This window comes from Lithobates pipiens, unplaced genomic scaffold (assembly GCF_037356315.1).
Source record: "Lithobates pipiens isolate NorthernLeopardFrog02 unplaced genomic scaffold, aLitPip1_a1.2 Scaffold_24, whole genome shotgun sequence".
Taxonomy (NCBI): Eukaryota; Metazoa; Chordata; class Amphibia; order Anura; family Ranidae; genus Lithobates; species Lithobates pipiens.
The window spans coordinates 14,737,831-14,809,919 of record NW_027507786.1 but is presented as its reverse complement, the minus strand read 5'-3'; the positions used below and the strand labels follow the sequence as shown (position 1 = coordinate 14,809,919).

Sequence of the window (72,089 nt, the reverse complement as noted above, 5' to 3'; positions counted from 1 at the left end):
CTGCACCCACCACCACCACCACCAAAACCAAAGGCCCAATTTTTCTACCACTGTTCAACAATGGCATGTTATTACAATTCTTGATATAACAGTTCACAGCAGGGCACTGCAGGGCCCACCAAGAGTCACGTTGAGGGCTTACAGTGTTAACTTGTGGCAAAACCAACACCTTAGGGCCAAATTACTGCAGAGCATATAGGGCAGGCCCCTACTTTCAAACATCCAACTTACAAACGTCTCCTACTTGCAAACGGAAGGAGACAACAGGAAGTCAGATGAAAAAAGACTGACGCCAAAAAAACTATACAGGGGTGATAACCCTTCCCTATGTTTTCCAAAAAGCTTAAAAATAGATTTTTTGACTGGAGCTACATTTTAAAAATATACCAGTTCAAAATTACAAACAGATTCTACTTAACACAACAAACCTAAACAGTCCCTGTCTTGTTTGCACCGCCTGTATACTGTTGTTCTGAGTATATAGGGCCTGGGGACCCCACTCCTTTCCTTTTTTTAATTTGGGTACAGGGTTCCCCTTAATATCAAGATAATAACAAGACCCAAAGGGGCTGGTAATGGGCGGGGGGGCTACCCATTCCATTTTTCTCAATGATTTTCATCCATATTGCCACAAGCAGTTTTAAATGACTTTTTTTCCGTTAAATGTCATTTTGTGCAGGGACTGTTCTAAACACGGGAAACTTGTGCCACTTCACAGGCATACTACAGACACCCCCCAGGCACGATTTTTTAAAGGAATATTTCACTTTTTTTTCTTCACTTTACTCATCATTAAAATCAGTGCTCCTGAAAAACTGCAGTTTTTTTAAAAAAAATTTGCATTGATCCATGTCCCCTGGGGCAGGAGTCGGTTCCTCAAACCCTTTTTAGGACAATATCTTGCATATTAGCCTTTAAAATTAGCACTTTTGATTTTTAACGTTCGAGTCCCATAGACTTTAATGGGGTTCTAAAGTTCGTAAGAATTTTCGGTCCGTTTGAAGGTTCTAGTGCGAACCGAACCGGGGGGTGTTCGGCTCCTCCCTAGTCCACACCTCAGTCCCTCTTCCAGAACAACTCCAATCAACCGAGGTCTCGACGCAAAGACTCCAAAAAGATTCAGGTCCTCAGGCCCGGACCAAGACTGTTCCAGACTCAGCTAAACCGGCTGCTATTTTGCTACCATTGCCTTGGTTATAAACGCACCTAGGTCGGCCTTGCAGCTCCACCTACACTGCTAGACTTATCACTTGGTCCTCCTTCTATTTTCAACAACCTGACCTATACTTTATGGTAGGCCATCCCATTCTTGTTCTTCATATTTTCTTTTTGTGTTAATACCTGTTTTGTTTAGCTTCTAGCACTAATGTTCCGCTTCTGGCCTCTCTTTGTAGAGCCTATTCTTCTCCCCATACACAACCCAAATTGGCAGTATCAACGCCTCTTATTATGTAGGTTTTTTGCAATGCTGCAGTATTCGGGTCTTGTCATGGGAGCTGGACTACACAGTGACTCCATGTGGAAGAAAAAGTTTATTGGATATGTTATTATGCTTTTACCTATGACCCCCCCCCCCCCCATGTACCCTCCCCTTATCTTCTTCCTTCCACACCATGGTATACCCACAGCTCCTGACACTAAGGCACCACTTTCATACAATGTAGACAACTCTCTATCCTCACATGCACCTACAGTTCATCTTCATATCGCACTCCAAAGTAATTATACAACACCAGCCCAGTTCTTGTTGATTCCCCCCACCTCCCCAACATGAAAATAGGATGGAATGTAAAATGTCCTGCTGCTCATACATAAAAATCTTCCATGCATGGTTATATCTGTTAATTCAGATTCCCAAGGACGACTCCTATCTTTAGTGAGTTATCGACCTGGCTCCTTCGCGACCCACACCTCCCACCTCCCACATAATATCGGCGGGAGTTTAATACTACTCTTCACCCAATAGACGACAGATCCTCTCCCAGACGCCCCCGATCTCTATCTGACCCCGAATATCGTACCCTACTTACCTCCACAATGGATTCCCTTCAGCTCCATGACGTTTGGCGTCTCCGACACCCAGCTGATAGAGAGTTCACCTTTTACTCTAACCCCCACAATGTCTTCACTACCTTTTCTGTTACCTTTTCTGATTTCTTATGCTGACATTCATGACATTGCTATCTCAGACCACGCTCCTGTCTCTGTGACGTTCGACTTTCCTGACCTTTACCCAAACCTCAAACTGTGGCGCTTCCCCTCCTACCTTCATAATAATTTCCGACTTCCTAAAGTACATGGAAATAACATGGTCTGAATACTCCTCGGCCACTTCACATCTAGATAACCCTCACCTATTTTGGGAAGCTGGTGAGGCTTTCCTTAGAGGTCGGATCATTTCCTATGTGGTCTCTTTCAAAAGAGACGCACTAACAAATTACAAATTGGCTAGCTCCTGACAACACCAAGCCCAACACTCCCGATACATGGCTGACTCCCCTAACAATAGGAAGGCATGGCAGGTAGCCAAGCAGGCCTTTGACACATGGGCAGACACCCTTGAACTAACAAAAGAGGCATACATGGATGCCACTCTCCATAAATTTGGCAATAAGGCAGGAAAACTGCTATGCAGACTTTGTAAGGGCCCCCAACGTCTGACTTACATCACCTCCCTCCGGGACACTTCAGGTAATATTAAAACCTCACAGCAAGATGTTAACGCAGCTATGCTTCACTACTACTCCTCCCTGTACGTGGCTGACCCCATAGATAACCTGAGAGCACTCTCCTTCTTTGAGAAAATTACCCTCACCATAATCACTCCCTCACAATTAGGCCTTATTATGCCCATTTCCCTCCCTGAGATATCAACTGCCATCCAAAACCTAGAACCTTCTAAAGCCCCTGGCCCCAATGGCTTCACGGGCAAATTTTACAAATCCCTAAAAACATTCTTGGAACCTACCCTCCATAAGGTCTACCAGAAAATTTGGTCCGGTGGCTCATACCTACCTACGGGGGAACCAAGCCATCATCAAATTACTATCAAAAAAGGGAAAAGACACCCAAGAACCAGGATCTCACTTATAAACCTTGATGTCAAGATTCTCTCAAAAATTGTTGCCACTAGATTAGCCTCCATCATCCCGTTACTGATAAATGAGCCTAATCGGGATTCATAAAAGGCAGAACTACCATCCTGAACATCAGAAAAGTGATGCTGGCCCTGGAACACGCTAAAAGCAACCCAAGGGGTGATTTCGCAACCATCACCCTAGATGGGGAGAAAGCCTTCGATAATGTTAGTTTCAAATGGACCCTTTGCCCATCTTATAAAAACCATGTACACTGCTCCGGCTGCTAGGCTGGTGGCAGCAGGCCTCCTATCGAATGAATTCCACCTACATAAAGGCCTGAGACAGGGTTGCCCCCATCCCCATTCCTCTTTAACATCGCGTTAGAACCCCTGTCTTGGTATCTATCCGAAACAGCCCCACTGCATGGCATCAACATTGGTAATCACAAACTACATACTTCCCTCTTCACTGACAACGTTCTTTTATTCTCGGCGAACCCATCCTCAGACATGTCCACGATCAAATCCATATTCAATTCAAACTATGTTCAGGGCTTCACATAAATTATAATAAAAGTGAAATCCTCCCCATAGGAAAACTTTCTAATCCTCCCTGGATCTGCTTCACCGCTGCTTCAACATAATCTGCTACTACGAGACACGGCCAATGCATGGAGAGAAGTCAGAAAAACCCAACTGAAAATTCTACATCGGCCCACATACCCTTCCTCTCTGCCAAACAAGAGCAAACCACCTCTACCTGCCCTCTCTGTGTTCTCCCCAAGCCCCCCCTGACACACTGCTTCTGGTTGTGCCCTTACATATCCATTTTCTGGGATCAAGTCCTTTCTTACATCTTCGAAGTGGCCCTGCTGAAACTACCCAAAGACCCCTTGCTCCTCATCTTCGGCCAACGGGACCACCTGTGGCATTGAGGTCCTTGGTCCCCCAATGCTACCCTTCCTTATAAAGACTGGTCTTTGATTTGTCTTCTACTTGCCAGGAGATGCAGCTTAAAAAATTGGATATCCAATGTTTCCCCAAACATTTCACGAGTCATAACAGACCTCCTGCTACTACTTTTCAAGGACAGACTTAACATGAACTTCTCACACGATATTGCCAAAACTCATTTCTACCACAGATGGCAAGCCTGTATGGTTTCTACGCTTACTCCTGCAGACCTAGCGAACCTCGAACAGTTTTCATTCTCATATTACGGGCCTCTCTCAACACCTACAGTGATACTACTCTCTCCCTCTGTAAGACCCACTACCCAATCTTCAACAGAACCACAAAGCATCCATCAAGAACGACTCTCGACCATCAACCTCAATCCCTCCTAACAACATACTGAAGGAGAGCGCCACCCCTTCTACCTCCGTTACAATCCTGATGTCTACCTCCTTTCCATCTCCATAACAAGAACTTGGTGCTCACCTTCCCTCCTCCCCCCACTCCCCCCTCATCCCTACCCCCCTTCTCTTGGAATTTTCGTTTGTTTCCTCCCAACAACCCTAGGGACCCTTTGTTACAGATTCATCCAGTTATCCCTCTTTTGTATAAGTATGTTACTGTTTTGGAGTTGTTACCTCCTACATATTGTTATCCCATTTTAGGGACATACCTATGCATCCCCTAGGTTACATGCTACACTTTCTCTGCTATTTTTCTGGTTACTGCTTTTGCCACCACATTCAATATATAAAAATACAATACTGTTGCTGTTATAATCTGTATGATTTTTACCTTTCAATAAAAATCTATAAAAAAAAATCCTAATCAAGAAATATTGTAGTATAAAAAACTTATATTCTTAACTAAAACAAACTTTTACATCTTAAGAATTATGAGACCTTTCTTCTCATCCCATTTGCCAAAGGGGAGAGTGAATGTAATTATGACCATATGTTAGTTCTCCAAAGAAATGCTTATGAAGCTTATAACAATATGTATACCTTCACAAGTATAAGACTCTATATAATCTCACTTTTTCCATATCTAGAAAATATAAATATATACAAGTCATTTATTCTAAAAAGACCCAAACCATTCATTAATTTGTTAATATGTGTTAATTGATAAATATTAGATGAAAGAAAACCTCTAACATTTCTCTCTCAAAATGATTGATTAACCACTTTCAGACCGGACCAATTTGCTGGTCAAAGACCAGACCACTTTTTGCGATTCGGCACTGCGTCGCTTTAACTGACAATTGCGCGGCCGTGCGACGTGGCTCCCAAACAAAATTGACGTCCTTTTTTTCCCACAAATAGAGCTTTCTTTTGGTGGTATTTGATCACCTCTGCGGTTTTTATTTTTTGCGCTATAAACAAAAATAGAGCGACAATTTTGAAAAAAACGCATTATTTTTTACTTTTTGTTATAATAAATATCCCCCAAAAATATATAAAAAAACATTCTTTTCCCTCAATTTAGGCCGATACGTATTCTTCTACATATTTTTGGTAAAAAAAATCGCAATAAGCGATTATTGATTGGTTTGCGCAAAAGTTATAGCGTTTACAAAATAGGGATAGTTTTATAGCATTTTTATTAATAATTTTTTATTATTTTTTTTTTTACTAGTAATGGCGGCGATCTGCGATTTTTATTGTGACTGCGACATTGTCGGGGACCCATCGGACATTTTTGACACATTTTTGGGACCATTGTCATTTATACAGTAATCACTGCTATATAAATGCAGTGATTCCTGTGTAAATGACACTGGCAGTGAAAGGGTTAACCTGTGGGTGGCAGTGTAGGGGTTAAGTGTTCCTAGGGGTGTGTTACTAACTGTGGGGGGGTTGGGCTTTCATTTAGTGTACACTGATCTCTGCTCCAATCACATGGAGCAGAGATCAGCGTCACTAGTTGCTAGGCAGAATGAGAAAATGTTGTTTATACAGCATTTCCTCCATTCCGCCGCTCCGTGAGACGATCGCGGGGATGCCCGCGGCGATCGAGTCCGCGGGTCCCGCGACCGGACTCACGGAGGTCCCGACCAGCGCGGGAGCGCGCCGCCGGCGGCGCGCTCCCGATGGCACGGCGGCAACGAATATTGGACGTACATGTACGCCAATATGCCTGCCCGTGCCATGCTGTCGACGTACATCGTCGTGCGCTGGTCGGGAAGTGGTTAAACAATCTTAATCTTTTTGGTATCTAAATATATTTACAATCGTATCTCATTCGTATCCATACATGCTTTTCGATCTTAAAATAATTGATTTGAATATATTTTCAATTTTGATTCTATATAAGGAAAAGTGAACTTAGAAAAACTTTTGCTTCAAATACCATAAAAATATTTTCACCCTTATTATTTTTTTTCTTTTACTAAATAATCAGTCCCCTTGGGGTGGAGTCTAAGGGCCAGCCGGAATTCTGCCAGGGACCCCCTCGCAAGGGTTTGCTTAGCTGCGTGCTGACGCCAGGTCACGACCCCCGGGTTCACCCTGCTCGCTAGGGGAGTACCAGAAGACACAGTCAGACAAGGATAGATGGATGGATGACGCAAAGGAGAGCCGTATAGATAGCCAAGGTTAGGGCGGGCTGCAGACCACGTAATCAAGACAAGCTGAGTCACAAAACAAGAGATCAGTTCATGAGAGGCCAGGTTAAAGCAGGTTACATGAAGGGGGCTCAGAAACAAAGGTTGCTCAAGCAACCAGGCACTGATCTGGAAGGAATTTAAATAGAGAAGCACATGTGGGGTTGGACAGGAAGTAGCAGGAAGGAATGATATAATTAGGCAACAGGTGGAGCCGGTGACACCCATAGCTGCAGAGTGCAGAAGAGCTGAACACAAGCTAGTGGAACAACAGGTGCCAGCCGACCCAAAGCAGTAAAGGTAAGACACAGATCAGCTCCGCAGCTGATCTATGACACACTGGATATGTTGACCAGGCGAAGGCATGAAAGGAATGAGCAAGGCACTTTAAATAGCCAGAAGGTAAGGTAATAGCCTACAGCTAAGCAGTCTGAGCACCATGATGAGAGTTGCTAGAAGCCCGGCCCTGACATCTTGGGTCTGCCTCTGCCTATTACTGCTACTCTGTTGATTTGTTAGTAATCTGGCCTGTATTGTAACATTGCTTCTTCTTCCACGTCTGTACCTAATCTGTCTGCCTGTGTATGACCCGGCACATCTGATCCTCTCTATGTTTCAGTCATTGCTGGATTTCCAAGCTGGAAGCATCTGTCTGTTACCCACTGGTTCCTGTTCTACATCTGCCTTCCACCTGCCTGAGGTTCACCTGCTTGCTGCCTCCAGTGCCAGCCTGTTCCTGTTTACTGTTCATTGGCTGCTATCTGGCATCTCTGCTTGCTGACAACCATCTGCTGCTTGACCAGGAGATAATTTGCTCTTGTGATGTGATCTTTCTGCAATAGAAACCTTTGGATGACATTTGAAGATCCTTGGTGTGGTGGCAAATATGTGCATTTTATCTGTGTTGTTCTCAGTGGTAGTCACTGCAGCACATACTGTCGATGACCCCTGTTCCCAGGAATGTGTGCGAGGGAAATATAAACAATGACCGAGAAATCCTGTCCAGGCCTGTGGCTAGCAAGACCATTAGGCACTCGTGCCACTCTGCTCACCTGCACTACCTGTCTGCTCTATCAGGGGCCCTGAGTCAGAGTTGTAAGATCAATGGCGGCCTGTTATGCAGGGCACAGGGGTGCCACCCCCATCCATGCATCCGGCCCCCTAATCTACATGTAGGGCACTGAACACATGGATTCTTATGTTTTTTTTGAAGCACGTGAGCCAGAGACTTTAATAGGCTTCAACATAGGGTGTATTTGGGGCGTACTGCGCCCCGAGTCCACACAGTTGTGTGACATTAGCGAATTATTATTCACTAGGTTTCCCGCGATCTAAATGTGGTAAGTGCAGGGCTGGTGACCGACTGGGAGGGGTGACTTGGGGGTTGATGTGGGTGACCTGACCGCCCGAGGGGTGGCTGTGGGTGCATTGTTTGCCGCCCCCATCAAAAAATATACCACGAGCCCCCACTGTGTAAGAAAGGCCTTCCTCATCATATTGGGCTCTTCTACCAGGTACATGACAAGGCCTCTTGAGCCAAAGAGCTCTTCTTCTGCTGCCGAACTGTATAATGATGAGCTATTGATATGACCCGAGTTACAAATCCTCCTATATCTGAACTTTCTGGAAAGCCCTGGCAGGATTCTGTGGCTTGGATGAGGGTTTTAATTCTGACCTAACCTACCCCAGTCACTAGGGGGAGCCTTAGCAATCTTGGGCTCTCCAAACTATGGCCCTAGAGCTGTTGCAGACCTACATGTCCCATGAGCAGGACTTAGGGTGGTGGGGGCCCCTGGGCTTGAGTGCCTTTCGGCCCCTGCCTTTTATACATTACCGTATTTATCGGCATATAACACGCACCCCAAGTTTAGGAGGGAATTTTAAGGAAAAAAACTTTTAGGAGGGAAGTTTAAGGAAAAAATCAATGCAGCCTTATCAATGTCCATCTGCAGCCTTGCCATCCATCTGCAGCCTTGTCCAGTGTCATTGCAGCCTTGTCAGTGTCATTTTCAGCCTTGTCTGTGCAGTCTTGAAGTTCTAAAATGGCGCCGCCGAAATACAGAGTCCTCTGTATCTCTGCGGATCATAGGTCCTCTCGGTGGCTCTCGGGTCCTCTCGCAGTCCCGAGCAGAGCCGAGAGTTCTCAGCCGTAGGCTCGGCTCACAGTCAAGCCCAGTCCCTGTGTTATGTCCATCATAGGACGGGACTGGGCGTGACTGTGAGCGGAGTTCTGTACACTCGGCTATGTATCTCGGCGGGGCCCCCTATTGGGCGGGGCCCATGGGCTTGAGCCCAGTCAAGCCCAATGGTAAGTCCGGCCCTGCCCATGAGGCATTGAAAAATGCTGACATTCACAGACATGACGGGAATTGTAATTCCTGAACTACTGGAGGTCCATAGTTTGGAGACCCCTACATGATAGATGTAGGCTGTAAATAATTACAATTTTTTTATGTTATCATAATGCATTAAACTTTTAAGAGCATCAGGTGGAGAAGAAAAGGGAATCGACATGGAAGAATGAGAATAAAGAAAAAAAAACACTTTACATATTAATAGAAAATTCTTTACTGTACATTATTAGAAAATCTTTTCAGGCATCTTCAGGTAACTAAAATACAGAAGCTTTTTTTTCTCTTTACTACGCTAAATAAACTCAAAGTTCTAAATCTCCGCACTACACGTCTTTATAAACCGAGCACAGAGGGCTCCGATCTGCTGCACTGGCAGACACGGCATCTCACACCACCCAGTGTCATGTACAGATTTCTTGCTCTGCATTTGTTCAGATCTATTGAAATATTTAATTTATAAAACTATGTGGCTTATTTTATCTCTGTGTTTAATATTATGCCCAGATAGTATCTGCAATCCATCTCCAGCTTGTGACCTGCAGATTGTACCGGCGTATGAGGATTATGAATATGTTCAGGATGGAGACATCATCATCGGAGGAGTCTTCACCGTCAACTGTCTCATGGGCGGGTACAAGATTCGTGAGAAGCCGAATCTCAGGGCCATGTTCTGTCTAAAGTATGTAATAAAAGTCCATTGAAACTCATACCTGTAGGGCAGGGGTCTCCGAATCTACAGCTCACGGGCCACATCCATCCCACTACAAGATTTTATATGGCCTGCAGCTCGGATCAGTGTCCTATCCCTGTGTACAGATTGAGGATTCCGATGAGCAAAGGCTGCCGATTGTCTCTGCTCTGACCTAATGTCAGGGGGGAAGTGAGAGGGATTCTGATGTATGGGGAGGCTTGGATGGGGACTCTGATGTAAGGGGGACCCCTACTGTATGGGGGGACTGTGATAAGGACATAAGGGAGACCATAGGATGTGTTACAACAAAAATGAAATGTACAAAAAAACAAAACAAATGACACTGTTTAAATTGTTCATTGACAACACACAGACCCCTCCAAATGTCCTCGATATTCAAGCAGACCCTTTGTGTTTTTTTTTTTAGTAGCTATGACAGCTTTTAGGCCGGGTTCACACTGATGCAAATTGGATGAGGGTTTCCCCGCATCCAATTCACCTGACAGGAGAGTGTGACCGGCTCTCTATATGGCACCGGTTCACACACCTCTAGAGGAGGCTGCGGAGCGGATTGCACAAGAGTCCTGTGTGTCTTTGGCTTTGTTTCAGGTCCAAATTCAGGCAGATATTCAAGCCTGATTCATCCCTGTACCGGAGAACAGGGACACACCGGACCCCTGCTGCGAGACACGGCCAAAGACAGTGTGATCCCAGCCTTAAAAGAAGTAAAGGTTTTTTTTATTTGCACATTATACTTACCTAGGTGGATGCTGCATCTGCCCTCCACCGCCTCTACACTGAGAACAAATGAATAGGGGGAGGGGCAACTACATGGCAAATGAGGTTTAATGTAGAAAAATTTAAAATAATGCATTTGGGTGGCAAAATATGAATGCAATCTATAGACTGGGGGGAGAACCTCTGGGGGAATCTAGGATGGAAAAGGACCTGGGGGTCCTAGTAGATGAGCAGCAATGCCAAGCTGTTGCTAACAAAGCAAACAGAATATTGGCATTAAAAAAGGGATCAACTCCAGAGATAAAATAATAATTCTCCCGCTCTACAAGACAATGGTCCAGCCACACCTGGAGTATACTGTCCAGTTCTGGGCACCAGTCCTCAGGAAGGATGTACTGGAAATGGAGCGACTACAAAGAAGGGCAACAAAGCTAATAAAGGGTCTGGAGGATATTAGTTATGAGGAAAGGTTGGGAGCTCTGAACTTATTCTCTCTGGAGAAGAGACGCTTGAGAGGGGATATGATTTCAATATACAAATACTGTACTGGTGACCCCACAATAGGGACAAAACTTTTTCGCAGAAGGAAGTTTAATTAGACACGTGGCCACTCATTAAAATTAGAAGAAAAGAGGTTTAAATTTAAACTGCATAGAGGGTTATTTTCTGTAAGAAGGGCAAGAATGTGGAATTCCCTTCCACAGGCGGTGGTCTCAGCGGGGGGCATTGATAGTTTCAAAAAACGATTAGATAAGATAGATGAACGATATACAGGGATATACAATGTAATACTGACATATAATCACACACATAGGTTGGACTTGATGGACTTTCAACCTCACCTACTATGTTCTCTCCCCTTTCCAAGCAGAGAGCTGCTGCCTGTCAGTCAGCATCTCTCCTGCTCTGCTTTCTCATGCTCATTGGAGCGCTGAGCTGTGGAGGGGCGTGGAACCATCTTGGTGAAAGGATGAGACTGCCATCAGTCCAGGCACCTGGAGAATCTGAAATCGGGATGGTGCGGTGCCTGGACTGATTTTGGTGACGTCAGCAGAGAGCGGACTTCCGACCGCTCTCTACTGAAAACGGATTGCAATCCTGTGACCCAGAGGAGAAGCCCAGCAGAACGAGCTCAAGCTGGACTTCACCTTTAACCACTTGGGATCCGCGCTATTGCCAAATGACGGCATTAGCGCGGACCTACTTTTCCGGGACTACGTCTATTGACGTCGTCCCGTGCACGAGTGGCCTGCGCGCCCCCTGATCACCGGCGGCCATGATCGGGACATCAGTCCCGATCACGGCCAGCAATTCAAGCGACCATCTGCCCCCTGCCAGTGCCCACCTGCCCCCCGCAGTGCCATCCTGAATAAAAGTAAGGGCCCCCCGTCAGTGCCACCCAGCAGTGCCCATAGTGCCACCCAGCAGTGCCCACAGTGCCACCCAGCAGTGCCACCCACAGTGCCACCCACAGTGCCCACAATCTGCCTCAAAGGTGCTGCACCCCAGTGCCGCCCATCAATGCCCAGCAGTGCCGCCCATCCGTGCCCAGCAGTGCCGCCCATCAGTGCCCAGCAGTGCCACCTATCAGAGCCACCTATCAGTGCCCATCAGTGCCACCTATCAGTGCCCATCAGTCCCATCTATCAGTGGTACCTATCAGTGCCCATCCGTGCCACCCATCCGTGCCACCCATCCGTGCCATCTTATCTGTGCCCATCTTTGCCCATCAGTGCCGCCTTATCTGTGCCCATCGGTGTCGCCTTATCTGTGCCTATTAGTGCCGCCTTAACTATGCCTATCAGTGCCCACCAGTGCAGCCTATCAGTAGCCACCAATGCAGCCCATCAGTGCCCACCAATGCAGCCCATCAGTGCCCACCAATGCAGCCTATCAGTGCCGCCTAATCAGCGCACTTCAATGAAGGAGAAAAATGACCCGTTTGCAAAATTTTAGAACAAACTATTAAAACATGATTTATTTATTTATTTTTTTTGCATCTTTTTTTGTTTGTTTAGCAAAAAATAAAACTCCGAGCTGTAACTAAATAACACCAAAAGAAAGCTCTATTTGTGGGAAAAAAATGATAAAAATTTAATTTGGGTACAGTGTTGTATGCCCGCGCAATTGTCATTCAAAGTGCATCAGCGCTGAAAGCTGAAAATTGGTCTGGGACTGAGGGGGGTTTAAGTGCCCAGTAAGCAAGTGGTTAAGGTTATATGCTATCAATTTTAAAACCTTTTTTTTTTGTAAATATCAGTGCTGCTGCAGTACTTTCTGTACATCACAAACATTTGCCCCTTCACAGGTAGGATCACCAAACCCTCAGACATGTTATTTAAAGTAATTTGACCCTTTTTATGGTTCACAGTAAGCATTAAAAAAATAAAAAATCACTGCTTCTGGCAAAATTGATTTATTGAAAACATTATTTGGAATTGCTAAATGTTTCCTAGGGCAGAGGCCACCTTCCATGCTATTTCTTATACCCATTTGCCTATTACAGCAGAAAGTGAGCATTGCAAATTTGAATAATTTGACCCCCCATTGATTTTTGGCTTGGGCATGACCCACATTACCATTTCACCCACCATCTTCTTTTTTTTTTAAAGAGATGGTGGGTGAAAGAAAACTATACCACAACCCTATATTTTAAAAATCAGCATTAACACAATAGTCCTAATAGTCCTCCCCAACCCCCAACTCCATGCAATTTGACTCTCCACCTGCTCTGAGACATACATTAAATAGCAGCTGGACTTAAAGTCAGTTTAGTGAATCAGATCAGGCAGCGATTGTGATTGGTTGCCAGAGGTTACAGTGTATCATTACTGTGCTCACTGACTGGCTGCTAGAGGTTACAGCACACATTATGTCTCACTTATTAGTTTCTAGAGGTTACTGCATATCCTTACTGCTTAATGATTGGTTGCAAGAGATTAGTGCACATCATTACTGCTCACTCATTGGTTGATTAAGGTTACAGCACATCATCTCCTCACTGCCTGCACACCATAGACTGGGAAAGTGAGGGGACCCATCAATAGACAGAAAACTCCTAGGGCTCCTAGGACTCTGCTCGGGCTGGGGTGGGGGCACAGTGGCTGCATATTATGGGCATATTATGGGCACAGAGGCTGCAATCTATGGGGCACAGAGGCTACATATGATGGGCACAGTTGGCTACATATTATGGACACAGTTGGCTGCATATGATGGGCACAGTTGGCTGCAAATGATGGGTAAGGTTGGCTGCAAATGATGGGTAAGGTTGGCTGCATATGGTAGGCACAGTTGGCTGCATTTTATGGGCATAGTTGGCTGCATATGATGGGCACAGTGGCTGCATATGATGGACACAGTGGCTGCATTTGCTGGACACAGTTGGCTGCATATGATGGGCACAGTTGGCTGCATATGATGGGCACAGTCACTGCTAGGGATGAGCCTGATGTTCGAGTCGAGCGTAACATCAGGTGTTTGCCTGTTCGCCGAAAAGCGAACAATTTGGGGTGTTCGCAGGAAATTGGAAAGATACAGAACACCAGTCTATGAGAGAAATCAAACGTGCTCATTTTAAAGGCTTATATGCATACTATTGTCATAAAAAGTGTTTGGGGACCCGGGTCCTGCCCCAGGGGACACGTATCAATGCAAAAAAAAGTTTTAAAAACAGACTTTTTTTTGGAAGCAGTGATTTTAATAATGATTAAAGTGAAACAATAAAAGTTCCTTTAAATTTCGTACCTGCGGGGTGTCTATAGTATGACATTTCTAAAGGGAAAAAAGTAATTTAAAACTGCTCGCGGCTATAATGAATTGTCGGGTCCCGGCAATATAGATAAAACTCATTGAAAATAGCGGCATGGGTCCCACCCCAGTCCATTACCAGGCCCTTCAGGTTTGGTATGAATATTAAGGGCAACCCAGAACCAAAATAAAAAAATTGTGTAGGGGTTCCCCCAAATTACATACCAGGCCCTTTAGGTCTGTTATGAATTTGGAAACGAAAATAATTTGTTCTGCATTGACTTCAATGACATGCAATACCGCATGTGGCCAGAGGGGGGCAACGGAGAGCCTTGGAAACCCTCGGAAAGGCCCGGGGACATCTCGGCTGACCTCGGAAAGGCTTGGAAACACACAGGAACGTAGTATTTCCGAGTATTTCCGAACAGCTCTGAACTGCTTCGATTGGCTCCACTTGGCTCCGCCACCCCCACACCTTTGGTACTGTACGCCAAATTAGCTTTGCTTGTTTTGCGAGACAGCACTTGCAAACCAAGTCAGAATTTTTTTTAAAAGTTGCTCATTATTCAAAATGCTCGTTAATCGCATTACTCGTAAACCAAGGTGCCACTGTACTCTGAAACAGCCCAACTAAACCGAGTTTGTCAGGGGTTGGCAGGCTTCTGACTCTACCAGGTGTATTCTGAACATTATTTAACTTGCCGAACGGACTTGAATGCCTTCTCTGCTCCTATCCCTCAATGCTGAGAAAGCATTTGATAGGGTCCACTGTGGATACATGAAGCAAGTATTGGTCAAATTTGGATTCTCTGGCACAATATTATCAGCTATACTGGATCTATATTCGACTCCTTCTGTGAGAGGTTACTCTTCCAGCCTCCTCTCTAAATACTTCTCAATTTCAAATGGGATGTGACAGGGATGCCCCCTATCCCCCTCTACCTTCAATTTGGTCATAGAACCTTTAGCTGAGGCCATTTGTTCCCATCCAGAAATCTCTGTCTTTCACTTCCATACCTGCCCCCATATTATCAACTTATTTGTGGACGATGTTATCTTGATGCTCACTAACTCGTCCATCTCCCTACCCCACGCTCATTAGGTCTTGACCTCATTTAGTTCCATCTCTTACTATAAAGTAAACATTTCCAAGTCATTTATTCTTCACCTGGGAATCCGCAAACATGCCCACTTGTGAATTATTTACCTTACTCTTGGTCAGACAAGGGGCTACCTTACCTGGAAATTACCCTAATATACCTGACCCCACAATTAAGTGAGACTAACTATTAACCACTCATAAATAAGCTACAAGTTGCAATGCAGCATTATTCAAGCTGTGGGATTTCCTGGATGGGGAGAATGGCCACAGTTAAAATGATGATCCTGCCACAAATTATGCACCTTTTAAGGACCTTGTCTATCCCTGTACTCTCCACTTACTTGCATTCACTCACTTCCCTTATTAAGAAATGTATCTGGCAAAATAAAAAAGCCCACTGCTCCCAATACAATCTTATCAAACATCAGAGAGCTGGAGGAGTTGGCCTTGTAGACATTCCAGATTACTGGTGCCACACAATAGACCCAACTAAAGCAATGGTTTATCCCCTCTACTAATAACCTCTTAGTAAATACTTAATCCTCTTTTATGCACACACATGATCTTAGGGGACACATGATCTTAGGGGTGGAGCGATGCAGGTGTTCAGTGGGTAGAAGACCTATTTACTGATTCTGCACCCTTGTCTTCCAAAGCACTACAAAGTTCCTACCATATCTCATCATGTATTTACATATTTACGTGTGTCAGCATTCCTGAAAACTCAAACCAAACCTGTCTATACATCATACAGTTTGGAAGTTTTTCACCAATCATAACCCCATAACCAAGGGTATATCTTTATTCTACTCACTCCTACACAATAAAATTACCTTCTCTAAACCCCCCCCCCATTGGTTCAGTAGGAATCAGACCTTCATCACGTTTTCACTGATGACCAATGATTAATGGTTGTTAGATATTCCCAAAGTGTTACCCACTTTGCATTAACCATTGGGAATAATCCCAAAAGTTTTTATCCCGGTGGTATTTAACCCCCGAGCCGTCCTGGGAAAATTCCCTCCGAACAACTCCTCCCTTTGTTGGAGAGAATGCAGTCATATCAGCACCGTCTTCCACATATTTTGGGCTTGTAAGGACCTAACTAGTTACTGGCATTTCGTTTTTCAGCATTTATATCACAAATCAGAGGAGTAATCATCAAGCCTGGCCTGGCACTAGACCTACTATATCTGGGTATAGAGTGTTTTTCCCAAGGAATTTTGTACCTTCATAGTACTCATTCTTCTAGCTGCTAAGTCACTCCGAACTAGATTATGGCAGACGTCTCTGAACTCGCCATGCACCTTAATATTAATGGCGGGCGGCAAGTGGTTTTTTGTTTGGGGGGGGGGGGGGGCAGAAAACATCTCATCCCTAAAGATACTCCAGTTTACAAATTTTTCACAAATACAATAGTGCTTTTTAGATCTGCCAGGAGTTCAACTTTAAAGGGTGAAATATGATGGTTGGTATAAACTTTCTTCATTTCCATTTGGTCACTAAATCACTAGGTGTTGGGAAACTGATGACCTCTATTATCCAAGTTATTAACTTATTATATCAACAGACCCCTGCATCATTACTACAAGAAACTTCAAATGTTCCTTTTTGCCATTGACCAAATGAATAAAAATCCAACAATCCTGCCTAATGTGACTCTAGGATATCATCTTTATGACTCGTGTTCGTATGCCAGAAAAGCCATAAAAAGTGTCTTACAGATTTTATCCGGAGCGGGAAAAACTATCCCAAACTATTCTTGCAGAGACCACCAGAAATTAGCTGGTTTTATTGGAGACCAGAGTTTAACCACATCCCTGCCTATGGCCCAGATATCATCTGCATTAAACCACGTGCAAGTGAGTATAATAGCATGAATAATGTCTTAAGTCTCAATTGCTATTTTTATTTATTGTTTTGCATGTTCTTTTTTTTAAACAAATTTTACCAATAGGTAAAACAAGTGCAGTATATATATTGTGACAAGAGGGTACTATGTCACAGTTAAAAGGCAGTCTGGGCCGGTTTTGTAGAGGACTTAGGTAGGGATGAGCCGAACACCCCCCAGTCCGGTTCGCACCAGAACTTTCGAACGGACCGAAAATTCATACGAACTTTAGAACCCCATTGAAGTCTATGGGACTCAAACGTTTGAAATAAAAAGTGCTAATTTTAATGGCTAATATGCAAGATACTGTCCTAAAAAGGGTTTGGGGACTTGGCTCCTGCCCCAGGGGACATGGGTCAATGCCTAAAATGTTTTTAAAAATGGCCGTTTTGGCGGGAGCACTGATTTTAATGATGATTAAAGTGAAAAAAAAAAGTGAAATATTCCTTTAAATATCATGCCTGGGGGGGTGTCTGTAGTATGCCTGTGAAGTGCCACGTGCTTCCTGTGTTTAGAACAGTCCCTGCACAAAATGAGATTTAACTGAAAAAAAAGTCATTTCAAACTGCTTGCGTTTTTAATGTAATATCTGGTTACAGCAATATGGATGAAAATCATTGAGAAAAATGGCATGGGTAGCCCCCCCTGCCCATTACCAGCCCCTTTGGGTCTTGTACGGATATTAAGGGGAACCCCGTACCCATATTAAAAAAAGGAAAGACGTGGGGCCCCCAGGCCTTATATACTCAGAACAGCAGTATACAGGCGGTTCAAACAAGACAGGGACTGCGTAGATTTGTTGTGTTAAGTAGAATCTGTTTGTAATTTTGAACTGGTACATTTTTAAAGTGTAGCTCCAGTCAAAAAATGTATTTTTAAGCTTTTTGGAAAACATAGGGAAGGGTTATCACCCCTGTATATTTTTTTTGGCGTCCGTCTTTTTTCATCTCACTTCATGTTGTCTCCTTCTGTTTGCAAGTAGGAGACGTTTGCAAGTTGGATGTTTGAAAGTAGGGGCCTGCCCTACATGCTCTGCAGAAATGGCGGAACAAGGTGTTGGTGTTGCCACAACATTGTAAGCCCGCAAAGTGACTCTTGGTGGGCGCTGGAGCGCCCTGTGAACGATTATATCAAGAATTGTAATTACATGCCATTGTTGAACAGTGGTAGAAAAACTGACCTTTGGTGGTTGTGGTGCTGGTGCCACAACACTATAAGTCCTCACAGTTACTCTGGGTGAGCACAGGAAGGGGCCCTCCTGTGAAATATTATATCAAGAATTGTAATTACATGCCCCTGTTAAACAGGGGCTGAAAAATTGGGCTGCTGGCACTGGTGCCACGACACTGCAACCTCTCCCATATACTCTAGTTGTGGTGCAGGAATGAGCCCTGCTGCAAAGCATTGCATCAAAAATTGTAATTAAACGCCCCTGTTAAACAGGGGCTGAAAAATTGGGCTGGTGGCATCACCCAGAACCAAAAATGTTCTTCCAACATATCAGCGGAGGAGAAAGAGGATAGACAATCAACATAACAGGACAGTCACTCAGCATCAGCTTAGGCAGTCTTGAAGGGATGTGATTTTTTTTAAAAAAATATTCGGTTACATCAGCTTCAGGTGCTTGGTAGCTGTGGGTGATCCAAGACTGATTCATCTTGATGAAGGTCAGTCGATCAACTAGAGTCGGTGGACAGGCGCACCCTGTGATCGCTAACAAAGCCACCAGCAGCACTGAAGGTGCGTTCCGAAAGAACGCTGGATGCAGGACAGGCCAGTAGCTCAATTGCATACTGTGCAAGCTCTGGCCAGTGATCCATTCTCAAGACCCAGTAAGCCAGAGGATTTTCTGTGGGAAAGGTGTCCAAGTCTGACCTTGCCCCTAGGTATTCCTGCATCATGTAAATCAGACACTGGCAATGGTTGCTGGAACCGATCATACCTTGGGGCTGCGGACTAAAAAATTGTCTGAACGCATCGGTCGGACGGCCACCTTCTCCACCGCTCCTTCTGACCGATGCCTCAGCAACACGTTGTCCAGGACCAGGAGTTTGTAACCTCCCAGTCTCTGGGAACGCGTTGCACAGACCTTTCTGCAAGGCCTCCCGGAGATGTCTCATCCCCTGCTCCCTCTGCGACGGCAAGATAAGGTCGGCAACCTTACCTTTGTACCGTGGATCAAGGAGAGTGGCCAGCCAGTAATTGTCCCTCTCCTTGATCCGAAGAATACTAGGATCCTTCCACAGGCTTTGCAGGATCAAGGAGGCCATGCAGCGTAGGTTATCTGAGGCATTTGGTCCAGAGTCCTCTGGGTCACTAAGGACAACATGATCCGCAGCTACCTCCTCCCAGCCACGTACAAGTCCACGGGTTTCTTGGGACTGTAAATCATCCCTAAAAGACTGCTGCTGATGCTGAGTGCCAGCCTCCACCTCCATGCTGACACAATCATCCTCCTCCTCCTCCTCGTCCTCTTCCTGTGTGATGGGTGGGACAGCAGGAACACTGTCTGGATAAAGGGGGCCTTGAGCGGCAAGGAAGTCCTCCTCTTCCTGCCTCTGTTCTGCCTCAAATGCCCTGTCCATTATTCCACATAGCGTATGCACCAACAGGGGGGCAAGAGGTACAGTGTCACTGATGCATGCACTGTCACTGCTCACCATCCTTGTGGCCTCCTCAAACGGTGACAGGACAGTGCATGCATCCCTAATCATGTCCCACTGGTGTGGTGAGAAAAAACCGAGCTCCCCTGACCCTGTCCTGGTGCCATAGTCGCACAGGTACTCATCGATGGCCCTCTGCTGTGTGTGCAGCAGCTGCAGCATGGTCAACGTTGAGTTCCACCTGGTGGGCATGTAACATATAAGGTGGTTCTTGGGCAGGTTCAACTCCTTTTGGAGCTCAGCCAGCCAAGCACAGGCATTAAATGATCGGCGGAAATGCACACAGACTTTCCTGGCCCGCTTCAGGACATCCTGTAAGCCCGGGTACCTGCCCAAGAACCGCTGCACCACCAGGTTAAGGACGTGAGCCACACAGGGCATAGGGTACCTGTCGGAGAGCGGAGAGGAGGTTGGTGCCATTGTCGCAAACCACCATTCCTGGCTTAAGCTGGCATGGCGTCAACCACCTCTCGGCCTGCCCCTGCAGAGCTGACAAAATATCTGCCCCAGTGTGGCTTCTGTCCCCCAAACAAACCAGCGCAATGGCATTGTTTTGCCTGCGTGCTTGCGTAGCCCCTTGAACGCCTACGGAACACCGTTGGTTCGAGGACAGAGCACTGGAAGAGTCCATGGAGGAAGAAGAAGAGGAGAGGGTGGAGGAGAAAGGTGTGTCACAACCAGTAGTAGCATTTTGGAGGCGTGGTGGTGGAACAACCTCCAACACTACTGCACCTTGTCCTGCATTTTTTGCACACATGATTAAGCTGATGGGCATTCCAGTATGAAGGCGACAACATGGAATTTTAGAAAGTCATGTCTACCTAAATCCTTTGAAGCTTAGACATCTCTTGTAAGTTTTTTGCCTCAATGTTGAAACACGTCTCCCTGTATTTTAGGTTGTTTATGGGGCAATGGATGATCGGCTTGAAAGAGTTATTTTTCCTTCTATTTACAGTTCAGTTAATGAATACTTTCTGATTTATCATTATATATCAGAAGTTATCAGACATCTTGGATGGACTTGGGTTGGAATAATATCATCTGCGGATGAAAGTGGGGAGAGAGCATCGCTTCTGTTATTAAGAATTTTGTCAAAGTTTAAAATTTGTGTGGCCTTCATAGCAAATCATGGTATCAGTGTATTAAAGCCTGAAAGGCATGTTGTGGAAAGTGTGTATAGCACCATTAAAAAAACATCAGTAAAAGTGATCATACTCTGTGGAACATATCATGATTTAATATTTGAATCCTCACTGAGAAAATTACTCAGGGACATAACATTGGTCCTTTCACCCAATTGGGCCTCAAGTATTGCTCTTATAGGAAAGTATCCGGAGATTCTGAATTGTAGTTTATCCTTGAACTTTTGGTTTGAAGCCGATAAGAATTTCAAGAATTTTGTAGATGGTTTCCATCCAACGATTCGTCCAAAAGACAAGTTACTTGAAAATCTGTGGATGACAACCCTTTTTTGCTCGTCAGGAAGCAAAGAAAAAGATTCTTTGTATGAAAATGTTTATCGTATTTCTCTTCACAATTGTACGGGCCAAGAACATTTACCGGACGTCGGAGATTACTCATCTGACAGGACTACAGATCCTGTGTATAGCACGGTGGAATTCTTGGTAAAAGGTCTGCATGTTCTGTACTCATCCCAGAATTATTCTTCTCCTAAAGGTCAGACAGATGATGAAGAAAAATATAGACACAAGGTGAGCACAAATGTGGTCAAAAAAAGGAGAGTCGTTTGTTAGAATCCTTCAGTGGACATGTGTCAATGAGTCATGATTTGTGAGAGGCGACCAACTTGTAGCTTATTGCTTGTAATATCAGGTACAGTGCCTTCAAAAAGTATTCACACCCTTTGAAATTCTCCACATTTTGTCAGGTTACAACCAGAAATGCAAATATATTTTATTGGGATTTTATATGATAGACCAACACAAAGTGGCACATAATTGTGAAGTGGAAGGAAAATGAAAATGATACAAATAAATATGTGAAAAGTGTGTGTGTGTGTGTGTGTGTGTGTGTGTGTGTGGAGGGGGGGGGGGCATTTGTATTCAGACAGACCCCTTTACTCTGATACCCCTAACTAAAATCTGGTGGAACCAATTGCCTTTAGAAGTCACCTAATTAGTAAATAGAGTCCACCTTTGTGTAATTCAATCTCAGTATAAATACAGCTGTTCTGTGAAACCCTCAGAGGTTTGTTAGGCTGCTTTCACACAGAGGCGTCAGCGGTGGTAAAGCGCAGCTATTTTTAGTGGCGATTTACCGTAGATTTTGGGGAGATATTCAGCCACTAGCGGAGTGCTTTTAACCCCCACTAGCGGCTGAAAAAAGGGTTAAAACCAATCGCAAAGAGCCGCTGCACAATCATTTCAATAGGCAGGAGCGGTGGAGAAGAAAAGATGTAGCTGGATAGCCGCACTCCGAATTATTCAACTTTATTTCAAAAATGTAATTAAAATCATAGCATCTAGGCTGGTAAACAGACTAACTGCACAGCTGCTGAAATGTTTCACACCGAACATGGTGCTTTGTCATAGCTGGAGCGGTGGAGGAGCGGTGTCTACAACGCTTCTTCACCGCTCCAAAGATGTTGCTTGCAGGAGTTTTTTTAACGTCCTGTTAGCTCATCGCCTCAGTGTGAAAGCCCTCGGGCCTCGAGACTTCAGGGGAGCTGTTTTTCAGGCGCTTTACATGTGCTATTTTATCCCAAAAGCGCCTGAAAACGCCTCAGTGTGAAAGAGAGCCTTAGTGAACAAACAGCATAATAAAGGCCAAGTAACACACCAGACAGGTCAGGGATAAAGTTGTAGAAAATTTTAATGTAGGGTTATGGAGCTCTGTTCAATCCATCATCTGAAAATGAAAAGAGTATGGCACAACTGCAAACCTACCAAGACATGGCCATCCCCCCTAAACTGACCAGCCCGGGCAAGGAGGGCATTCATCAGAGAAGCAGCCAAGAGGTCCATGGTAACTCTGGAGGAGCTGCAGAGATCCACAGCTCAGGTGGGGAAATCTGTCCACAGGACAACTATTAGTCGTCTCTCCACAAATTCGGCCTTTATGGAAGAGTGACAAGAAGAAAGACATTGGTGGAAGAAAGTCATAAGAAGTCCTGTTTGCAGTTTGCAAGAAGCCATGTGGGGGACACAGCAAACACGTAGAAGAAAGTGCTCTGGTCAGATGAGACCAAAATGTAATTTTCTGGCCTAAAAGAAAAAGCTGTGGGGGTTATTTACGAAAGGCAAATCCACTTTGCACCGAAAGTGCACTTGGAAGTGCAGGCGCTCTAAATCTACGGGGTAGATCTGAAATGAGGGGAAGCTCTGCTGATTTTATCATCCAATCACGTGCAAGCTAAAATGCATTTTTTTTCCTTGCATGTACCCCTCGGATCTACAGCAACTTTACTTCCAAGTGAACTTGCAGTGCAAAGTGGATTTTCCTTTAGTAAACAACCCCCTATGTGTGTCAGAAAACTAACACTGCACATCACCCTGAACACACCATCCGTGAAACATGGTGGTGGCCGCATCATGTTGTGGGGATGCTTTTTTCCAGCAGGGACAGGGAAGCTGGTCAGAGTTGATGGGAAGAGGGATGGAGCCAAATACCGGACAATCTTAGAAGAAAACCTGTTATGCCGCGTACAAACAATCAGGCTATCCGGCGGACTCAGGCCGGAGGACAATCCGCCAGACTTTGCAGCGGACTTGCCCACACACGTCCACACATGACCGGAATTTTCCAGCAGGCTAGGTCTGGCAGACAATCCACCAGACCTATGGCTAGGGTTGTCGGGAAGAGGCCTTTGTCCTCATCAACATGGGGACAAGGTGCTTTGGGGTGGGGGGCGGAGGGCCCCCCTTTCCCCAAAGCACCCACCCCCCCATGTTGAGAGCACATGGCCTGGTACGGTTCAGGAGGGGGGGTGCTCGCTTATCTCCACCGGCCGGACTGCGTGCTCAGATAACGGTCTGCTATGGACTTTGGGGGGACCCCCACTGCTTTTTTTAGCGTAGGGGTTCCCCTTTAAAACCATACCAGGCAACGGGGCTCGGGAGGTGTAAATCTCGCAGATGCAGGCGGCGACATTCACTTCCTTCACTAGTCCCGTCCACCTGGAGTCACGTTCAAATTGAACGGACTTTACTCCGTGTGTGGGCAAGTCAGTTCATTTCAAAAGTCCGGCGGACTAGCACATAGACGAGCGGATTGAGTTAAGACTTCTTTCTAAGTCCGCCAGAGCTACAATGGAATGGTTTAGACTATAGATCAAAGCATATTCATGTGTTAGAATGGCCCAATCACAGGCCAGACCTAAATCCAATTGAGAATCTGTGGCAAGACTTGAAAATTGCTGTTCACAGATGCACTCCATTCAATCTGACAGAGCTGGAGATATTCTGCAAAGAAATGTCCCTCTCTAGATGTGCAAAGCTGGTAGAGACATCCCCAAAAAGACTTGCAGCTCTAATTGCAGAGAAAAGCATTTCTGCAGAAGTATTGACTCCGGGGGGCGCCATACAAATGTACCCCCCACACTTTTCACATATTTATTTGTAAAAAGTTTGAAAACCATTTATAATTTTCCTTACACTTCACAATTATGTGCCACTTTGTGTTGGTCTATCACATAAAATCCCTGAAAAAAACTGATCACGGATGCATGCACTGTCCTGTCACCATTTGAGGAGGCCACGAGGATGGTGAGCAGTGAGTGCATGCATCAGTGATACTATCCCTCTTGTCTTCCTGTTGGAGCACAAGCTTCGGGGAATAATGGACAGGGCACTTGAGGTAGAACAGCAGGCCACTTTTAACCAGATAGTATTCCTGCATGCCCATCGATCACACAGGAAGAAGAAGATGAGGAGGAGGATTGTGTTAGCATAGAGGTGGAGGATAACACTCAGCATCAGCAGCAGTCTTCAAGGGATCATTTTCAGTCCTCAGAAACCCATGGAGTTGTACGTGGCTGGGAGGACCAGAGTCTTGTAGAGTGGGAGAATTATCGTTTTATCTCTGGAGTTGATCTCCTTTTAAATGCCAATATTCTGTTTGCTTTGTTAGCAGCAGCTTGGCATTGCATGCCATTGCTGTGCCTATCATCTACTAGGACCCCTAGGTCCTTTTCCATCCTAAATCCCCCCCAGAGGTTCTCCCCCCAGTGTATAGATTTCATTCATATTTTTGCCACCCAAATGCATTATTTAGCATTTTTCTACATTAAACCTCATTTGCCATGTAGTTGCCCACCCCATTCCTATTCCTCCTCAATCTTCATGACGATAGCTTTTAGGAATATTTTCGGTTCAGCGCACCACCGCCACTGCCTAATGCCCAATTTTTTTGCCCCTGTTTAACAGGGGTCTGTAATTACAATTTTTGATCAAATATTTGAGAGCAGGGCTCGTTCCTGCACTCAACAAAAGTATCTGTGAGGCTTTACAGTGTTGTGCCACCACCACCACCGCCTAAGGCCCAATTTTTCTGCAACAAGGGACATGGTGCCAGAACACATCCCAACTCCCAACTCCAGGAAAGGACAAAATGTCCACCCTTGCAGTGCTTGGGGGGGAAATGACCACTTTCACTTCTATGTTTCCATGTTCCAGCCGGCTGCACTGCTCTCCTCCTCCACCTAAAGTCTCAGCATCATTGCATACCATACAGGAACACTAACCCTCTATGGTACAATGAGGACGCTGGAGTGCTACCACAGCCTGTCACAGATTTCACAGAAGCTGCAGGGGACCAGTCACAGAGATTGAGGGAATCAGGTAAAGTTGGGTACACACAGAGTAAATTTCTTCCAATTTACTATGTTTATTATGCTTCAGAGAAAGCTGTAGAGAAAGGAACTGCAGCTGTCACGGATGACACCCACCACACAACCCCCCATCAGTCGGATCACAGACAGAATCCAGAACCCAACCTCCCCGTTTAGACGGTCAGTTGGGGTCACAGGGGCCATGGACGCCACCCCCCGGGTCAGTCAGTCAGTAGTCGGGGCCCTGAACTTACCCCATCTCTCATGCGGCTTCTCTCCATCTGCTTCCTCGTGTCTCCTTCCTCCTCCTCCTTGCGGCCAATCCGATCTGATCTGGATCATGAGGAGAATGAGTATTACAATAGCGAATACACATTGGCTATTGTGTGCCCCCTAGCCCACCCTTTTTTTAAGTCTCTTTTGAAGTCTCAGTTTCTGCCTCTAATCACATGCTTCAAAAAAAAGAAAAAACATTGAAATCCAGCGGTTCACATGTAGATTTGGCGAGCCATGGATGGGGGGTGGCGCCCGGGCGCCCCTAATGGACGGGCCACCTCTGCTTATCACTCCGTTTCATTTTCTGCAGTGTCCATACTTTGTTCTTTGTATACTATAACACTGTACACTTATAATTTTTAGCTACAGTGGTGTGAAAAAGTGTTTGCCCCCTTCCTCATTTCCTGTTCCTTTGCATGTTTGTCACACTTAAGTGTTTCGGAACATCAAACCAATTTAAACAATAGTCAAGGACAACACAAGTAAACACAAAATGCAATTTGTAAATGAAGGTGTTTATTATTAAAGGTGAAAAAAAATCCAAACCATCATGGCCCTGTGTGAAAAAGTGATTGCCCCCTAAACCTAATAATTAATTGGGCCACCCTTAGCAGCAACAACTGCAACCAAGCGTTTGCGATAACGTGCAATGAGGCTTTTACAGCGTCCTGGAGGAATTTTGGCCCACTCATCTTTGCAGAATTGTCCTAATTCAGTTACATTAGAGGGTTTTCAAGCATGAACGGCCTTTTTAAGGTCATACCACAACATCTCAATAGGATTCAGGTCAGGACTTTGGCTAGGCCACTCCAAAGTCTTCATTTTGTTTTTCTTCAGCCATTCGGTGGTGGACTTGCTGGTGTGTTTAGGATCATTGTCCTGCTGCAGAACCCAAGTTCGTTTCAGCTTGAGTACACGAACAGATGGTCGGACATTCTCCTTCAGGATCTCTTGGTAGACAGCAGAATTCATAGTTCCTTTTATCACGGCAAGTCTTCCAGGTCCTGAAGCAGCAAAACAGCCCCAGACCATCACACTACCACCACCATATTTTACTGTTGGTATAATGATCTTTTTATGAAATGCAGTGTTCCTTCTACGCCAGATATACTTGGACACACACCTTCCAAAGAGTTCCACTTTTGTCTCATCGGTCCACAGAATGTTGTCCCAAAAGTCTTGGGGATCATCAAGATGTGTTGTGGAGAAATTGAGACGAGCTTTGATGTTCTTTTTGCTCAGTAGTGGTTTTCTCCTTGGAACTCTGCCATGCAGGCCATTTTTGCCCAGTCTTTTCCTGATGGTGGAGGCATGAACGCTGACCTTAACTGAGGCAAGTGAGGCCTGTAGTTCCTTGGATGTTGTTGTGGGGTCTTTTGTGACCTCTTGGATGAGTCGTCGCTGCGCTCTTGGGGTAATTTTGGGCGGCCGGCCACTCCTGGGAAGGTTCACCACTGTTCCATGTCTTCGCCATTTGTGGATAATGGCTCTCACTGTGGTTCGCTGGATTCCCAAAGCTTTGGAAATGGCTTTATAACCCTTTCCAGACTGATAGATCTCAATTACTTTCTTTCTCAATTGTTCCTGAATTTCTTTGGGTCTCGGCATGATGTGTAGCTTTTAAGGATCTTCTGGTGGACCTTACTGTGTCAAGCAGCTCCTATTTAAGTGATGCCTTGATTGTGAACAGGTGTGGCAATAATCAGGCCTGGGTGTGGCTAGAGAAATTGAACTCAGGTGTGGACAACCACAATTATAGTATGTTTTAACAAGGGGGGCAATCACTTTTTCACACAGGGCCATGATGGTTTGGATTTTTTTTCACCTTTAATAATAAACACCTTCATTTACAAATTGCATTTTGTGTTTACTTGTGTTGTCCTTGACTATTGTTTAAATTGGTTTGATGTTCCAAAACACTTAAGTGTGACAAACATGCAAAGGAACAGGAAATGAGGAAGGGGGCAAACACTTTTTCACACCACTGTAGGTGATATGGGATTTTGCTACTGTGAAGATCGAAAGGCAGATCTAGGGAGGATTGTAAAGTGTTCCTATGGGGAGGATTTCACTTTTATTATAATTTATGCGAAGGTCTGATGTCAGGTCACCTTGAGGCGAGGTGACAGATGCACACCGTAGGGATCAGGAGTGCACCGCAAGGTTTTGGACCCTACGGCTGACTGCTGCAGACGGGGGACAGATCCCACTGGGGTTAGAGCGTAAGATTCCCTGGGGCACGGAGTCTAAGAGCCAGCAGGTGTTCACCAGCGCCTCTAATGGTGAGGATGGACTTGACTATTGTTTAAATTGGTTTGATGTTCCGAAACACTTAAGTGTGACAAACATGCAAAGGAACAGGAAATGAGGAAGGGGGCAAACACTTTTTCACACCACTGTATGTGTTTTGCACTGTAATTATATTGCTATGCAGTGTTTATCCTTGTTTGAAATTCAATGATAAAAAAAAAAAAATATATATAGAAATTGACTTTTGAAATGTTATTAACGTGTGAACATATTTTAGTTACCGGGTTTACATCTACCTAATGTAATAATTCAGTAACAGTGATTTGTAATGTAATAAGTAATGTTTTTACTTTGCAGTTCAAAAGGCACTTGGAAAAAATATCACATGCAATTGTCAGAACAAGAAAAGGAAATGACGATCTTGTTAAGCAGTTTGGTGTTCAGAACCATGTTTTTGTTAATGGAAGTTTGTTTACAAGACATGTTGGGGTTTTCTTTAGCGATGAGTTAGGTTATTGGAAACTTGAAATAAATTCTACATTAATTCAATGGAAAAATAAGAAAAATCAGGTAAGGCTGTAGGAGATTCGGTAAGGTGCTATAGAAAAAATTCCTAGAAATGTGGGTCATTCATATGTCGTAATCAAAACTATCAACTATCAGAACTATTGCCCTCGTTGCGAGGACTCATCTTGCCCTAAGATAAAGCAAGAATTATGTAAGAGTCTTTTCTCCCACATTTCTTTCTCTGGTAGACATTATATTTTCGTATCTCTAAGCCCCCTTCTGTCTCTTGTGGGCTTTCTGTAAACCATGTGATGAACTGATAAATAATATCAGGATCAGAGTTCTGTGCAGGCCACTTGAGTTCCTCAACACCAAACTCAGGAAATCAAGTAATGCCGAAACAAAAACAAGCCTTCTCTAAATTTCGACTTTGACTCTTTTGCATGTTGATGGTAATATATTCAAAGGATCATTTATAAGCATCCAGGTTAAGGATATGTATTCATATAATCATAAAAGTAAAAATGTGGGGACCATAAGAAGAAGAGCAAGAATGAGATACCGGGGGGGGGAATAGAGGCAATGATTATTGATGTCACCTGCCCTTTGAGTAATGCCAATAAGGGGCGGCACTCATTGTGAGATACATGGGACCTCCTCCCCCCCCCCATCCCAAGAAGGACAATGGTGACTTCCACTTGGAGATTCCCTTTAGAGGAGAAAACTCAATGTGAAACCCATAGGGCCGCTACAAAAGAACAAGAAGCTCCTACACATGCTTTAGGGGCTGGACCTATATATGTCTCAGTCGACTTCAATCAACTTTCTTACAAGGGAGGTGGAAACAGAAAGAGAAAAGGAATGAGATCAAAGGAGAAAAGAGAGGAGAGGGATCCCAAAAGAGGAAACATCTAGCGATCAGGCACTCATCTATTAATATTTTCCTTATTTTGTCACATTACAAACAAAACAAAAACGTAAATGTATTTTATTGGGATTGTATGTAATAGACAAAAAGTGGCAGATAACTGTGAAGTGGAAGGAAAATGATAAATGGTTTTCAAAATGTTTTACAAATAAATATGTGAAAAGTGTGGGGGGGGGGGGGGGATCTGTATTCAGCCCCTTTTACTCTGATACCCCTGACTAAGATCTAGTGGAACCAATTGCCTTCAGAAGTCACCTAATTAGTAAATAGAGTCCATCTGTGTGTAATTTAATCTCAGTATAAATACAGCTGTTCTGTGTAACCCTCAGAGGTTTGTTAGAGAACCTTAGTATACAAACAGCATCATGAAAGTCAAAAAACATAACATACAGGTCAGGGATAAAGTTGGAGAAGTTTAAAGCAGGGTTAGGTTATAAAAAATATCCCAAGCTTTGAACATCCCACGGAGCTCTGTTCAATCCATCATCAGAAAATTGAAAGAGTATGTTTCCCTATGGGAGCCATCTTAACTGGTCCAACACAAGTCGTCCAACTTTGAAAATGCTCCCTGCACTACTTTGGTCCGACTTTGATCCTACTTCAGCCCATTCAATATCAGTGAAGTCGGATTGCCGTCTTGCCTGATCCAACTTTGGCATGGGAGTTGTGCTCTGATGATCTTGTAGGGGAACTCCACGCTACATTTAAAAAAAAAATGGCATGGGTTCCCCCTCCAAGAGCATACCAGGCCCTGCGGTCTGGAATGGATTTTAAGGTGAACCATCTATGCCAAAGAAAATGCGTGGGGTTCCCCCCAAAATCCATACCAGACCCTTATCCAAGCACTGGGAGGTGGGGACGAGCAAGCAGCTGGTGCCCCCACAGATCCCAGCCCTACGCCCTAGGGGTACATTGTACCTCTACCCATTCACCTGAAAAAAAGTGTCCAAATGAAAACAAACTATACAGGTTTTGAAAGTAATTTATTAAGCAGCTCCGGGGGTCTCTTAAGACTTCTTCTCCCCTCTCTAGCTCGTCTGCTTCCTCCGCTGATGTCTCCATTCTCTCCCGTTCTTCTCCCTCTGTCCACTGTCTTCTAAAGGGACTCCTCAGCTATCTTCTGCTCTTTTGCCCACTCTTTTGCTCGCTCATGCCTTTTTTTTCATTGTCTTTTCCCTCTGTTCTTCATCCAATGTTGACCCGACGCTCTCTCCGGCTCTAATACCCAGTGTGTGATGTGCCAGTACTTATATTATGGGGTCACCGTATGACGTTATCCGGAGGCCCGCCCCTTATGAGGTCACCACCCGGGGCAAGATGGGTGGTGACGTCATAAGAGCAGAAAATAACAGAGGAGTCCCTGGCAGAAGACAGCGGACAGAGGGAGAAGAACCGGAGAGAGCGGAGAAGAACCGGAGAGGGGAGAAGAACCGGGGAGGGCTAGGAAACACCAGTGGAGGAGGCAGAAGAGCCAGAGAGGGGAGAAGAAGTTAGAAGAGACCCCGGGAGCTGCTTAATAACTTACTTTAAAAACCTGTGGTGTGTTTTATTTGTGACACTTTTTTCAGGTGAATGGGTAGAGGTACAAGGTACCCCATACTCATTCACATGGGGTGGGGGGCCAGGATCTGGGGAAAACCTTATTAAAGGGGTTTCCAGATTATGATAAGCCCCCCGCCTGCAGGCCCTGACAATCGAAGACCAGGGATGTCAGGAAGAGGCTCTTGTCCTCATCAACATGGGGGGTGGGTGCTTTGGGGTGGGGGGCACCCCCCATGTTGAGGGCATGTGGCCAGGTACGGTTCAGGGGGGAGGCGCTTGTTTGTTGCATGGGTGAGAAGACCCCCGAAGACAGAAGACCCTTGGAGCTGTGTAATAAAGTATTTTAAAAACCTGTGTTGTGTTTTTTTTTTATGTATACTTTTTCCCCAGGTGAACGGGTAGGGGTACATCGCACCACATACTCATTCACATAGGGTGGGGGGCTGGAATCTGGGGGCCCCTTATGAAAGGGGGCTCCCGGATTCCAAAAAGCCCCCCGCCTGCAGACCCCAACAACCAAAGACCAGGGTTGTCGGGAAGAGGTCCTTGTCCTCATCAACATGGGCCCTGCGGCCCACCCTTTCCCCAAAGCCCCCCCTCATGTTGAGGGCACACGGCCTGGTATGGCTCAGCATGGGGGGCGCACGCTCGTCCCCACCCCCTTTCCCTAGGGTCTGCTATGGACTTTGGGGAACCCATACGCCATTTTTTGGCATAGGGGTTCCCCGTTAAATCCATACCAGGTGACGGGGCTAGCGAGGTGTCAATCTCGCCGATGGAGGCGGCAACATTCACTTCCTTTGCTAGTTCTGTCTACCTGGAGTCACGTTTCAAAGTTAACGTACTTTTCTCCGTGTGTGGGCAAGTCTGTTCATTTCAAAAGTCTGGCGGACTAGCACACAGGCAGGCGGATTGTCTGCTGGACTGCTGAGTCCGGCGGACAATTTTGAGTCAAGACTTCTTTCTAAGTCCGCTGGACTTTTGGGAACAAAAAGCCCACCGGAGCTCACACACGGGTGGATTATCCGCCAAACCAAGTCCTCCGGGTAGTCCGATCATGTGCACGTGGCATTAGAGTCTGAAAAAAACTTGAGACTGGGGCAGAGGTTCACCTTCCAGCAGGACAGCAACCCTAAACATACAGCCAAAGCTACAATGGAATGATTTAGATCAAAGCATATTCATGTATTAGAATGGCCCAGTCACAGTTCAGACCTAAATCCCATTGAGAATCCGTGGCAAGAATTCAAAATTGCTGTTCACAGACGCTCTCCATCCAATCTGACAGAATTTTGATATTTTGCAAAGAAGAATGGGCAACAATATCACCCTCTAGATGTGCAAAGCTGTTAGAGATATCCCCAAAAACACTTGCAGCTGTAATTGCAGAGAAAGGGGGTTCTACAAAGTATTGACTCGGGGGGGGGCACCATACAAATACCCTCCACACTTTTCACATATTTATTTGTAAAAAAAAATTAAAACAATTAATCATTTCCTTACACCTCACAATTATGTGCCACTTTGTGTTAATCTATCACATAAACTCCCAATAAAATACATTTACGTTTATAAATGTGGAAAATTTCAAAGGGTATGAATACTTTTTCAAGGCACTATAAACTTCTAAGAAATCTTTAAAAAGGAAAAAAGGTGTTATGATATGAAGGATGCTAGAAAAACAGAAGCACTGTCAGGAAGTGAAATAGGCTATAATGAGATGTTGGCTTTGGATATCCTGGAGGAAACTCTGGCAAGAAGGATACAAGGAAGGAATGCAATGGCCTATGGAGCCAATATCGGCAGGCTTTGAGTGTGAAACATGTCCTTATCTACGGCCTTATCCATCCTCTCACCCCATTGGGTGAAAGGCAATTTCATTCCTTCTATGGGGTGGTTTATGCTGAGATCATTCAGGATTGTGGAAAAAGAAAACATGATTTTAGGTCTAATATATCACGTAAGAGAAGGAAGTTATACAAGGTCTGATGGAAAACACCAACGGTTGGTGCACAAAGCCATGCTGGATGTATGAGTCTGGCCACAGCTTATGTTTGGGCGACATTAAGGACATCACAGGAATTTTTAAAATCCCCCTTTCATAGTAATTTCCATGTTATCAAGAAAAAGAAAATTATTATTTTCCGTACACTAGGCAATTATGTGCCACTTTGCGTTGGTCTATCACATAAAATCCCCATAAAACACATTTATGTTTTTGGTTGTAATACGACAAAATGTGGAAAATCTTTAAAAAGGAAAAAAGATGTTATGATATGAATGGTGAAGATAATGCTATTAAAACAGAAACAAGTGAAATAGGCTATAATGAGATGTTGGCTTTGGATATCCTGGAGGAACTCTGGAGGGAATGCCATGGCCTATGGAGCCAATATCGGCAGGTTTTGAGTGTGAAATAAATCAGGCCTTATCCATCCTCTCACCCCATTGGGTGAAAGGCAATTTCATTCCTTCTATGGGGTGGTTTATGCTGAGATCATTCAGGATTGTGGAAAAATAAACCTTAATTTTAGGTCTAATATATCACGTAAGAGAAGAAGTTATACAAGGTCTGATGGAAATCACCAACGGTTGGTGCAGAAAGCCATGTTGGATGTATGCGTCTGGCCACAGCTTGTGTTTGGGCGGCATTAAGGACATCACAGGAAAATCCCCCATTCATTGTCATTGCTATGTTATCAAGAAAAATAATTTGTGCATAATAATCATTGGGACCGGGAGGATCAAGAGCTTCTTGATGGGTATCCCAGAGTTTTGACTTAACATGTTTAATTGAAGTCAAGTATTCCAGATAATACAAAGTGGTGTGGTTCATTGACATAGTTTACAGGCATCACAACCCTGAAAAGATATTCACGTAACAAAATGTACGTTGTGTTAAAAAAAATTTTTTTTTATTAGAACATGATAAAAATGTATTTTCAACATATTCAAATTCAACAACTTGTCTTTTATATGGTCATAATTGGTGTATTTACAAACATTGGTGGTGCGGTATCTCTTCCCGACATGTTTCGCCACTTGGGGCTTCTTCAGGGTCCTTGGAAACCAGGGGACTTGAAAACAGAACAATCAATCATAAATTACACATAATAAGGTAATTACCTTATTATGTGTCATTTATTGCGTATTATGTGTCATTTCTTATTGATTGCTCTGTTTTTTTGATATAGCAACTGTATTATCTGTGATTTCCAAGTGCCCTGAAGAAGCACCAAGTAGCAAAACATGTCGGGAACAGATGCCACACCATCAATATTTGCAAATACACCAATTATGACCATATAAAAGACAAATTGTTGGATTTTAACATTTTTTAATGATGCTCTAATAAAATGTGAAAAAAATATGTATTTTTTGTTATATTTTCGGCACTGTTAAAATCCCATTAAAAAAAATATCCCTTGTTATGTGAATATTCCAGACAATAAGTTGGCTTTAAAAATCCATTTAGGTATAAGTGTAACTCGCAGTATTAAAAAAAATCACACATTTTAAGTCATCTGCTAACCAGGAAAAAATGTTGCCGAGCTACTGTAACAAAAGAAAAAAGAGATTTCCAGAGAGCTTTAGAAGTAGGATAGAGGTGAGGGCACGTCACTTAAAACATATCAACCATAGAAGAAGTTTCTTGGTTTTATAGATATATTTAGTGAACTTCCATATATAATACAACATGTTGCTTTCTGATAGGTTCCAAAAGCTCAGTGCTCAGAAAGTTGTTTGCCAGGATACCGGAAAGTTCCCGGCTACGCCATACAACCTTGTTGTTATAGTTGTGCCATGTGTGCATATGGAGAAATTTCCAACATTACAGGTAATGGTTATCAAATATTTCTGGGGATGTTATTTTTACCACCTGCTGTGCGGGGGAATTAAAAAAAAATGTCACATACATGATAAAATCACAATTTTTTTTCCAGAAAATGACACAGAAACACTATACATTTTCTAAAAGCAGAGGCCCTCCCTGGAGAATAAAACACACAGGTGGCACTCTAAGTGCAGTATAACAGTAAATTTAATGCACAAATGGATATAAGTACTGACAAGAGTAAGGTAATATTAGGCATTTAGGCACAAATTGCCGAGCGTGTGTGAAGGGACTGCATCCGGGGAGCTGCTTGCTGATGATTCAGAGCGGGCTGCCCCCGTAATCACAGACACTTCCTGGATCTGGAACACACAGGGAGCCGAGGGATGGCATCACTTCCAGACTGAGAAGAACCAATAGGTGACATGTTTACAGAGCATGCGCTCCTTCTTCAGGCCTAACAAGCCCATTTGTAATAGCTTTGGACAGATGACAGGTACTCTTTATGGAGATATCCGGTGTCTCTTTGCCCTCCAAAGCAGTTAACTGAAGACAAACTGTGCTTGGTTATCTGCTTTCTAGGCTGTAATAGCCAGGGAAGGAGAGCTCTGAAACAGGATTTGACAAAACCATCATCACTTCTGGGTTTATTCATCACAGAGGACATTGGAGATGGACTTTTCCCCACCTTCTCTATAGGGTTTTCCCCTATCATTTACTGCTGTACAAGACTCCGTGAAAGAATGGAGTGCCTGGGAACCACCACGGGTGGGGGGGGGGGGGGGTTTACAGCATCATAAAAGTGATCAGGCAGGTGTAAAGCTATCCAGATCACTTCTAAAAGAAAGCTGATAGAGGCTTCCACCGGTCTATTTTGGGCACCTGTAGATCCCCAACCTTTGAACCAGATAGACTGGCTCTCCAGGCTAACCATAACACAATACTGTAGGTCACTCCATCTCTCTGAGCAGGTACATAGACCTCTCACAACTTTTGAGGATGTGTGTGGTCTCTCTCGAACCCCTAAACACTCTGTCAGGTCACCTAGAGCCCAGGTGACAGATGCACACCGTAGGGCTTAGGAGTGCACCGCAAGGTTGTGGACCCTACGGCTGACTGCTGCGGATGGGGGTCAAGGTGATAGGAAGGCAGGGCCGCCAGAACACCAAGATGGATTCCACCGGGTTTAGAGCGTAAGATTCCCTGGGGCGCGGAGTCTAATAGCCAGCAGGTGTTCACCAGAGCCTCGAGTGGTGAGGATGGACTTGGCTGTAACTGGCTCCAGGTCGCGACCCCCAGGGTCCCCCAGCTCACACCCACAGTAGGCAACAGGAGGACAGGGATGGTGAGGGACAAAGCCAAAGTCGGGTCCACAAGCAGACAAGAATAGTCAGGGACACGCCAAAAGGTCAGGATCACAGGTAAACAGGGATAGTAAGGACACTCCAAAGTCGGTAACGGAGAACAGTAGAAGAGCACACGGCAGGTAACAGGAAGCTAACACACAAAGGAATACACAATGGTTGATCAGCACTCTTGGCTTGCAGTGCACAGGTTAATATAAGGTTCCCTGATAGGGCCTGGGGTGGGGCCATGCTTAGAGGAGAGGTTATAAAAACCACCAGGTGGAAGTGGGTAGCCTCTTAGTCTGAACACATGAGGGAAGGTAAGCAAACAGGAAGATCACTGCATAACCATGACACACTCATTATCTCTGATATATAAGGACATCCAACTACATTCTTATAACACACTACCAAATTTCACACAAAAATGGTCCAGGGACCTCGGCATTGAAATATCCCCGGCACAATGGAATATGGCGTTTATAATTACTCACAAATCTTCCATGTCCGGTTTCACGCAAGAAAAAAATTACAAACTGCTGGCAAGATGGTACAGGGATCCAGTCACGGTGAGCAAAATGTATCCTGGGACCTCGGACAGGTGCTGGCGTTGCCACGGAGGAGAGGGCACGTATGTCCATGTGTGGTGGGATTGCGACCGAGTACGCCCATTTTGGGACAAGGCATTTAAAATTCATAATGACCTGTATGATGTTTCTGTGTTGCCGACGCCACAAATAGCTTTACTTTCCATACTCCCAGGACCACTGAGCTCACACCGAAAGAGCATGTTTCGGTTCTTTCTGTCCGCAGCTCGTCACGTCATCTCACAGTTTTGGAAAAGGGATGTTGTCCCCCCGATTACGAGGTGGACAGATGCCATGAATGATATTATGCTCATGGAAGAACTACAAGCCAAACAAACTGACAAATGGGATAAGTATATGTCCCTCTGGTATCCCTGGCTCCATCACTCCTCATCGGCCCCCTTTCTCAATAGTGTGGCTTTGTGAAAACGGGCCTTGCAACTGTGGCGCACAGGCAGACTGTTCGAGATGGTCCCCCAGACCAAAGGGCTCAGAGCAGATCCCCGGGTGGACAAGCCAAGAGACCTTCCTTGTTGAGTTCCCCTTACCTACACCTTGCCCCTCCCTACACAGGTGACCCAAGAGGTCACACAAACAGCTGACCCGTCCCATGCCGAATAGGTTACCATTATAGGCTTACATGCCCCTTGACTGCATGAACCTCCCAAACAGGGTCCTTGTATAGACGAAGCCGCGGGGGAGGTTTTATGATAATTTCCTTCTTGTATGGGTATAACTGTATGATTTGATATACGAATTCTGCAGATGCCTATAAGTTGTCTTGTATACAATGCACTCCCTACCCCTTCCCCCCTCCCCAACTTTCTTTATTCTGTACCCCCCTTCCCCTCTCAATTCTTATTGTATTAAACTGTTACCTGAATTGTAACAATAAACAAATATTCAACCTTAAAAGAAAGCTGATCACCATCTGAAAAAAAATCTGTACCATGATCTTGTTATAACCATTTGCTGACAGGATGTTTTAATATGTGTAGTATTGCCTAAACTGTAACTTGATATAGCCACTCCTTAGCCCTGTAGTCATGGACCTCTGGAATTTCTTTTGGATCAGTTCGGCCCCAAACTGTTCTCCAGAGCCCTCTCCCTTCGAGACAGATAGTAGGTGGTCTTTCAGTTCAATGGGCCGGAATATGAATTTCTGAGGGGTCTCCTGACTACTCTGTGCCATGTTTATCAGTTGATGGAATAGTTCAGCTGCATCTTCTTCCTTGTAATAGCTTTTTAGTATCCTCTCCAGTTGTGTCAGAGTCGATTCACTTTTCATCTCCAACATGCCTCTAACACTTAGGCCTGGACTAATGGCATGGATTACGGCCTCTCTGATTTGAGATTACAAATATCCTTGTTGTAGTCCCATCTCAATTTGATGAAGGAGATTTGTGTAAGATAGCTTATCTTTCTGCCCCCTCTCTCCTATCTGTCCATCAATTCTGAAGTCTTTCCTGATGGTCACTTCTGGTAGGCGGTTATGAGTGCGCCTCTTTAGTACGGCCCCAGGTCCGGGTGTTATCTGACTGTCTTTTGGATCTCCGCATGTAACACTTAGTCCTTTAATGTGCTCTGCTATCATGCTGGAGGTCTCCTAAAACCTCTCCTGTATGTCATTGCATTGCCGTTTTAGGTCAGCCAAATGTTGCTCTGGCTGTGATTTAGCAACGGCCCTCCCCTTCTTGTTAAGGGGTTCCATCTGCTTCAGACTGGGACAATCCTCTTTTGACCTGGTGGGATGAATCAGGTAGAACTTTGTCCCTTCTGACAATTTTACACTGGTACCTTGAAAATTCTCAGGGACACCTTTCCTCCATTCTAGTAGTACATAAGTGTGAGAGGTTCCATAGTCTGGTCTCACTGCCTTCACATATGCCTTCCCTCTGGGGACATTGCCTGTACAATGTATCTAATTTTTTTCTCTTCCCAGTCTTCTCCTGGGAGTTCAATTGCCATGCTCGCTTCTGAGCGTATGCCTTCCGCTTCACACCACTGGACCACTCTGATGGGGTCTATACTGGCATCAAGAGGGTGGGTTTGCTTGCAGAGTGACAGTATCCTGGATGAGCCCCCATGTGTAGCACTGACCCCTGAAGGGGCTTCTGAATTTATTTGGGCCTGCACTCTGCTAGTGAACCCCCACTGACTTGGCTCAGTCCCCTTGACACAGCTGTGGAGCAAAGTTGGTGTGGAGCTAATGGTGAAAGATAACCCCACAATATATAATATAATAACAGTATAACTTTGTTATTATCTGGGCATCCAATGGTTCCACCTGCTGGGAAAATAACAATACTCCACACCAAAGTAATTAACCAAAAACTTATCTTTATGGTTATGTTTAAAGTAATAATTACAGCAGTTGCACTGTCGCATCAACATAACATGATAGTACAGAAGGTTCAGACAATAGATAAATATGCCACAGCACAACCACAAGGGAGCTCCCCCTACTTTAATAAAGGTACAAGGCCTTGCAATACTAGGTGCAGTCTTTGATCTTCTTTCTTCTGCTAGCTATTAATGTTTGTAACAATTTGTAATCCAACAGTGGAGTAGTAAGGGTTAACTTGAAGGAAATGCTGAAACTGTTCTTACAATGTAATCCACTTGTAATTGCCTCTAGCACAACACAGTGTTAAGGTGAGGTAAGGTGTAGGCTTTAGGCCTGCCTAAGCTCAGTCTTTATTAGATCTCCCTCCATGGGACTAGAAGTCCCAGCAACACCATCTTAGTGTGTGCAAGTGCGTAATAAACGGTGGGCAACAGCCCTCTCACCAAACTGGATCTAAAAAGATGTACAGCATAGCTCCGGTGCGCTCTCTCTTGCTTCCGGCTCTGTCACACCGCTCCAATCTGCAAGATGGACTGGGTCCCTCTGATGGCTCCGACAGGTCTCTCTGGATCCTTCCCAATCCAGTCAGCCAGTCTCTCCAGCAATCAGATGAATAACAGAGTCTGTATTTGCTACACTCCGCAGTGGCTGTAGGCCACGCTCTCTGGAGACCTCCTCTGTGCATCCAGAAGAGCTAGAAAATGGCTACGTCTGTCCTTTTATAGCCTACCCAGCATGCAGTTCAGTCCAGGGTGATCATGGGTAGGTCACCTGGCATTCTGGGTAGGTATGTCAAAAAGAAAAGTAATTCAAGTCCATTTCCTGTTTTTGGCCGCTAGATGGCGCCAAATACTAAGTTATAACACTGTCCATAGGTTTACATGTTAAAGTATTAGTAGGCAAAAATATTAGCGCTACATATGTATTTCAAACAGCAAGTGGTTAATGTTTTGTCTTTAGAGAGGATTGTAACCTGGAAAAGAAATGGTTTATTAGATATTTGACAAATATTAATATCTGATTACACCCATATAAGTAAACCAAGACAAGGTAAGTGATCACAGTGTTCATTGATTTTATTTTGTTTTCCAGATAGTGAAAACTGCATGAGATGCCCCGATCATGAATGGCCAAATGAGAACAAAACTCGTTGTATATCCAAACAATCAGAATTTCTTTCCTTCTCTGATGACACGCTCTCACTAGTATTTATAGTCGTCTCACTGTTGTGTTTTGGGAAGACTCTTCTAGTACTCGTCATTTTTATTTTACACCAGGACACACCAGTTGTGAAAGCCAATAACAAGAGCCTCAGCTTTGTCCTCCTGGTCTCCATCATGTTGGGTTTCCTCTGTGTGTTCCTCTTCCTGGGTCGTCCTGTGGATGTAACCTGCTTGCTACGCCAAGTTTCTTTTGGAATTCTCTTTACAATAGCCGTATCTTCTGTATTGGCCAAGACTATTATGGTTTGCATTGCCTTCAAAGCCACCAAACCCAACAGCATGTGGAAGAAATGGATCGGAGTAAAACTGCCCATCTGTATAGTCTTAGCTTGTTCCAATGTTCAAGTTATAATCTCTGTTAGTTGGTTGTCCATTTCTCCTCCCTTCCAGGAATTGGACACACACTCCTACCAGGAGAAGATCATCATTCAGTGTAATGAAGGGTCAGTTATTGGGTTCTACTCTGTCCTGGGATATATGGGGATTCTGGCTGCTGTTAGTTTTATTATAGCTTTTTTTGCCAGGACATTACCGGACAGTTTTAATGAAGCCAAATACATCACCTTCAGCATGCTGGTGTTCTGCAGTGTCTGGATTGCCATGATCCCGGCCTATCTGAGCACCAAAGGGAAATACACGGTGGCTGTGGAGATATTCGCCATACTGATTTCCAATAATGGTCTCTTATACTGTATATTTCTTACAAAATGCTTTATAATTCTCCGTAGGCCGGAGCTGAATACTAAAGGCTATCTGCACAGTCAAAGAAATATATAAACTTTCTTTATTTAAAGGGGTTCTAAAGGTAAATGTTTTTTCACCTTAATGCATTCTATGCATTAAGGTGAAAAAACATCTGACAGTGCCTGCGCCCCCAGCCCCCCCCCCCCCCCCCCGTTTTACTTACCTCACCCCTCGAAAGTCCCGCGCTCGTCCCCCGACGTCCTTTCCACCGTTCAGCCTGGCCGCTGATTGGCTGGAGTGGATGGATGGAAAGCAGCGCAGCCATTGGCTCGCGCTGCTGTCAATCACATCCACTGACGCAGAGTGCCGGGGGGCGGGGCCGTGTGATACAGCGAGCGGCTGTAGCCGCCGGCTGTATCACGGCAGCGCGCCCGCAGATGCTTCTCACCATGCGAGGGAGCTCGTATGAACGTGAGAAGCACCTGCGGGAGGAAGCCGAGACAGCCGCCGAGGGACCCCAGAAGAGCAGGTTCGGGGCCACTCTGTGCAAAACGAGCTGCACAGTGGAGGTAAGTATAACATGTTTGTTATTTTAAAAAAAAATAAAAAATTCACTTTACAATCCCTTTACAGATTTAAAAAATTTGACAGTTATGTATATTTTTGTTATTATTATTATTATTTATGTCAATCAATCAAATATTTAAAATATATTAAAGAATCCAATCATCAAGATATAAATGTTTCCAAATCATGAAAAAAGCAAAAAACAAACAAACAAACAAACGCGCCCATAAGACACGCAACATCTGTACTAGTGCCATAAAACTTAAAGTCTGAACTCCACACAGATATGAAAGATACAAATTATTGCAGCTCTGAAATAATACAGCATAAAATAATTTTTTTAAAGATGGATCGAACGGCCCCCTGTTCGGTACGCAGCAGAACTTTCAAACATTGCTAAGGTTCAGAGCCATATAACAAACTCCATTGAAGTCTATGGGACCTGAACTGAGAAAATCAACAAGCGCCCATTTTGAAAGCTTATATGCAAGTAATTGGGCAAACAATGGTTATGGGGGTCCAGGAACTGCCCTGGGGGACATGTATCAATGAAGAAAAAGTTTGTAAAAAAAAGATGATTTTTAAATGAGCAGTGATTTACCAATGCTTGAATTGAAACCATCAAAATGAGAAATAACTATTAAAATGAAAAATTCCTTTTAGATATAGTCCCTGGTGGGACCCTTTAGTCTGCCTGTAAAGTGGTACATCTGTATTGTGTATAGAACCTGCTGCAACAATAATTACATTTATTAGACATGTGCGGTTCGTTTCATTCCAAATTAATATTCGGATTAATTTTTGTTATTCGGAGATTGGGATATAACCGAATACCCGAATTACAATAAAAAAACTATTTTTATCAAATGTTCCCGAATAACAAAACAAAATTCGGTCTGAAATTCAAATTGAATTTTACATCGAACGTTAGTTGAATTCTAACTGTACACATATTGCTGAAATCAAAGACTGGGTGTGTTATTAGAGTACCATTTAAAAAAAAAAATCTGTTTTAGTTAAGCCAAAGGTGATTTAAAGAGTCAGTGGAATCATTTGATGAAGATTTTTCTTTTGTTTGTTCACCTTGCCACATTGGAATCGAAAAAAAAAACCCCGAAAGTTTTTAATTCTACCGATTTGAAATTATTGATTCGTACGCTTTTGACAAAAAAAAGGGTAAATTAGAAGAAAATTTGAAAAATTCCTAATATAAATCTGTTAAAATATTGTTATCTCGGTATTATTATCAATATTCTATAATTTATATTTGTGAGAAAAGTTCCCAGAAAGTCCATTCAGTTCTCGAGTAAAAACTCAAAAATGTATTTAATAATAAAGTAGCAAAATATTACAAGCACAATATCAAAATGTAAAAATAGCATCAATAATGTCATTATTTTTAAGATGAAGATTGAATCATATGTTAGTCTTTGTGCGTGTGTGAGGCTGTGTCAGCTTCCTTCAATATTTCCGTGTGTCTCTCACAGGGCTGGCTTAGCCCTTCCTCCTCTGGGCTGGGCTCTCTTCTCTTTCCACAGTTACCAGCTGTTCCCGATTATGCTCGTCTGACCTGCCTATTTAAAGCCTTCCAGCCCACTTTTCCTTTGCCTTCACGTTGGTCACACCTCAAGGAACCATCTCCTGCTGTTTGTTTCAAGACTGGCTTGCTGACATCCCTCTTGGCTTCTTATCCTGCTTGCAGTTGCTCTCCTTGGATCCCTGACTTCTGGACTGGCTGATTACCCGATCTAGTTAATGAACTTTGGACTGGCTGACTACCCGATCTGGCTTCTGGACTCTGGCTATGCTTGACTATGCTTTTTAAAAATAAAAAGGTAAATAGAAAAAAGCGTAGTCAAGCAGCCAGATCGGGTAGTCAGCCAGTCTAAAGTTTATTAACCAGATCGGGTAATCAGCCAGGCCAGAAGTCAGGGATCCAATGAGAGCAACTGCAAGCAGGATAAGAAGCCAGGAGGGTTGTCAGCAAGCCAGTCTTGAAACAAACAGCAGGAGATGGTTCCTTGAGATGTGACCAACGTGAAGGCAAAGGAAAAGGGAGCTGGAAGGCTTTAAATAGGCAGGTCAGACGAGCATCATCGGGAACAGCTGATAACTGTGGAAAGAGAAGAGAGCTGGCAATTAGCCGACAGCTGAGCGGCCAGCCCAGAGGAGGATGGGCTAAGCCAGCCCTGACAGTCTCCTTCCCAAAACCCTTTGTTCAAAAGCTTTTGCTCCACAAATTAAACCTGTGAAAACAGCCCCACCTTCCTAAAAAAGGTTGGTTTGTCTTATAGTTCCACAGACTTATTGTACTCACACAAGGGTGGGGAGTTGCTCAGTCTCTATGAGTTGACATTCCAGAGGAGTGGGCAAGAACAATGTGTGTAAGCATTTAACTTGTACGATATAAGTTTTATTTAACATCTAAATCAAATATTATATATACATATATATATATATATATATATATATATATATATATATATATATATATATATATATATATATATATATATATACACATACAGTATAAATAATATTCATTGAAAACCCAATGTTCTTATTAATATCGATAATCATCTTGCGGTTCCAGCGCCGCATGGAGTAGCTGCCCTCCTCATCAGCTCCCACAGCTTGACTCCGAAATCAGCCTGTAAATTCGGCACAACCCACACCTCACACCGGTAGCCTCCCTCCAAGCATACCCGGGCACACCATGGATCGGATTGTGGAGAAGTCTGGCACCCACTCGTACGCAGCCGCTACAGCCGACTTGACACAAATTGAGGCCCCGGCTTACACGGTTCCCTCCTCAGAAGTGGTGCTTGACATGGAGGTAAGTGGCGATTCAACCCCTCCTCACAGCCTGCTACCCCTCCACCACAGACTGGGGACCCCATCACTGACAGAATGGCCAAGCCTATAGGGGCTCTCCTATATCCTATGATTGCTGACTCTGTGGAGAAGGCAGTCAGTGCAGGGATGCAGCAGCTTAAGGCCCAGCTGGGGGAACATGCTACTAGGTTAAATGAAGCTGAACACCACATCTCTAACATAGAGGAGTAACTCTACCAGGTACAGGCCTTGGAACAGGCCAAAGACAGAACGAATAATACATTTTGGAAAAATTGCACGATTTAGAAAATAGGTCCAAAAGGAGCAATTTGCGATTCATTGGCATCCCGGAATCCCTACAAACATCAGCCTCACGGACCTCTCCATGAGACGTATCTGTTAGTTGCCTTGTAGTAGAGCCTGTAGGAGGAAACCTGTAAGCCCTTGTACACACAGTCGGAAAATCTGATGGAAAATGTCCGATCGGATCGTGTTGTCTGATAAACCGACAGTGTGTGGGCTCCATCGGACTGTTTCCGTCAGAATATCCGACGGACAAAGTTGGAGAGCTTGGCTATAAAATTTTCCGACAATATGATCCGATCGGACCTTGTTCAATCGCTTGTAGAGAATTCCAATCGGACAAAGTGCCACGCATGCTCAGATCAAATTACGAGACCTAAGCTATTGGCTACTAGCCTGAACGTAGTCCCGTCATAACGAATGAACATCATCACGTTCTGAACGATCGGATTTTCAGACAACTTTGTCCTACCGTGTGTATGCAACACCAGTTTCGGACAAAATCCATAGGTGCACATCCGCGCTCCTTTTGGTGCCAGTGGACTTATTTAAGGGGCACACTGACTTGTAGCAGATGCTGACCAATCTTCAGCTGTTCCAGCCCTGTTCCTTGTTATTCCTGCTATTGCCTGACTGATACCGGTTGCTGAACCCTTGGCTTGTCCTGACCTGGCTCTGGATCCTATCTCTAACTACTGGCTCCTGACTTCGGCTTCCTGATTGACCCTGCTCCTGCCTGATGATTTGGTACCTTGCTGCCCGCCGGCTTCTGAACCCGGCTATACCTGTGACTATGCTCCTGTCTCCTGTCCGGCTCCAAGCTGTCATCTGGGTGTCCGCAGTTCCGTTCCTGCGACCTGCTGCGACTTCCTGCATCTCCAAAGTCGCATCAACTTCCACAAGTTTCCCGAGCTACATTTGCAGGCACTCGTGTTCCTTCTTTCCCTAGGGTCCTTCTGTCCCCATCATCAGCAGGACCCGGGTTGGAGATACAAGGAAGGCCCACCTTGTCACTTCAGACTCTGACCAGCTACATGACAGTATCGGTCAGCCAGCAAATGTAGTCTGAAAGGGAGGCCTCACCTGCTATGGACATCTGTCGATCAATATCTACATTAGCCTTAAACCGTACAGACCCTCCAAAAGGACCTGGGCCGGAGAGAGAATCATCTACCAACTCCACCTGACGTCTCACCTGCTTCTACTTTCCCAGCTCTTGTGAGTTCTTTTGCACAAACAGACTTTTGCCTGCTCAGTGGAAACATTCCTTCTCCTGAACCCAGAGTGCCCTTGCCTGAGCGTTTTTCAGGGGATCGCAAACACTTCCATACATTCCAAAATGCCTGCAAACTTTATTTCTCTTTACTATCCCAAACTTTCTCATACAAAGAAGTTAAAGTGGGATTCATCATCACACTGGGCCCACCGTCTCAGAGAGCACCATGATCCTGCTCTGTCAACCTCTGACTCCTTCTTCTCAGCCATGTCCCAACTCTATGCGGATCCCTTCCTTCAACAGACTGCTGAATCTACTCTTGGCAACCTCCGACAAGGTCCAAGGCCGTAGAGGACTATGTAACTGACTTCCGGCTCTGGAGTACTGATACTCAGTGGAATACAGCTGCTCTCAACCATCAAATTCGTCTTGGACTTTCAGACACTTTAAAAGATGAACTTGCCCATGTAGGGGTACCCTCATCTCTGGAAGATCTGATCCACCTTGTCATTTGTATTGGCCGTCGGTTTCGTGAAAGACAATCCGAGAAGGCTATTTCCAAGCCACCTACGTCCCCAAGAGTGATTACTGCTGTTTCTACTACGCCAAGGGTCCCCCGCAGGAACAAGGAGCGCCCTGAACCAACCCGTAGAAGTTTTTCCAGACCACCCCTGTCTTATTCAGAACGCCTTTGGTGACTTTATAACGGACTATACTTTTACTGTGGCCATCTGAGAACATCTGAGAACTTTACTACCATATTTGTTGTGGTTGACCGTCTAACTAAGATGGCACACTTTGTACCTTTACAAGGAACCCCTTCTGCCGCAGAGACTGCTTCCATTTTCATTCGAGAGGTAGTGAGTAGGGATGAGCCGAACACCCCCCCGGTTCGGTTCGTACCAGAACTTTCAAACGGACCGAAAATTTGCACAAACTTTAGAACCCCATTGAAGTCTATGGGAATCGAACGTTTGAAATAAAAAGTGCTAATTTTAATGGCGAATATGAAAGATATTGTCCTAAAAAGGGTTTGGGGACCAGGCTCCTTCCCCAGGAGACATGGATCAATGCTTAAAATGTTTTAAAAAACGGCAGTTTTTTCGGGAGCACTGATTTTAATGACGATTAAAGTGAAAAAAAGAAGTAAAATATTCTTTTAAATACCATGCCTGGGGAGTGTCTATAGTATGCCTGTGAAGTGCCACGTGTTTCCCGTGTTTAGAACAGTGCCTGCACAAAATTATATTTAATGGAAAAAAAACTAATTTAAAACTGCTTGCGGTTTTAATGTAATATCTGGTTCCAGCAATACGGATGAAAATCATTGAGAAAAATGGCATGGGTAGCCCCCCCCCCCCCCCCCCCACCCATTACCAGCCCCTTTGGATCTTGTACGGATATTAAGAGGAACCCCGTACCCAAATAAAAAAAAAGGAAAGGCGTGGGGCCCCCAGGCCCTATATACTCAGAACAGCAGTATACAGGCGGTGCAAACAAGACAGCGACTGTGTGGGTTTATTGTGTTAAGTAGAATCTGTTTGTAATTTTGAACTGGTACATTTTTAAAGTGTAGCTCCAGTCAAAAAATATATTTTTAAGCTTTTTGGAAAACATAGGGAAGGGTTATCACCCCTGTATAATTTTTTTGGCCACCCGTCTTTTTTCATCGCACTTTCTGTTGTCTCCTTCCGTTTGCAAGTAGGAGACGTTTGTAAGTTGGATGTTTGAAAGTAGGGGCCTGCCCTATATGCTCTGCAGAAATGGGGGCCAAAGGTGTTGGTGTTGCCACAACACTGTAAGCCCTCAAAGTGACTCTTGGTGGGTGCTGGATCACCCTGCTGTGAACGATTATATCAAGAATTGTAATTACATGCTATTGTTGAACAGTGGTAGAAAAATTGGGCCTTTGGTGGTTGTGGTGGTGGTGCTGGTGGCACAACACTATAAGTCCTCACAGTTACTCTCAGTGGGCGCAGGAACGGGCCCTGCTGTGAAATATTATATCAAGAATTGTAATTACATGCCCCTGTTAAACAGGGGCTGAAAAATTGGGCCTATACACTGCAACCTCTACCATATACTCTAGTTGTAGTGCAGGAATGAGCCCTACTGCAAAGCATTGCATCAAAAATTGTAATTACACGCCCCTGTTAAACCGGGGCTGAAAAATTGGTCTGGTTGCACTGGTGCCACGCCACTGCAACCTCTCCCAGAGTTTGGAACCTCCTAGTCTCTGGGAACGCGTTGCACAGACCTTTCTGCAAGGCCTCTCGGAGATGTCTCATCCTCTGCTCCCTCTGTGATGGCAAGATAAGGTCTGCAACCTTACCCTTGTACCATGGATCAAGGAGAGTGGCCAGCCAGTAATGGTCCCTCTCCTTGATCCGAAGAATACAAGGATTCTTCCGCAGGCTTTGCAGGATAAGGAGGCCATGCAGCATAGGTTAGCTGAGCCATTCGGTCTGGAGTCCTCTGGGTCACTAAGGACAACATGATCCGCAGCCACCTCCTCCCAGCCACGTACAAGTCCACGAGTTTCTTGGGACTGTAAATCATCCCTAAAAGACTGCTGCTGCTGCTGATGCTGAGTGTCAGGCTCCACCTCCATGCTGACACAATCCTCCTCCTCCTCCTCCTTTTCCTGTGTGATGGGTGGGACAGCAGGAACACTGTCTGGATAAAGGGGGCCTTGAGAGGCAAGGAAGTCCTCATCTTCCTGCCTCTGTTCTGCCTCAAGTGCCCTGTCCATTATTCCATGCAGCGTATGTTCCAACAGGTGGACAAGAGGTACAGTGTCACTGATGCATGCACTGTCACTGCTCACCATCCTTGTGGCCTCCTCAAACGGTGACAGGACAGTGCATGCATCCCTGATCATGCCCCACTGGCATGGTGAGTAAAAAACGAGCTACCCTGACCCTGTCCTGGTGCCGTAGTCACACAGGTACTCATTGATGGCCCTCTGCTGCGTGTGCAGCCGCTGCAGCATGGCCAACGTTGAGTTCCACCTGGTGGGCATGTCACATATAAGGCGGTTCTTGGGCAGGTTCAACTCCTTTTGGAGCTCAGCCAGCCGAGCACTGGCATTATATGATCTGCGGAAATGCACATAGACTTTCCTGGCCTGCTTCAGGACATCCTGTAAGCCCGGGTACCTGCCCAAGAACTGCTGCACCACCAGGTTAAGGACGTGAGCCACACAGGGAACATGGGTGAGTTGTCCCTGTCCAAGAAACTCGGTCCGAAGTACCTGGGGCCCTTTCCTGTGAAGAGGAGGATCAACTCTGTGGCATTTGAACTAATCTTACCTAAGAACCTAAAGATTCCCCCTGTTTTTTATATTTCTTTATTGAAAACAGCAGTGCCCAACCCTTTTTCCAATTGGGATCTGGAGAACCCTCCTCCTTTGCTCGTGGAAAGCAGCGAGGAATTTGAAGTGGAAGCTGTTCTTGATTGTAGAACTACGAATGGCTAGACCCAGTTCCTTATTAAATGGAAAGGCTATGGCCCCCGAGGACAATTTGTGGGAACCAGGCTCTGATGTACACGCCCCACAAAAGGTACGAGCATTTTTTTAACGCGATCCAGAGAAGTAGCCCCTGAGGGGCATCCGGAGGCTGACCGTAAGGAGGAGGCAATGTAAGAGAACTGCTGTTGCGTTCCGAGCGCATTTGCGCACACGCATACACACACAAGAAACTGTGTCAATCGCAGGCACACAAACGCGCATGCCAATGCACGCCAATGCAAGCGCCAATGTGCGCGCTAATGCGAGTGCCAATGCGCGCCGATGTGCGCATCTGTGCTCCTCTTGGCGCCAGTGGACTTATTTAAGGGGCACACTGACTTGTAGCAGATGCTGACCGATCTTCAGCTGTTCCAGTCCTGTTCCTTGTTATTCCTGCTATTACCTGACTGATACCCGTTGCTGAACCCTTGGCTTGTCCTGACCTGGCTCTGGATCCTGTCTCTAACCACTGGCTCCTGACTTTGGCTTCCTGATTGACCCTGCTCCTGCCTGATGGTTTGGGACCTGGCTGCCTGCCTGCTTCTGAACCCGGCTATTCCTGTGACTACGCTCCTGACTCCTGTTTGGCTCCAAGCTGTCATCTGGGTGTCCACAATTCCATTCCTGCGACCTGCTGCGACTTTCTGCATCTCCAAAGTCGCATCATCTGCCGCAAGTTTCCCGAGCTACATCTGCAGGCACTCATGTTCCTCCTTTCCCTGGGGTCCTTCTGTCCCCCATCATAAGTGGGACCCGGGTTTGAGATACAAGGGAGGCCGACCTCATCACTTCAGACTCCAACCATGTACGTGAGAAGATCTCTCTTACAACTCTGGTTCAGGAGCCACTGGAATGGGGACAGTGGTCTCGTGAGCACAGTGGGGTAGGAATGCCTATGGAAGTTGTAGCAGCTGGCACCTTAGCAGGGTGATGGTCCTCCAGGGGTGTATGGAACTGCAGAAGACAGCGGAGACAGTAGCAGGTCAGTGACCTGATGAGCTGGTAGATGCAGGGACAGTGGCAACTGAAGCTGGATGAGATGAGCCGGGTAACACAGCAAACACACAGAGCTAGGCAACAGGCAGCAGCGGGGTCAGACAAGTCGGGTCAAAGCAGGTAATCAGGCAGGTAAATACAGCAGGCTAAAGCAGGGTCATATAAAAGGCAGAGGTTGGGAGCTTTAAGCAAGGTCAGGAAAGCCGGGATCAGGATAGGAGATAGCAGGGAGGTCAATCAGAGCCGGGTCAGTACAGATGATCAGCAAACCGAACGCAGGTTATAAAATACACAAGTGCAGCTGCAGTTCTTTTAAAAGCCCATTAGCGCCAAACAGCACTAGCGTGCACGCACATGCACCTGCCATGCACACATGCGCACCTGAGGCTCTCGCTGGCGCACACAAGTATACAAGCGCTGTTGTTCATTATGACCATGCGTGTACCCCCGTTCCATTCTGGCAAGTCCCTGACAGTATCCCTGAAGCATTGGGCCTCCTGTCCCCTGCACCTCTGAAAGGGCTCATCACATAGGTCTCTTTAACTCGGATCGCAAATCACCCCAACCGATTACCGCCAAATATCTGAACTATTCAGATAAAGCCTTCATTCTGCAAAGATTCTGGCAATCCAGATCCCTCCAGATTGACGGAATTAAGACCCTGGTCTTCGCGGACTACTCCATAGAGGAATCCAAAAATAGGAAGGCTTTTCATGCACAGAGCTGCTCCAGCAACAAATCAAATTCGCCCTGGCCTTTCCAGCTACCCTTCAGCTCAAAGCACCCAATGGGGACCAGCTCTCCTTCCATGACCCATCTGAAGCGGAGGCCTTCCTATGATCTCTTCAATCAGGTTCACACCTCAGTCCCTCTTCCAGAGCAGCTCCAATCAACCGAGGTCTCAACGCAAAGACTCTCCAAAAATATTCAGGTCCTCAGGCCTGGACAAACACTGTTCCATGCTCAGCTAAACCGGCTCCTATTTTGCTACCATCGCCTCGGTTATAAATGCACCTAGGTCGGCCTTGCAGTTCCACCTACACTGTGAGACTTATCACTTGATCCTCCTTCTATTTTCAGCAACCTGACCTATACTTCATGGTAGGCCAGCCCTTTCTTGTTCTTCATATTTTCTTTTTGTGTTAATACCTATTTTGTTTTCACTTCTAGCACTAATGTTCCGCTTATGGCCTCCCTGTGTAGAGCCTATTCTTCTCCCCATACACAACCCAAATTGGCAGTATCAACCACCTCTTATTATGTGGGTTTTCTGCAATGCTGCAGTATTCGGGTCTTGTCATGGGAGCTGGACTACACAGTGACTCCATGTGGAAGAAAGTGAAGTTTATTTGATATGTTATTTTGCTTTTACCTATGATCCCCCTCCCTCGGTACCCTCCCCTTATCTTCTTCCTTCCACACCATGGTATATCCACAGCACCTGACACTAAGGCACCACTTTTATACAATGTAGGCAACTCTCTATCCTTACATGCACCTACAGTTCATCTTCATATCACACTCCGAAGTAATCATACAACACCAGCCCAGTTATTATTGATGCCCCCCAACATGAAATAGTCTCCTGGAATGTAAAAGCAGGGGTCCTGCTGCTTATTCATAAAAATCTTCAATGCACGGTTATATCTGTTAATTCAGATTCCCAAGGACAACTCCTATCGACGCATGTCCAGTTAGGGGCTAAAGATCTCATAATCTCGAACATATAGGCTCCCAAAAACCTCTAAACAATTCTATAGAGTGTTATCGACCCGGCTCCTTCACGACCCATACCTCCCACCTTCCACCTATTATCAGTGGAGAGTTTAATACTACTCTTCACCAATAGATGACAGATCCTCTCCCAGATGCCCCCGATCTCCACCTGACCCCAAATATCGTACCCTGCTCGCCTCCACGATGGATTGATGAATTCCCTCCAGCTCCATGATGTTTGGTGTCTCTGACACCCAACTGATAGAGAGTTTACCTTTTACTCTAACCCCCACAATGTCTTCACTAGAATCAACTACCTTTTCTGTTTGGACGACATTGTCCCAATGACTTCTAACGCTGACATTCATGACATTGCTATCTCAGACCACGCTCCTGTCTCTGTAACGCTCGACTTTCCTGACCTTTACCCAAACCCCAAACTGTGGCGCTTCCCCTCCTACTTTCATAATAATTTCCGACTTCCTAAAGTACATGGAAATAACATGGTCTGAATACTCCTCGGCCACTTCACATCTAGATAACCCTCACCTATTTTGGGAAGCTGGTGAGGCTTTCCTTAGAGGTCGGATCATTTCCTATGCGGCCTCTTTCAAAAGAAACGCACTAACAAATTACAAATTGGCTAGCTCCTGACTACACCAAGTCCAACACTCCCGATACATGGCTGACTCCCCTAATAATAGCAAGGCATGGCAGGTAGCCAAGCAGGCCTTTGACACATGGGCAGACACCCTTGAACTAACAAAAAAGGCATATATGGATGCCACTCTCTATAAATTTGCCAACAACGCAGGAAAACTGCTATGCAGACTTTGTAAGGGCTCCCAACGTCCGACTTACATCACCTCCCTCCGGGACACTTCAGGTAATATTAAAACCTCACAGCAAGATGTTAAAACAGCTATGCTTCACTACTACTCCTCCCTGTACGTGGCTGACCTCATAGATAAACTGACAGCACTCTCCTTCTTTGAGAAAATTACGCTCATCAAAGTCACTCCCTCACAATTAGACGGCCTTAATATGCCCATTTTTCTCCCTGAGATATCAACTGCCATCCAGAACCTAGCACCTTCTAAAGCCCCTGCCCCAATGGCTTCATGGGCAAATTTTACAAATCCCTAAGAGCACTGTTGGAACCCACCCTCCATAAGGTCTACCAGCACATATGGCCCGGTGGCTCATACCTACCTATGGGGAACCAAGCCATCATCAAATTACTATCAAAAAAGGGCAATGACCCCCAAGAACCAGGATCGTACAGCTCTGTCTCACTTCTAAACCTCGATGTCAAGATTCTCTCAAAAATTGTTGCCACTAGATTAGCCTCCATCATCCCCTCCCGGATAAACGGCGCCTAATCAGGATTCATAAAAGGCAGAACTGCCACCCTTAACATCAGAAAAGTGATGCTGGCCCTGGAACACGCCAAAAGCAACCCAAGGGGTGATTTCGCAATCATCACCCCAGATGGGGAGAAAGCCTTCGATAATGTTTGTTTCTAATGGATTTTACATAGTCATGTCCAAAATGCGTTTCTGCGTACCCTTTGCCCACCTTATAAAAACCATGTACACTGTTCCAGCGGCTAGGCTGGTGGCAGCAGGCCTCCTATCGAATAAATTCCACCTACATAAAGGCACAAGACAGGGTTGCCCCCTATCCCCGTTCCTCTTTAACATCCTATTAGAACCCCTGTCTAGGTACTGTATCTATTTGAAATGGCCCCACTGCATGGCATCAACATTGGTAATCACAAACTATGTATTTTGCTCTTTACTGACGACGTTCTTATATTCACAGCGAACCCAACCTCAAGCATGCTCACAATCAAATCCACATTCAATTAATTCAAACTGTGTTCAGGCCTTTGCATAAATTATAATAAAAGTGAAATCCTCCCCATAGGAACACTTTCCAATCCTCCCTAGATCTGCCTTTTGATCTTCACAGTAGCAAAATCCCATATCACCTACTTAGGAATCAAAATAGGGAAGCTGTCTTCCTCTCTCTACCATCTCAACTATCCCTCTCTGCTCACAAAAATATCCCAAGAACTTGATAACTGGATGGACCTGCCCCTCTCACTCCTGGGAAGATGTCATGTGGTAAAAATTGTCAGCTTTGCCCGTTTACTCTACCCACTCCAAACCATCCCGCTACTTCTACACCATAAGCATACAAAAATTCTCAATAAAGCCATCTCTAAATTCCTTTGGCAAAACAAGTGACCACACATAGCCCTCACAAAACTATATCTTCCCAGACACGAAGGGGGTATCAGTCTCCCAAACCTATCATTTAGTTTGCTTATTGAGGACAGGTCTGGACTGGATAGCCCAATCATCCCCTACTCCAATTATGCCTTACAAACTGCAATGGCGCACCCATACTCCTTAGTTGCCCTCCTCCACTGCAAGTGGAAACCCGTCCCACTGCTGCTTCAACATAATCAGCTACTACAAGACATGGCCAATGCATGGAGAGAAGTCAGAAAAAGCTTCAACCTCTCACCCTTCAATTACAGCCACCTTCCAATTCAAGGACACCCGAGCTTTCTTCTGGGTCTGGAACACCAACCCTATGACATCTGGCATCGGAAAGGCCTCCCAAAATTCTCATCACTATGTGACTTGGAGACTGGTCGCCCCATTAAATTCCAAACCATAGCCGACACATTCTCACTTCTGCAATTTCACGCCTTCCACTATGTCAGTTTTCTGAAAAACACATGCAGGGATAACAAAAGGTTCAAACAATCTATCATAAAAGTCCTTCTATCAGAGGGTTCATAAAAAAATATCGGATATATACCAACCTCTTGTACTGAAAACCACCCCTTCCCTAGCATCTTAATCACTGGCCAACTGGGTCAAGGATGTTCCAGACACGGAGCTGATGCATAAACTCTTACAGGGTCTCAATGCCATTCATAAATGTATCCCCAATGAAACGTGAAGGGAAACCCAACTGAAAATTGTACATCGAGCCCACATACCCTTCCTCTCTGCCAAACGAGAGCAAACCACCTCTACCTGCTCTCTTTCTGTAATCACCCCAAGACCTTCCTGACACACCGCTTCTGGTCATGCCCCTACATATCCATTTTCTGGCATCAAGTACTTTCTTACATCTTCGAAGTGACCCTGCTGAAACTACCCAAAGACCGCTTGCTCCTCATCTTCGACCACTGGGACCCTCTGTTGCTGCCTCCTTATAAAGACTGGTCTTTGATTTGTCTTTTACTTGCCAGGAGATCCAGCTTAAAAAATTGGATATCCAACATTCCCCCAAAAATTTCACAAGTCAAAAAGAGACCTCCTGCTACTACTTTTCAAGGACAGACGCAACATGAACTTCTCACACGATATTGCCAAAACACATTTCTACCACAGATGGGAAGCCTGTATGGTCTCTATGCTTACTCCTGCAGACCTGGCGAACCTCAAACAGTTTTCATTCTCATATTAGGCCTCTCCCCACACCTCCAGTGATACTACTCTCTCCCTCTGTAGGACCCACTACCGATGGAACCCAATCTTCAACAGACCACAAAGCATCTGTCAAGAATGACTATCGACCATCTACCTCAATCCCTCCTAACAACACACTGAAGGAGAGCGCCACCCCTTGTACCTCCATTACAATGCTGATCTCTACCTCCTTTCCATCTCTATAACAAGAACTTGATGTTCACCCTCTCTCCTCCCCCACTTCCCACTCATCCCTATCCCCTTCTCTGGGACTTTTCGTTTGTTTCCTCCCAGCAACCCTAGGGACCCTTTGTTACAGATCCATCCAGTTATCCCCCTTTTGTATAAGTATGTTACTGTTTTGGAGTTGTTACCTCCTACATGTTGTTATCCCATTTTAGGGACATACCTATGCATCCCCTAGGTTACATGCTACACTTTCTCTGCTATTTTTCTGGTTACTGCTTTTGCCACAACCATCAATATGTAAAAATACAATACTGTTGCTGTTATAATCTGTATGATTTTTACCTTTCAATAAAAATCTATTTAAAAAAAAATATCCTAATCAAAAAATATTGTAGTATAAAGAACTTATATTCTTAACTAAAACAAATTTTTACATCATAAGAAATACGAGACATTTCTTCTCAACTCATTTGCCAAGGGGAAGGGTGAATCTAATTATGACCAAATGTTAGTTCTCCAATGAAATGCTTATGAAGCTTATAACAATATGTATACCTTCACAGGTATAAGAGTCTATATAATTTCACTTTTTCCACATCTAGAAAATATAAATATATACAAGTCAGTTATTCTAAAAACACCCAATCCATTCATTAATTTGTTAATATGTGTTAATTGATAAATATTAGATTAGAAAACATCTAACATTTCCCTCTCAAAATGATTGATTAAACAATCTTAATCATTTTCTTATCTAAATCCATTTACAATCGTATCTCATTCATATCCATACATGCTTTTAGATCTTAAGATAATTGATTTGAATATATTTTCAATTTTGATTCTATATGAGGAAAAGTGAACTTAGAAAAACTTTTGCTTCAAATACCATAAAAATATTTTCACCGTTATTATTTTTTTTTCTTTTACTAAATAATCAGTCCCCTTAATATTGAGCAAAACTGTCATGGTACTACTACAGTGAGCCCACAGGGGAGCAGATGACAAGGGATCCTCCAGGGCGCGGAGTCTAAAAGCCAGCCGTAATTCTGCCAAGGACCTCCTATCAGAGCCTACGTACCTGACCGGTGAGTCCACTTGGGCAGAGGGTGGTCTCCCTTACGTGTCCTACTCGCGGCCCCTGGTGGCTCAGGAGTGCGGAGGAGTGGTGGGTGAGTCCTGATGCTGTAAGAGAAGGGTCTTCAGACAGCTAGGTGGAGAGCAGGAATGCAGGCAGTGGATACTGAGCAGGAGCTGGTAAGGTAAGTCCAGGTACATGACGGGTTCAGCAACGTGCAGGCAGTGAGGTACAAGGGAACAGACAGGAGCAAGGTCAAAAACGAGCCAGAGGTCCGGTGCAGGCTGATATCCAGGAAGGTCAGAAGAGCAAGCCAATTCAATAGGTAATCAAGCCGGAATTCAGGTTCAGGGAACAAGGTCACGGGGAGCAGACAGGAGCAAGGTCGAGGATGTGCGGCACCCTCTAGTAGATAGCGCCATTCCTCCAGCGCCACAGAAGCTCTTGGTCTCCAACATCGTAATTCCTCTCTGAAGAAGACAATTTACGGAGAAAAATGCTACTGGATAAAGGAGAGCTTTAGCACCCCGACGCTGGGAGAGTACCACGCCCACTGCGATTTCAGATGGGTCAAGCTCCAGGACGAAGGGCAACGCCGGATCTGGATGCTTGAGAATGGTTGCTGATGTAAAAAGTCCCTTGAACTTTTCAAAGGCCACCTGTGCTTCGGGAGTCCAGCAGAATCAGATTCCTTGTTCAGTTAGCTCCGTTACGGGAGCGATTATGGAAGAAAACCCTTTAATAAACTTCCTATAGAAGTTTTTGTCAGCGGGTGCGGGCCAGTCCAGGATAGCGGCAACTTTCCTGGGATCCATCTTAATGCCCTCAGCTGAAATGACCAGGCCCAGGAATTGCACACATTAGATCTCAAATTCGCATTTCTCCGGTTTGGCGTAAAGCCCATGTTGCCTTAGATGAGCCAGTACGTTCTGGACATGCCTGCTGTGATCGGATAAGGATAAGGAGAACACCAGAATGTCATCCAGGTAGACAATGACATACAGGTCCAGGTAGTCATGAAAAATGTCATTGACGAAGTGCTGGAACGTCGCTGGGGCATTATATAGTCCAAACAGCATAACAAGATACTCGTAATGACCGAATCGAGTACGGAAGGCCATCTTCCACTCGTCTCCTTTTCAGATGCGGATGAGATTGTACGCCCCGCGAAGATCCAGCCTAGTAAAGATAGTGGCTGTTCCCAATCTCTGGAAAAGTTCTGGCACCAGTGGTAGTGGATATCTGTTCTTAATGGTTATTTTGTTTAATTCCCTGTAGTCAATGCAAGGACAAAGAAGACGCCTGCACCGGCTGGGGAGGTGGAGGGGCGGATGAACCCCTTCTTCAGATTTTCGTCTATATAGTCCTTCAGGGTAGCCAACTTCTGCTCGGTTAATGGAAAGATCCTTCCAAAGGGAACTTCCATTCCTGGTAAAAGTTCTATTGGGCAGTCATATGGTCTATGTGTAGGGAGAGTCTCTGCTCCTTTTTTGCTAAAGACATCCAAGAAGTTGTGATAAGGTTTAAGAATAGAGTGGCATAGCTCAGTATCCGACTTCACACAGAGTAGCTGGGATGGCTTGCAAGATGTCCCACAAAGGCAATGCTGACAACAGTACTCAGAAGGAAACTGAACTTCACCCGTGACCCAGTTGATGCTGGGGCTGTGTGCCTGCAACCAGGGCATTCCCAATATAATTGGGAAAAGGGGAGAGGGAATGACGTCCAGGCATAAAAGTTCTTGATGTTGAGAACCAATGGTGGCCAACAAAGGAACCGTTTCCTGGATGACTGGACCAGAGCTGAGAGCAGAGCCATCCGCCAGATGTACTGCAAGGCCCCGGGCCTTAGGTTGAAGCGGAATGCCATGGTTGGTAGCGAAGGCCAGGTCTATGAAGCAGCTACACGCCACGGAGTCAACGATGACTGACACTGGGATAGTCCTTCCGGAAAGCTGTAAGACAATGGCAAGAGCCAGGTGAGAACCAGTCTTAGACAAAGCAGGTGCATTCAAGGAAGAGAGAGGTAGGCACTTACGTGTCTTGTTGGCAGAAGATCTTGCGTAGTGTCCAGGTTCTCCGCAGTACAGGCGCAGGTTGTGGGCCTGTCTGCGCATCTTTTCTTCTGGGGTAAGAGACGGGCGGAGCAGGCCAAGTTGCATGGGCTTTGGGACCTTTACGCAGTTGCGTTAGTAGAGACGGGAGGCACAGGACTGGGTGGACTGGGCACCCTTGGCAGCATCCAGATGGGGTGAGGGTGACCAGAAGATCTTTCAGAACGTCTCTCTCTCAAGCGGCGATCAATCTGAATTGACAGATTAATAAGTGTATCCAGGGTCTGAGGCACACTGACACGTGCCAGCTCATCCTTCAGGGGGTCAGACAGGCCCATGCGGAATTGATGATTCAGGACCTCGTCATTCCACTCTGTGTCAGAGTTCCAGCGTCTGAATTCCACTGCATAATCCTTGGCCGCTCTGCTGAAAGGAATGCAGTGCAACCTCGGCCATTGCGGTTAACTGGGGATCCTCATAGAGCTGTGACATACTGTCAAGAGAATCCAGAGACTCTGATTTTTGCTCCAGCAGGCGGTGGGCCCAGGTTTGAGGCTCGCCGAACAGGAGGGAGATGACAAATCCCACTTTTGTAGCCTCCAGGGAAAAGGTACGGGGATGAAGAGTGAAATAAAGCACACAGGCATTGCGGAAAGCGTGGTACTTGCTTCGGTCACCAGAAAACCTTTCGGGCGTGGATACCCTGGGTTCAGGAGGGAGCATCACTACTGAGAGTGCTTGGGTGAGACTGGCAGAAGCTGCTCCTTGGGGAGAAGCAGATAAGGACACAGCCTGGACTTGTTCTTCCAATCTCGAGGAGCCACCCTGGACTGCTTGGGTGAGGCCCGCTAAGTGCCTAAAAAGTTCATACATAGGGGAGGCCCCCTGCCTGGACTCGGTCATGGCTGCCTGATACTATCAGAGCCTATGTACCTGACCGGTGAGTCCACTTGGGCAGAGGGTGGTCTCCCTTACGTGTCCGACACGTGGCCCCTGGTAGAGAACACAGGTGGCTCAGGAGTGCGGAGGAGTATGAGACCCTGGTAGGTGAGTCCTGATGCTGGAAGAGAAGGGTCTTCAGACAGCTAGGTGGAGAGCAGGAATGCAGGCAGCAGATACTGAGCAGGAGCCGGTAAGGTAAGTCCAGGTACAGGCCGGGTTCAGTAACGTGCAGGCAGCGAGGTACAAGGAAACAGACAGGAGCAAGGTCAAAAACGAGCCAGAGGTCCGGTGCGGGCTCATATGCTGATATTATATTCAGGAGCCACTGGAATGGGAACAGTGTTCTCATGAGCACAGTGGGTAGGCGTGCCTGATGGTAGTTGCAGCGGTCGGCAAAGGAACGGTATGGAGATCCTCCAGGAATGGCTGGACTGCAGATGACAGCAGGCAGGAGCAATCAGCAAGATGAGTGGCAGGAGATGCAGGAACAGCGGCTGCTGGAGCTGGATGAGAAGGCCAGAACACAACAACACAAGGCAGTAGGCAAAAGGCGGGGTCAGACAGTCCGGGTTGGCAGACAATAGGCAGGAGAAACACAGCAGGCAGCGGCAAGGTCCGACGGTCCGGGTTGGCAGGAAATCAAGCGGATGAGAGCAGCAGACAACAGCAGAGTCAGTAAGGCAGGCAGGAGCCGGCAACGGTTCACAGCAGAGTCACGCAGAGTCAGGCAGGCTGGGTCGGGTTGGAGAAGGTAGAGAAGTCAGACGGGTCGGTAAACAATCAGCAAGACAGGTTCAGGTAACACAGTTACAGAGTTGCAGACAAAACAGCACCGCACAAGTGTTACTGAGGTACTTTTGAAAGGTCCTCGGTGCTAAACAGCGCTAGCGCGCACGCGCACCCATCGCGCATGCACGGAGAGCCCGCAGGCGCATACTGGTGGGCGAACACTGCTGCACAACTCGGGAAGGGGCCCATGTGCCCCTGATCAGCACTGGTACGTTCCTGACAGCATCCCTGAGGCGGCCGCCTTCTCCACCGCTCCTCTCTTGATCAACAGAAGCCTCAAAACTATGTTTTCCACCAGACTGTAACCTATCAGAGTCAGCAAAGGCATTGCATAAACGCCTCTTTAAGGTGTCCTCAAGAGATTTTATCCTCTGCTCCCTCTGTGGGGATGGGATGAGTTCCGACACTTTGCCCTTGTAACAGTGGCCAACCAATAGTGATATTTCTCCTTGATGCCATGTATTCTGGGGTGCTTTAGCAGTCTTTGAAGAATGAGGGAGCCCATGCACCACAAGTTTGCGGAGGGATGAGAAGCAGAGTCCTCGGGGTCACTGAGGATTACAGTATCTGAAACTGCCTCCTCCCAGCCACGCACTACTCCCAAGGGTTCTGGGAATGGAAAAAATATCTTTTAAGGATTGACGTATATGTCTTGCTCTGCTTCAACTCCTCCAAAACTGCCATTGTCACAGCTCACCATCCTTGTGGCCTCCTCAAATGGTGACAGTACAGTGCATGCATCCTTTATGAGCACCCGTTGGCATGGGAAAAAAAAAAAAACGTTCTGACCTGAGCCTGTTGTTGTGCCATACTCACAAAGGGTACTCGTTGACAGCCCTCTGCTGCATGTGCAGCCGCTGCTGCATTGCCAAAGTCGAGTTCCACCTGGTGGGTGTGTCATAAATCAGGCGGTTTATGGGCAGGTGGAATTCCCCGCTAAGCCAAACCGAGCACTGGCTGTGTATGGCCGCATGAAATTGCTACAGAATCTTCTGGCCTGCTTTAGCAGATCTTCCAACCCTGGGTACCTATTTCAAAAATGCTGCACCACCAAATTGAGGACATGTGCCAGGCATGGCACGTGTGTCAACTTTCCCTGTCTAAGGACGGACAGGAGGGTCTGTGCCATTATTGCCCTCCAGCTAGCTTGGCGTGAGCCGCCTCTGGGCCTGTCCCTGCAGAGCTGCAAGAATCTCCGCTCCTGCCCCCTGGACACACCAGCTGAAGCACTGCATGCCACCTTATAGACTGACTCATTGAATAACCCCTTGAACGCTTAGTGGGTACTGGTGGTTCATGGGACAATTCAGCAGAGGAGGACACGAATGTGGTGGCACAACAACCAGCATCCCTCCAAGTTGCAAGCAGAGTTACCTAGTGTGCTGTGAACGAAACATATCGTCCCTGACCATGCTTGCGTGACCGCGTGTCAGCAGTAATGTGGACTTTGCATGAAGACTAATCATTATATGCCTAGGACCTCTTACTCTTGTGTTTTTAATCCCATTGTGTCTGTAACAAATCTGTTAACCACTGCACTTAGAGGCGCCTCTCTCTTTCTTTTATGCCCCCCCCCCCCCCCCCCAGAGCTGCCTTCAGTGCCATCTTCTCTCCACTTCTACAAAAGACCGGATACTCAGCTAGGGTTGCCTCCTGTTCGCGATTCACCCGGACAGTTCGGGTTTTTGAATTATGTGTCCAGGTTTCAGTCCACCTGAAACCCGGACACAATATTCAGACAGGAATGTAGCTCAGAAAAGTGCCTGATAGAAAGGTGAAGAGGCACTATGCACGCCACATTACTATTCTCTTTGCCGAAAGGTGCCCCAGGTCTTTTACAATCCTATAGAGTTTGCTAAAAAAAAAAAAATTGTGATGTGCCACTAAAATGTTCGAGTTTGGCTTGAAAAAAAAAAAAAAAGAGGAAACCCTATACTCAGCCTCACCAGAGTGCCTCACCTCTCCCGTGAACTTTGCCGGCTGACTGCCTTGCCCAACTATGCCAAAATAAAGCCTTCCACATGCTGGCAGAGAGATGGAATGGCCTTACGTGATAAGAAATAGCAACTGGGGAAACCTGCCATTGTGATACAGCACATTCTGCAAATTCATGGGAAGGGAGTAGAATCCATCCAATAGAAAGGCAGGAGTTGTAAAGCCAGCAGCTTTGACAAGCTTACATTTAGATGCTGGGCATGTGGGTGACAGTGCCTGCTTTTTTTATTTTATTTTTTTGTGCTGCAACAGCCGGGGCAGATAAATTAGCTGGCTAATGTCTACAGCTGGTGGTGTGCTGGTGGCAGATGTGCTGAAAGGACCTGGGACACCCTGCTCTATACCAGACTTGCCAACCCGCCAAAGTGAAATTTATTGGCAGAACGAGAAAAATTTACAAACGGCACCAATTTTTTACTGGCACTGCAAAAAAGTACCTAAAATTACAGTTTTCAGTGCTAAACAGTGCAAATATCAATATTTAAACTATAATCATATATCTAGTGCTATGAGCAATGTGTTTAAGTTAAACAAAAGTAAAAAAAAAACTATTTCTGCATTGACATAAAGGTCAGTTTACGAGAACCCAGCCAACACAGAGTTCCCCCTTACATCAGAGTCTGCAGGATTTCCCCTTACAGTGAAGCAAAGCTCCTGTGTAAAGGGGAATGCTGCAAATCATGATCAAAGGGGGAACTCTGATGTAAGGGAAGGCTCTGGTGACCAGAGACCACCTTATATCAGAGCCCACTGTGTTCCCTTTACATCAGAGTTCCCAATTACATCAGGGTCCGCAGACTGAAATCCCCTTGCACCGTAAGGGGGAATCCTGCAGACTCTGATGTAAAGGGGAATACCAGGAACTCTGATGTGGGGGGAGGACTTTGGTGACCTGAGACCACCTTCCGTAGAGTGAATACACTAAGGTAAGGGAGGGTTACTAATATAAGGGGGAAACCTTTATATCAGTGCCCCCTTACATCAGTGACCCCCATCAGACTGGCCTGGCGGCACTGTCACTAACCTCCTTTCAGGTACACCGTGCAGGGCTCAGTCAGACGGCTCCAGCTTGGTGGCTCTGGTTTTATCCTACAGGAGACGGTCATAGGTTGCGGACATGATACAGGAGGCAGTCATAGGCTGCGGACATATTACAGGAGACAGTCATAGGCTGCAGACATATTACAGGAGACGGTCATAGGCTGCAGACATGATACAGGAGACGGTCATAGGCTGCAGACATGATACAGGAGACGGTCATAGGCTGCGGACATATTACAGGAGACAGTCATAGGCTGCGGACATGATACAGGAGACGGTCATAGGCTGCGGACATATTACAGGAGACAGTCATAGGCTGCGGACATGATACAGGAGACGGTCATATGCTGCGGACATGATACAGGAGACGGTCATAGGCTGCGGACATATTACAGGAGACGGTCATATGCTGCGGACATATTACAGGAGACAGTCATAGGCTGCGGACATGATACAGGAGACGGTCATAGGCTGCGGACATATTACAGGAGACGGTCACCTCAAGACCATCAAGCACAATACATAATCAATTATATTATGACCACACAGTACAAACACAATATACAGCAGCACTTTTCATCTGAAAATCAGCCAAATCATGTTGCTGCTGCATTCCCTCTCCTGACATGCTGGGATTTGTAGTGCCCCAGACACATAAGGTGGTAACTCTGGAGAGGACGGGCTGGTTGTGCCTGGATTGGACTGGGGAGCCCTGCAGGCAATAGGTAGAGATTGGGGAGATCTCAGGAAGCAAAGCAGATCTCATCTGACACACAAAAAAAAAACAATCTACTACTACTAAGGGGGGTGCTGATGGGACATTCTGATCTAAGGGGGGTGCTGATGGGACACTCTGATCTAAGGGGGGTGCTGATGGGACACTCTGATCTAAGGGGGGTGCTGACGGGACACTCTGATCTAAGGGGGGTGCTGATGGGACACTCTGATGTAAGGGGGTGCTGATGGGACACTCTGATGTAAGGGGGTGCTGATGGGACACTCTGATGTAAGGGGGTAGTAATGGGACACTCTGATCTAAGGGGGGTGCTGATGGGACACTCTGATCTAAGGGGGGTGCTGATGGGACACTCTGATCTAAGGGGGGTGCTGATGGGACACTCTGATCTAAGGGGGGTGCTGATAGGACACTCTGATGTAAGGGGTGCTGATGGGACACTCTGATGTAAGGGGGTGCTGATGGGACACTCTGATGTAAGGGGTGCTGATGGGCCACTCTGATGTAAGGGGGTGCTGATGGGACACTCTGATGTAAGGGGTGCTGATGGGACACTCTGATGTAAGGGGTGCTGATGGGACACTCTGATGTAAGGGGGCTGCTGATGGGACACTCTGATGTAAGAGGGCTGGTGATGGGACACTCTGATGTAAGGGGGGTGCTGATGGGACACTCTGATGTAAGGGGGCTGGTGATGGGACACTCTGATGTAAGGGGGTGCTGATGGGACACTCTGATGTAAGGGGGCTGCTAATGGGACACTCTGATGTAAGGGGGCTGCTAATGGGACACTCTGATGTAAGGGGGCTGCTAATGGGACACTCTGATGTAAGGGGGCTGGTGATGGGACACTCTGATGTAAGGGGGTGCTGATGGGACACTCTGATGTAAGGGGGTGCTGATGGGACACTCTGATGTAAGGGGGTGCTGATGGGACACTCTGATGTAAGGGGGCTGCTAATGGGACACTCTGATGTAAGGGGGTGCTGATGGGACACTCTGATGTAAGGGGGTGCTGATGGGACACTCTGATGTAAGGGGGCTGGTAATGGGACACTCTGATGTAAGGGGGCTGCTAATGGGACACTCTGATGTAAGGGGGCTGCTAATGGGACACTCTGATGTAAGGGGGTGCTGATGGGACACTCTGATGTAAGGGGGCTGGTGATGGGACACTCTGATGTAAGGGAGTGCTGATGGGACACTCTGGTGTAAGGGGCTGCTGATGGGACACTCTGATGTAAGGGGGCTGGTGATGGGACACTCTGATGTAAGGGGTGCTGATGGGACACTCTGATGTAAGGGGGCTGGTGATGGGACACTCTGATCTAAGGGAACGCTGATGGGACACTCTGATCTAAGGGAACGCTGATGGGACACTCTGATGTAAGGGGGTGCTGATGGGACACTCTGATGTAAGGGGGTGCTGATGGGACACTCTGATGTAAGGGGGTGCTGATGGGACACTCTGATGTAAGGGGGTGCTGATGGGACACTCTGATGTAAGGGGTGCTGATGGGACACTCTGATGTAAGGGGGCTGGTGATGGGACACTCTGATGTAAGGGGTGCTGATGGGACACTCTGATGTAAGGGGGCTGGTGATGGGACACTCTGATCTAAGGGGGTGCTGATGGGACACTCTGATCTAAGGGAACGCTGATGGGACACTCTGATCTAAGGGGGCTGCTAATGGGACACTCTGATGTAAGGGGGCTGGTGATGGGACACTCTGATGTAAGGGGGTGCTAATGGGACACTCTGATGTAAGGGGGCTGGTGATGGGACACTCTGATGTAAGGGGGTGCTAATGGGACACTCTGATGTAAGGGGGCTGATGATGGGACACTCTGATGTAAGGAGGTGCTGATGGGACACTCTGATGTAAGGGGGCTGGTGATGGGACCCTCTGATGTAAGGGGGCTGCTGATGGGACACTCTGATGTAAGGGGGCTGCTGATGGGACACTCTGATGTAAGGGGGCTGGTGATGGGACACTCTGATGTAAGGGGGTGCTGATGGGACACTCTGATGTAAGGGGGTGCTGATGGGACACTCTGATCTAAGGGGGCTGGTGATGGGACACTCTGATGTAAGGGGGCTGCTGATGGGACACTCTGATGTAAGGGGGCTGCTGATGGGACACTCTGATGTAAGGGGGCTGGTGATGGGACACTCTGATGTAAGGGGGCTGGTGATGGGACCCTCTGATGTAAGGGGGCTGCTGATGGGACACTCTGATGTAAGGGGGCTGCTGATGGGACACTCTGATGTAAGGGGGTGCTAATGGGACACTCTGATGTAAGGGGGCTGGTGATGGGACACTCTGATGTAAGGGGGTGCTAATGGGACACTCTGATGTAAGGGGGCTGGTGATGGGACACTCTGATGTAAGGGGGCTGGTGATGGGACCCTCTGATGTAAGGGGGCTGCTGATGGGACACTCTGATGTAAGGGGGCTGCTGATGGGACACTCTGATGTAAGGGGGCTGGTGATGGGACACTCTGATGTAAGGGGTGCTGATGGGACACTCTGATGTAAGGGGGTGCTGATGGGACACTCTGATGTAAGGGGGTGCTGATGGGACACTCTGATGTAAAGGAGCCTGTCTGGATGAAGTACAGGGCCAAATTTCTGTCCCAGTCCAGCCCTGACACAAGGCCATCCTCTGCTCCCTCCCTCCTGCCCGCTAAGAAGAGGTAATGACACAACTGTATTTTGCTCACCTTTGGTAATGGCGAAGCTTCTCCTCTGCTGGGCTGAAGTCCGTCCAGCTCTACACTGCAGGCTGACTCTACTCCTCCCCCTTCCAGCATCTCCTGTGTGGAAATCAAATAAGGCGCGCTGTAGAAGGAAGGGGGGAGGGTACAAGACAAGTAGCTATTAGCAGCAGTTGTCGGAAAGTTGATGGGAGTCTCTCGGCATGATTGGGAACTGCGCATGCACGGCTCCAAGCCGGGGACCGTCATTTTTACTGGCAAGATTTTTAATTCACGGATTTTCACGGACATGAAAAAATAGCCGTGTTTTTAGGGGCTGCCTGTAAAAACACGGGCGGTTGGCAACAGTGCTCTATACTGTCACCCCTGTCAGTGGAGGCTGCTGAGAGGTCCTGAGGTATAGCGGGGGGCAGGCGGAGGTGAGTGAGGAGGAGGAGGAGCCGAATTGCGTCCCTTTTGTGTGGCTGTCAGGTGCTCCTGCCAACGGGATGAGTGGTGGGAGGTTAAGTGGCTTGTCCGGCACGTGGTACCCAAATGGTTGGTGGTTTTTCCACGCTTGATCTGCTTGAGGCAAAGTTTTCAAAGCCCCCATATATTATGTGTTGTGTCAGGGGGCCCCCATACATAATATATGGGGGCCCCTGACACGACACATAATATATGGGGGCCCCCTGACACGACACATAATATATGGGGGCTCCTGACACGACACATAATGTATGGGGGACTCCTGACACGACACATAATGTATGGGGGCCCCTGACACGACACATAATGTATGGGGGGCCCTGACACGACACATAATGTATGGGGGCCCCTGACACGACACATAATGTATGGGGGCCCCTGACACGACACATAATGTATGGGGGCCCCTGACACGACACATAATGTATGGGGGCCCCTGACACGACACATAATGTATGGGGGCCCCTGACACGACACATAATGTATGGGGGCCCCTGACACCACACATAATGTATGGGGGGCCCCTGACACATCACGTAATGTATGGGGGCCCCTGACACGACACATAATGTATGGGGGGTCCCTGACACGACACATAATGTATGGGGGGCCCTGACACGACACATAATGTATGGGGGCCCCTGACACCACACATAATGTATGGGGGCCCCTGACACCACACATAATGTATGGGGGCCCCTGACACTACACATAATATATGGGGGCCCTGATACGACACATAATGTATGGGGGCCCCTGACACGACACATAATGTATGGGGGCTCCTGACACGACACATAATGTATGGGGGGCTCCTGACACGACACATAATGTATGGGGGCCCCTGACACGACACATAATGTATGGGGGCTCCTGACACGACACATAATGTATGGGGGGTCCCTGACACTACACATAATATATGGGGGCCCTGATACGACACATAATGTATGGGGGCCCCTGACACCACACATAATGTATGGGGGGTCCTGACACGACACATAATGTATGGGGGCTCCTGACACCACACATAATGTATGGGGGGTCCCTGACACGACACATAATGTATGGGGGCCCCTGACACCACACATAATGTATGGGGGCCCCTGACACCACACATAATGTATGGGGGCCCCTGACACCACACATAATGTATGGGGGCCCCTGACACTACACATATTATATGGGGGCCCTGATACGACACATAATGTATGGGGGCCCCTGACACGACACATAATGTATGTGGGCTCCTGACACGACACATAATGTATGGGGTCCCTGACACGACACATCATGTAAGGGGGCCCTGACACGACACATAATGTATGGGGGCCCCTGACACGACACATAATGTATGGGGGCCCCTGACACGACACATAATGTATGGGGGCCCCTGACACGACACATAATGTATGGGGTCCCTGACACGACACATCATGTATGGGGGCCCTGACACGACACATAATGTATGGGGGGTCCTGACACCACACATAATGTATGGGGGCCCCTGACACCACACATAATGTATGGGGGCCCCTGACACGACACGTAATGTATGGGGGCCCCTGACACGACACATAATGTATGGGGGGCTCCTGACACGACACATAATGTATGGGGGCTCCTGACACGACACATAATGTATGGGGGGGTCCTGACACGACACATAATGTATGGGGGGCTCCTGACACGACACATAATGTATGGGGGGCTCCTGACACGACACATAATGTATGGGGGGTCCTGACACGACACATAATGTATGGGGGGTCCTGACACGACACATAATGTATGGGGGGTCCTGACACGACACATAATGTATGGGGCCCCCCCAGACACAACACATAATGTATGGGGGCCCCTGACACATCACGTAATGTATGGGGGCCCCTGACACAACACGTAATGTATGGGGGCCCCTGACACATCACGTAATGTATGGGGGCCCCTGACACCACACGTAATGTATGGGGGCCCCTGACACAACACGTAATGTATGGGGGCCCTGATACGACACATAATTTATGGGGGCCCTGATACGACACATAATTTATGGGGGCCCCTGACACATCACATAATTTATGGGGGCCCTGATACGACACATAATTTATGGGGGCCCCTGACACCACACATAATATATGGGGTCCCTGACACGACACATAATGTATGGGGGCCCCTGACACGACACATAATGTATGCGGGCCCCTGACACGACACATAATGTATGGGGGCCCCTGACACGACACATAATGTATGGGGGGCCCCTGACACGACACATAATGTATGGGGGCCCCTGACACCACACATAATGTATGGGGGCCCCTGACACCACACATAATGTGTGGTGTCAGGGGCCCCGTGTTCCCAGCAGTTTAAGTCACAGTACTCAATGATTACCTCAGAGAGCGCCTCCGGCCGCAGGGCAGGGGTCGCTGTTGAGGACTCAATAGACCCAGCCGCTTGCATCAGGCCGGTTTTTCCTTTGTTTCCTACTCTATGGTCGTGTAAGTAAAGGTGACATTGTCTCTTGTCGCCCGCTTCAGTCTCTCCGCGGTGGCCATTTTCTGGTAGACCTACTGCAACTCACTCCAACGGCATCGGCCTCTTAAAAATGGCGCCTGCTCCGGAGACAGATCTTAGCAGCGGTTCAGACAACTAGGAAACCTCTGTGGCTGGGTGTCATAGCCAGGCGGCGGAGGTGACCCTCGGGTGTTCGGGAAAAGATGGGCGCTCATCTGGTGCGGAGATACTGGGGGGAGCCCGAGCCGGACCCCCTCACCATGCCGACCAGTCCTATCGGAGAGCAGTTCCAGGAGAGGGGTGTGTGATCTGTGTGGGGGAGGGACTACTACTCCCAGCATGTCCTGAGTAGTCTGTCAGTCTCATATGACACTGTGGAGGGGACTACTACTCCCAGCATGTCCTGTCTGAGATGGGGGAAGAATGGTCAGTCCCACTGGACACTGTAGAGGGACTACTATTCCCAGCATGTCTTGTCTAGGGGGGTTCTGTCGGTATCAATATGCAATATAGAGGGACTACTACTCCCATTATGTCATGCCTGAGTGAGGTGTGGAGGAGGGGGGTAATGACATCCAATGTACAGTATAGGGACTACTACTCTTAGCATGTCCCGTATGGGGGGGGGGAGGTCTGTCAGCCCCCTTGGACACTATAAAAGGACTACTACTCCCAGCATGTCCTGTCTGGAGTTGTCAGTCCCTAAGGCCACAGTAGATGGACTACTACTCCCAGCATGTCATGTGTAGGGTAGGTGGGGGGGGGGGGGGGTCTATTGGACATTATAGAATGAGTTCTACTCCCAGCATGTCCTGTCTGTGAGCCCCAGAGTGCACTATAGAGGGACTACCACTCCTATAATATTTTGCCTATGGTGTGAGTAGGGGGTCTGTCTCATATGGAACTGTGGAGGGGACTACTACTCCCAGCATGTCCTGTCTGGGGGGGGGGGGGGTCTGTCAGTCTCATTGTGCTATATAGAGGGACTACTACTCCCAGCATGTCCTGGGGGGGGGGTGTGTGTCAGTCTCATTGTGCTATATATAGGGACTACTACTCCCAGCATGTCCTGCCTTAGATTGGGGAGGTGGAGAATCATCAGTCCCACTGGGCACTGTAGAAGGACTACTACTCCCAGGATTCCCTGTCTGGGGGATCTGTCGGCCTCAATGTGCAATATAGAGGGACTATTAGTCCTAGTGTCTGGGACGGGGGTTGCCAGGTAGCATTGGGGTGTTATAGAATGGACTACTGACTCCCAGCATATTTCTGTCGGGGAGGAGTTAAATTGGACACCATAAAGGGTCTACTACATCCAGCATTATCTGCCTGAGATCCGGGGGGGGGGGGGGGTGTTAGTCCTATAGGGCACTACTACACCCAGCATCACACCATGTCCTGTCAGGGGGAGGGGACACTGTCGGTCCCTAAGGGCATTATAGATGGACTACTGCTCCCAGCATTTCATGCCTGAGGTGTGGAGGCGGGGGGAAAATGACACTCATAGTATACACTATAACGCTATTAGGGACTACTACTCTCAGCATGTCCCGTATGGGGGGGGGGGAGGTCTGTCAGCCCCCTTGGACACTATAGAAGGACTACTACTCCAAGCATATCCTGTCTGGAGGTGTCAGTTCCTAAGGGCACAGTAGATGGACTACTACTACCAGCATGTCATGTGTAGGGAGGGGGGGGGGTCTATCACATTTCTATCCAGCATTATAGAATAAGTACTACTCCCAGCATGGAGGGAGGAGGGTGGAGAATCGGCTTGGTC

General features: G+C 46.3%; 2 protein-coding genes and 1 long non-coding RNA gene across 3 annotated transcripts in view; 2 read left to right on the top strand and 1 right to left on the bottom strand.

Moving 5' to 3' along the window:
* Window positions 1-21,359: 21,359 nt before the first annotated feature.
* On the bottom strand, window positions 21,360-67,545 carry LOC143929543 (uncharacterized). The gene is made up of 3 exons (XR_013262545.1): window positions 67,328-67,545; window positions 25,870-25,948; window positions 21,360-21,498 (listed from the first exon to the last, which is right to left on the bottom strand). It is a non-coding gene; the product is annotated as an uncharacterized LOC143929543 (long non-coding RNA).
* Window positions 40,305-41,306, top strand: LOC143929674 (vomeronasal type-2 receptor 26-like). Its single transcript, XM_077453617.1, has one exon. The coding sequence runs from the start codon at window positions 40,340-40,342 to the stop codon at window positions 41,231-41,233; it is 894 nt and encodes a 297-aa protein (XP_077309743.1). The 5' UTR covers window positions 40,305-40,339; the 3' UTR covers window positions 41,234-41,306.
* A 2,886-nt stretch (window positions 67,546-70,431) lies between the features above and the next one.
* LOC143929560 (NADH dehydrogenase [ubiquinone] 1 beta subcomplex subunit 7-like) overlaps window positions 70,432-72,089 on the top strand; it is a 5,316-nt gene continuing 3,658 nt past the window's right edge. Inside the window, exon 1 of the mRNA XM_077453439.1 lies at window positions 70,432-70,611. Within this exon, the coding sequence (XP_077309565.1) occupies window positions 70,513-70,611 (99 nt within the window). The 5' untranslated portion in view covers window positions 70,432-70,512. The remainder of the gene's footprint in view (window positions 70,612-72,089) is intronic.

Bases quoted from the DNA above. Each gene is read 5' to 3' on its own strand.
- LOC143929674 (XM_077453617.1), top strand. From the start codon at position 40,340: ATGAGATGCCCCGATCATGAATGGCCAAATGAGAACAAAACTCGTTGT.